This window comes from Pavona decussata, unplaced genomic scaffold (assembly GCF_977016875.1).
Source record: "Pavona decussata unplaced genomic scaffold, jaPavDecu1.1 SCAFFOLD_274, whole genome shotgun sequence".
NCBI lineage: Eukaryota > Metazoa > Cnidaria > Anthozoa > Scleractinia > Agariciidae > Pavona > Pavona decussata.
Genome location: NW_028145676.1, coordinates 679,836 through 751,520, shown reverse-complemented (window position 1 = coordinate 751,520; position 71,685 = coordinate 679,836). Strand labels below are relative to the sequence as shown.

Genomic DNA, 71,685 nt, shown 5'->3' with positions numbered 1-71,685 from the left:
TTTAGCTTATTTGCATGCATTTGGCACTTTGACAAAATTTTGCCAAATTTGTCACATTCATCAAAATCGTCAAATCCACCACCATGGCAGGCTTCCACGAGTTTAGCTTATTTGCATTTATTTGGGAATTTGGCGAAATCCTGCCAAAGTCGTCACCGTTATGACTGTGGCAAGATTTCCTCAATTTGCCAAATTCGCCATTGCCTGCATTTCTGGACATAAGTGTTCAACTGATGGACATACCATGGTCAACCATGGTTGATCATGGATGCCAACCATGGTTTGTCGATGGTGCAACCATGGTTTAACCATGGACGTTAAATGGCACAAGGCTGACCATGTTTGACCATGGTCAACCATGATAGCAAAAACATTCACAGACAGGGTTTTTCCAAAAAAAGAAATTGAAATACACACGGTACTCGGTCAACACTGACTGTGATGAAATAAACAATAATTTGGTTAAACGTCAAAATCACTGAGTCCTAAATAACTGTTGATACATCAACTGAACCCCAAAAAGCTGGTGCCGATCCGAGGACTAGAACATAATATCATCCCTAGAAACATACCATGAAAAACCATGGTCAACCATATCCCTAGTTTGATACATAAATATTACCATGAAAAACTATGGTCAAACATGTTATTAGTTTGATACACGTTTACCATGAAAAACCATGGTCAACCATGTTCTTAGTTTCATACCTTATTATAAACCATGAAAAACCATGTCCTTAGTTTGATACATACTATGTAAAACCATGGTCAATCATGTCCTTAGTTTGATCTATTTATAACATACCAATTTATTAATATTACATTGGTCAACCATGCAATGGCAAGGCAGAGCCTGTCAATGCTTCACTAGATTGGTACAGTTTAAAATCTGGAAGTTATTTATTTATCACAAGGACTATTAACCAATTTGCCTATCTTCCTTATTTGTATACATGTAGCTTGTTAAGGCACAAAAATGAGTCATTAGCTTGTGCACATGTATCAATCTGTTAAGAAAACATATTACTGCACAATCAACCACACTGCACACATGGAACTTTTGTCCTTCAATATGATATATTTTGTCAGCATCAAATGTTGATTGGCTAAAATAACTGAACAAAGGATGTTCTGATCTTTATGCCTGATCGTATAATCCTCATCTGTGATGATCAATAACAAGACTAATGCACTGCTTGCACATTACTACTATGCCTACTGTTTATGTGTCTTCAGTGCAAATGTATAATCAGCATATTCAACTATACTTGAACTTGCATGGTTAATCTCTGACTCTTCATTGGTTCTTAGACTTACAATAACAGTTATATTGTTATCACAATGTACCCACCAAGAGCAAAATGTCTACGAAAGCTGAATATTTTGTTGATGTCAGGTTTCTAATTTGTGGTAAAACGGCTATCAGGAACACCTACCAAAATGAACGTTTCTCGACTATCAATCAAGTATTGTCACAAATCACTGACAGAATAAGATAAGTACTGTGTTTCTGATGGATATCTTTCTTTTAACAATAAATCTTTCTGGTCACCAGAGATACCATTCTTACAAAATATTTCTCAAAACTTTCAGTGCAAGTGACATTGATTGACATTTATCAATCTACCCTGCAAGATTTCTTTATTGCTCATGTGATTTTACCCACTAAAAGTATTATTCACTTTGTACTGTTCATTTCTTTCTTTTTTTCTACGGTTTATTATTGACACGCATGATGGCATTCTACTGTGATTCTTGTTTTCTTGAAATTGATTTTTGCACTGCTTGACTTTTTTGTGTAATTTGAGGCCCAGTGACCTCCCTTGTGTACCTCTAAGACAATGCTCCTGAAAAGCTCCATCTTTGCAATATCTAATTTTGGCTTTGCAGCAGTTTTGGAGTTTGCAGCTTCGCCAGAAACTTAATGAGAAATGATTTCCTCTACTGTAAACAGCTTCCACAACAGGATATTTACAGTATTAAAAACAAGTGGAGTTTTTAATTGTCTACACTCCTTTTCTACTGAAGACGATTCCAACTGTGGCAGAGCTGCCAAATTAACATTGCCAGAGGTTCGTTTCAGTTTTTTAACTTGTTTTTTTCAAAGTTTGGATTTCTTTTGCCATGTCACTCATGGCTTCCTTTAGTGAGAACAATTCCTTGGAACAGTACTTGCAACATTTCTGTAAAAAAAAAAGTGAATTTAAGGTTACTTCAATGTCAACAGTCGCTCGTTTTACATTAGCTTGACATACACTAGAACCCCAGTAACTTGAACTCGGATGACTGGAACTCCCCCGCTAACTCGAACTGAGTCTCAATTCCCTTGAATTTGACCCAACTTTTAAGTCATTTTTACTCGGTTAACTGAAACTTGGATAACTCGAAACCCTGGTAACTCGAACTAAATTTTGTTTCCCTTGATCACAATTTATCCCGATAACTCGAACTTCTAGTTCTTACGAATTGCCATGGATGCCCATTGAAATATCCCATTATTTTTTCTTATCATGTGATTGAATTCTAACACTAGAACAAAGACTGGACGACGCTAAAGGGAACATAAATTGAGTGTATAAACTAAGTTACATTCACAGTATTGCATTGTTGTAAGAATGTATAATCGTTGTTACAAAATGTATTAGTTTCGCGTGAAATAAGTTTAATTTACACTTTATTGTATACCGAAGTGCTGGAAATCAATAAACTATTAATTATTAACTAGAAAATTGATATTTTACTCAACCCTGAGAACTCGAAACCCCGCAAACTCAAACAGTTTTTCGTTTCCCTTCAGAGTTCGAGTTACTGGGGTTCTACTGTACTACAAAAAAAGTGCTCGATTTTTAGTTGCAGAGTTGTCTTCTTGCATTCAATATTAGACTAAGTACCTTCTCATTACGTCCAGATTTCACTTAAATTCCCATTTCACAGTTCTTGCCTGTGCACATAATGTATTTTTTTTGCAAGGTAATATTTAATGATAGTTAAATGTACATGACTGTACAGTATTTCTGACAATATAATCTAACCAATTTCTTTGTTTGTTTTTGTCTTCTTTCCCCTTACAGTCTGTAGCTTGACTAATGTTATTAGAACTATATCTTAACTAGCAATTGATCAATTACAAGAAAACCAGCAACACTGACTTCAGGTATTGCCTGCCTCCAACATGGTGGAATGGCACAAGTCATGGGTTTAGTTTCTCTCAACACCTCAGAAAGTTTCTCTGTGCTTTCACTTCAAATGTTAAAGAAAACTACAACTACAACAACATAATTATAGACTCTAAGAGACCTCACCTTATACTTCCTACTTGAAGAGGGGCTAAGAATCCCTACACACAAAAAATAAGACAACTTGAAATAAGTGGTACAGTCATGCAAAAAGTAAAATATAAAGTATAATTTATTAAGTGTCCATAACAAGAAAAACTAGTTCTGATCACAAGGAGTAGAAGTGTTAGAAAATCACCTAAGTTTCCTAAAGTCTCAGATGTGTTAACATCATCATTAGTGCTTCTGTCGGATGAGATAACATGCTCCACTTTGTTTTCCTTTTGACTTTCACCTTCTAGGTAGAAAATAGTGATTTGATCATTATTTCTTTTTCACTAGAACCCAATTGTTGTCTTATTTGACAGTTATCTGTGTTACTCATACATTGTGATTTAAATATCCACAAGTGACATCAAGTAACACGATTGACTTCTTCCTGGTATTACTAAGAAAATGCAATTCACCTCTTGAAATTGCAAATACCTTGTAGCTAGAAAGAGGTTTGTAATCATTCATTACAGACTGTCCTCTGCAGGACTATTAAATTGAACAATAAATGCTATTTACTGATTTGCTACAAATGCAATTTCTGCAATTTAACATGTACATATTATTTATGTAACCATATGTAATAGCACCTTTCTTGTTTAATGGCCTAAAAGGAAAAACCTACAATGTTTGATTTTTTAATATTTGACGCTGTCTAATTGTCTAAATGTTAACATCAGCTTTAAACAAAGGATTTAGAACCTACCGACGGCTGCTTTGGATGTGGCTCTATCAGTCCGGTTATTACTCTTCTCTTTTTCTGCAGTGCGTTGTCTTTCCAAAATTGTCTTTGCCAAAACCTGTAACAAAAGTTTATCATTAAAAAGTAAATATGAAACATAACTATGTTCTCATTGCATTTCATTCCAAGAAGTGAATGAACAAGTTCAGTGATGTGTTGTCTGACTTTAATTCAATCTCTTTCTGAAGCAGCAAAAGAGAAAGTGAGGGAGCAGAGGCACTACATGTATGTACTTTAACTTAATTAAACCCTTGACTACAAAATAATGGTGTCTCAGACTTTGAAACTGTTACCTTCATGAATATAAACTTCTCTAAATCCTCACCTTTTCTGCCTCTGCTTTAGAAACAGTAGCCACAGTTTCCTAAAAAAATATATAACTATTAGTTAAAATATACAAAATAATATTATTAGCTATTAAAGCATTTAACTTCCTAGAGATGATGGAAATTTGGCAATTATTCACATATAGCTGTCTCTCAAAGTTATGATTAAGGTGGCTGCACACAGTTTGGGTGAGCTTGACAAGTTCATGTAATGATGCTAGCTAGTAAGCACGCGCTAAGGTAATGTGGTAAGCAAAATTTAATATGGCATCGAAAAAGCGATCCCTTAATTTCATATCAAATGGATCACAAAGTTGAGTTTTGTTCTTAAAATAATAAGTTTCTTATTTGTGAATCCCTTTTCTTTTATTAGCAAACAAAGAAAGTGAGTGGACGAAGAGCTAAGCCTTTTAGCACACTTTTTTTCTTTGCTGTAATAACCCAATTAAAAGCCACAATGCGGACATTTGACCAAAACATTGTGACTGGTTGTTTTTAGTGAATATAATTTGTTTCATTAGGAACTGTTCATTGGAATTTCATGAAATTTGACAAAACAGTAGTTCTCTAAAAGCATAACTTGTCTACAAACAAAAAACCCAATCTGACACAAAACATTAAAGTGCAAATCCAATTTTTTCAGGAGAACCCTCGGTCAAAATTATGTCAAAGCAGCATCACTATGTTGGTATTTTGTCAGTTTTTCTGGAGACAAAAAATGGAAAATATCTAATGGTCACATTTTCTAAAAACTGAGAAAACATATTATTTGTGGGCGGTTGTGCATTTGACAATGGTGATGATGCTGAAAGTCATGTTCTGGCTTTAATATCTGAAAGTTACCTTGAAGGTTATTCTTTAATTACCAAGTTAATGGTAATGCCTGTCAGTGAACAATAAAATATAATAATTTGACTAGTAAAGTAGGAATTTTGGCCAGAGTAGCCTTGCCTGAGTGATAAATTGAAATCTTACATTTCATTCAGTGAAAGTTGTCTGTGCCAAAAAAACTGCCTCATCATCAGGCACTGTTGCATTTGTCAGTAAAGGGTAAAGAAATGGATAACATGAGGATAATAAATATTGTACAGTGTAATTAACAAGTATCGAGCCTATACTCACTGCTTCAGATTCATCACTTTCACTGCCAGAATTGTAAGCTGTGGCTGCTTCAGCTTTCTTTGTTTCAGTCTTTTTGTCTGATGAACCAAAAAGACAGACAATTACATGTACAGTACACGTACAAGTCAAGAACCTCGTATAAGCATTTTTATCTTTCAGTTTAAAAACTGCTATTTTTATTGTCTGCTAAAGCCTCTGTATGTAGACAATGTAATACAGCAACTTGCCGTTCATGATGGCAAAAAAATTTCTGGAAGGAGTCGGCCATCTATTCAATGTCCAAGGAAGCAGAAAAGGATAACACAATAATTATTCATGAAAGGCTCTGCCCAAATAATGAATATATTCCATGTACAAAGCACTTTACATCTGTTACTGGTGCAATGCACATGACATTTTAACATGTGGAATCTACAAAAGTTTAAACATACCTTTCTTGACTGCTTCTTTGCTCCTGTTTTGGGTGTGACCGAATCTATTTTTCTTTTTTGAGCAGTCTTATGCAGAGTGGAATCTGTAATTTTGATTGAAATCAATAAAAGAGATCACCATGTTGTATATATATGAAAGTACATGTATGTAGAAAAACAGCGCTAATTGGGTACACTGTAAACGTAACATTGCAAATGAAACATAAACATTTTTTTTAAAGTACAGGCCTTGGATTTGTACACATGACATTAATGTATGACTACCATTAAAATAATCAAAGTAATCAGAAAGGAGGCAATGAACCTTGGAGGCCCCCAGATTATGATGTTTATCACCCTAACTGCGGGGTCCACCTCCACCTCCCAACCATTGTTATAGCATGGGGATTAGTTCATGCAAGATGAATTTAAAATGACATGCAAGAAATTATAATCTGTGCAATGTAATAATATAAGATAAAGGGGAAAGCTAAGGCTTGACAGAACACTGAGAGGACTTTCACACAATAAAATTACAACTAAGCAACTTATACAGCCATGATTGCCTCCAAGTCATGCAAATTTCTCGTAATGCAAGTACATGTAGATTGGATATGTTTTTCATTTTTATGCCGAAAATGGGTGGTTTATAACACACATGTAACCAGTATTTGAGGCAATGACTGGCTTAGGAAGACATTCAGCTGGGGAATATTGCATATAGCCCAATTCAGGTACATGCACACATAAGTCAGTATAATATTACAATCAGATACATCTTTACACATTCAAATTAATATTGTAATGACTAAGCTTCACCTGACATTGAATTTTCACTATGATTTTCCACTTGTATATCAGTGACAAAGTCATCACGGATTTCTTTGGCACTGAGACCCTCTTCACCCTCTTTGATGGCAGCTGTGAATCTTTCCATGGTTTCACAAAATCAGCCTCCCTCACTGAGTTTAAATATGATTTGTTGTCTGGAAAAAGGTTGAAGAAATATATTTAATAATAACACATCGTTTGCTGCAGATTACTCAATTTAGAAGCTGAGAACTATAACACTTCGGTTTATTTAATGAAATATTCAACTTCCTGCTGTCATTACTCTAGGACTCTGAATGCTGAATACATATGCAGATTACATTGCAATGAAGCTGGCACAGTCAACTGATAAAAATTGGTATCAGTCAGGTGATTTTTACTGACTGATGACAGAAATCAGCGAAAATCGATAAGTTAATTTGGTGTGTCAAATCTGTATTATCAATTTGTCATGATTTCATTGATGTATAACAGAATTTGAAGTGTGACATTGTTTTTTGGTATGAATCATATAATACAGCCCGGGGTAGTCAATCGATAATATCGATAATCGATAGCATTCGATAAAAATCGGTCGAATAATTTTTTTTCGAAATTCGATAAAAATCAATAAAAGATTTTGTTGTGAGTAATCGATAATTATCGATTTTTAAATCAGGGCTATCGATAAATGTTGAATTTATCGTTCCAATTTTCGAAACAAAAACACCAAAGAATATTAAAGAACTCGCAGAGACACTTATAACAACTTCCCTAGTCGTTAAACGATAAAAATTGCTTTATCTTTTCTACAAACTTTAAGTATTACTCAGGGTGTGTTGTATTTGAAATCCGATATGGATCCCAGGTTGATTGCTCCACTGTTTTATTTATTTGCTGATGTAACACAATCACACGCTCGTTGCTCTTTCACCTAGTCTTTAAAGGGAAAGATTTTCGTGATTTTTTAAGTAAAGATATGAACAAATCATCTAGACGCCCTCGGGCTCGTAATCTAAATTCTTCTTGTTCTCCATATTTCTTAGGTTAAAATGTGGTTTCAAAACCAACGGAACAAAGGAAAAAGAGAAAATTTAGATGACAACGTTGAAGCCGAGAAGCCGGAAAAAGAAAAATTATTTACGTTTGTAATCGAACCCGGTTAATTGAACAATAAAATCAGGAAGAAAATCGTAATGCAGTCTCTTTGGTCTCTTGTACTGTGTTTGTCAACAAATCATTTCATTGCCGCCTTTGAAATCTACACTTAATTCAAGAGTCACAGTCAAGCGCTCTCTCAACGGAAACAGCATAATTTTTATCGATTCAATAACAATCGATGAATCTGATACAATCGTTAACATTAACACTTCGTCGGCGTGTGAGTATTGAATTTTATTGATTGACCGATAAAGTCGATATCGTTTAAATCCAATTTATCGATAGATATCGATTTTATTGATTGACTACCCCGGGAATACAGCCGGCTGGGAATACAGGTAATTTCAATAATGCAACAAATGCTACTCAGTACCACTAAGTTTTAATATTTTGGCAACACTGGTCTCCTCTCCCCTTATCCAAATGGCATCGACTGCCCTGCCTTCTTCCATGTTGCCTGGAGCTGCTTCAATTTGGCTAGTTTTTATAACTTGCCAACAATCAGGTTTTGGGTCGTCCACCCAGCAAACAAGAGCAAATATTTGTGGTGCCATCACAGAATAACGTATTTAAAAAAAAGTTGAAAGACAAAATTAATAATTCGAACAGTTGGACTACTCAGTCAAGCCTAAGCCGAAATTGCAGAATCAGAATTTGAAGTCTGGACTCTGCTGGATCGTTGTCTCTAATGAAGCACAAATGGGTCATCTCGTATTTATAATAACCTTGAAATACTGATCGAAACATGCTTTGACATCATGATAAATCTCTGTACTCCAATGAAATTAAGACTTAAGGCTAGTCATACAACTAAATGTATGTACACTTTGGCGTGCTTAAATAAAGATATTATGTTTCGGGTAAAAAGCTAAAGATTGCGACAACTGTTGCGTTCAAGTAACATCGTGCTTGTACGTGCTTGAATGACTCGGCAATTTGCTAAATGGATGTATCACACCACAAATACGAAATGAAATGCATTACTTGCCTTTGCCTTCGGACAACGAACGAACGTTGGTTCCATTCATCTGAATCCCCGTCTCTTGCAAGAGTCAGGCCATCTCGAGGCTACATTAAACTGAACCTACCTGACGTTAAATAAAATATAACACAATATAACTCGACAAAAACTTTGCTTCCTAAGGCACAAGAAATGCTTTTCTTTTGTTTGTACTTCTCTGAAGAGGAATAATTCCATCAGAAGAAAACTGCAGAAACTGAACAGTTTTGTGACTTTTGTGAAAACCTCTGAAAATCGGGTAAGTATGTAACCCTAACACGGACCACTATATGAGACCCTACATAAAGTAGTTTATATAAGTGTAGCTGTCCGGACTACTATATGAGTGCCTACATCAATTAGTTACAACACAACAGTGCCTCGCTGAACGTAGTCTCTCATTGGCTAAACAGGTAGACGCTGTAGCAAGCGTAGCAAAGCATTTCATTGGTTCGAATACAACCCTACCGTCACACACACACGCGTGACATTTCTGGGCGGAAGTGTGTAAGTCTTCAATCTGGATGATTTATGGTTGCTCTTGTGTTGTGTGAAAAGTAAGTGTTCTAAATATGCTTATGAGTTTGTGTCTCTGTGTCATCTTGGCCTCGAAGATCTCTTACTAAGTAGTCATTGCCGCTAGAAGATCGGTTGAAATGAGATGAATGAAAACATCCGAATTATTTACTTGACCTCGAAACAAAGTGCAAACCCGTCCAAAAAAATACAGGGGAATGGTTTACTACTTAATTGAAAAGCACATGCAAAAATTCAGGCACTTCTGAAGGAAAAAAAAGTAACCCAAAAACGTCACTTAGCAATACGTCCCTCTTGCACCAAGCCATTCAATTGTTCTTCTTCTTTGATACTGGTACAGATTGACTATAGTCAACAGGAAACAGCACAGTTGCCACCTTTAGAAGATTTTGTACTCAGGATTACATCCCATTTTGTTGAAATAACAACTTACACCAAAGCAGATGGCAAGCTATCAGCCAACATTGGAGAAGTGCCACCATTAATTCCACCATGTCAACGTGCAAGTAAAGTATTGAATACCGAGGCCAGTAAAAACAGTGTATACTTAACAAAGAAGGAAAAACTCAATGATGTAGAAGGTAACAATAATTATTTATTTTCTTGCATGCATTACTTTCCTCCTATACGTCTATATATACTTTTGTATCAATCCAAATTATACCAAGGTTCTATGGCTCACTTTTAGATAAATATAATGTTATCTTATAACAAAAACATAAACTTGATCCAGGTATGTTTTGTGGAACTTTTGCAAAATCTGAGTTGACCCAAAATGTTTTGTGGAACAAACTGTTATGTTATTTGATTTCATAATTTAATTCATATGCATCTTGCCCAGGCAACTGTTCTAATCAAACATATTTAAATTCAGCATTGCCCAACTAGTTTATTTAATAAGTATTCTATAAATTCTCTCAAGGTTTATCTTGATCTTGACTGTATATTAATTAATTAATCAATTGGTAGTTAATATAATGGCTGTCATGTATTTATATCAACAGTCAATTAATCTTTTTTTAGGTGATCCTACAATGCTGCACCTCCTTTTGCAGCAAAAACATTTCCTTGTTGAAGAGATAAAAAATTTATCTGTGGAAAAACTCAAACAAGTTTGTGAAGAATGCTCAATATCGACTAAACAGAGATCAGCTGTAAGTTTTAATTACTGGAATTCCATGTATTTTTATTGCACTAAATAAATTGAAAATCAAGAGTGACTTGCCAAAGCAAAAGCATGCAAACTGTACTGACAAAATAACTTAATATACTTCCTTAGTGAGACCCCTGTTATCAAGATGATCTCTTAAGACAGATAGTAGGAGGAGTGTAGGGACGACAAATTCACACTAAAAATACCAAAAAATAAAATAAAAGCTATATCAATGATTCCCAAAAAACACACATCACTAACATCGTTGTGTGACAAAGTATAATTTACTTTTTTTTCTATTTTATTTGATGCAGGATTTTTTGTGAGGCAGGCTGCTTGCTCTTTATGCAAGTATCACTGTTGGAAACTCTCCATGCCATAAGTTCACCCATGTCGAAGGTCACTCAGGTGGCTTTTATCACCTTGTTTGTCCTCATTCTGTGAGTGTACACAATTTTGTTTCCTTATTTAAATTTCTTATAAGTTAACTCTTGTAAAGTAACAGTTCAGTCCATGATTTTCCAAAGTTAACATTTTGCACCTTGTTTGCTTAGAACAAAATTTGATTAACTTACTTAAAAATCAAAAAGAGAATATTCCACTACTGAAAAAGTCAATTTTAGAAGTAAGACCTACAGTTGAAGATGTATTAACACCATGGAATGATTAAAGTAAAAAATATCGTTTTTTTCAAAAATGTGACTTGGTATTAATTTCATCATGTTCTCACTGCTGCATACATTGTAACGTACATTATCACTTGTGAAAACTTATAAGGGGCCTTATAGGGGGCAACCATTTTTCTGGAGGGGGGGAGGGGGGTTGAAGAAAATTTTCTGCAAGTGCTTTTTGGAAGAAAAAAATGCATGCAGCACAAATATAAACAGTAATCCTTCAGAGCACTGAGAATGGAAAATTATCCCACACTTCCTTACCCACCAGGTAAGGTGACCAGATATCATCCACTACCCACCCCCATCAAGAGTTGTTCCTCAAGATTTCCTTTTTCTGTTATTACTTATATGTTAAGATGTGTCACTTATACTATTGCTTAGTTATTCATTCCTACAATGTGATTTTAATTTTAAATTTTTGTTTGCAGTGTACTGTTGCATCAAAATTCCTTCTTCTGCAAGAATCTGTCCGTGACGCTGCTGACTTGTACCTCAGCCTGAAATACCCCCCTCCTCTTTTAATCTGTGATACACCTTGTACTCTGGCACGTCACATTGATCAGAGGTGTCTGGATGTTGCAGAACAACTTTGGGATGACAATGTGGGGTGCTTTCAGAAGCCAGTAATAGGGAAGTCACCTATTAAAGTGAGTGCACTAGTTGATAATGTATACCCAATCCACCATTTAGTGAATTATTATTTTGAGCATGCATATTGTAGTCTAGCTTTTCAAAACAGATTGAGCACAGCCATGTAGTTACATAAATTTACAGGTAATGGGTTAAAACTGTAGTTGTATAATCCATCTTCTGTCCTTTTAGTGCAGATGATCATTTTTTAAATCACACCAGGGACTAAATGCAAACCATTCTTCAAGTTTTGTAAACAAACAGTACATTGTAGCTGATGAATTTACGTTGCTACATGCAAGTTTGTCTGTGGTGAGATTCTTTGTCCCATCCAGACTAAATATAATGATTATTTCACACAAGCCACCCCATAATGCAGCGTAAATCTGTTTAATGAGTGTATGTCATGCATGACCATGGATTGAGTCTCTCACAACGTCTTACTGAAAAAAGGCAATGTTCCAGGTGCAAAAGAGTTCTCTTGTCAACAAATATTGTTGGGAATATACATGACATTTCATTATATAAAGGCTTTAAACAGATTGCAAGAAGCGGGCCCTACAAACAAATTGCAGAAAGTATGGAATATTTGTTGTTGTTGACTACTGAGGGTACATTCATTATTGAGAGCAAGAAAAAATGAACCCAGTCAAAACAAGCCAAAAGATTCCAGCTAAAAGTTATGATTTATTTTGTTTTGAACCCTGGTAACATCAAGTTAATTTTTTCTTCCAGGTCAGTGTTCCAGAGTTAGTAAGCTCAACTTTTAAAACTAAGCTGGCACAGGTTGACCAAACATCCACATGGCAACATCCTACAACTGGCCAAAAGAGGAGGTATATTGCAGGTGATCGATTTCATGCTTCTGTAAACCCCCACAAGTCCGACTTGTGTGTGTATCATGACATCAACCTGTTGGAACAAAGTAATGGCATCAGAACCAGCTACCAAGAGAGTTCCAATCATATCAAGAACAGACGCCTCCAGAGCTCAACTGTTCAAAGCCTTTTTGTACATTTCCTGTATAATTACCTGATGGACTATTATGGAAATGAACAAATTGTTCAGAAGCAGATTAATGATATTAAATCTATGTTGGGACCCAACCAGGTGATCACCAGGGATAAGTTTCATCGTTTTGTGATAACCAAGTTAGTTTCTTAATTCCCTAGCCTTTTGTTGGCCTTGTTCTGGGCTAGTGGTTTGTCCATGTGGAGTAGTGATTCACTGTACTTACTAGCCCTCTGCCTAGCAGTCAAAAACGTTAGTGTTAAGTACTGCTATATTGCCATGACATTATTCATTTAATTAGGATTGCCGGGCATACACTGTAGAATGGTGTTTCCTCGAGTTAGATGGCACATTTATGGTGGTTCATGTGAACCCAGTTCGCTTTTTAGTGATATGGAGGTGAGGGCATAAGGCCTTTTTCAAGGTGGGGCCTATTTTGTGAGGGGATCATAATAGACCCCTATAGTCCTCTGGTTCATATTACTCAAGCTACATGTACTAGAAACTAGCTACAAAAAAATCCCAAGTTATCAAGTTGTAGTAAATTTCTTTTCCATGAAACTAATTATTTTAGGGGCTAGTAGAGTAGGAGGTTGTTATCACTAGCCCACCATGGTTTTACTAGTCCTGGGCTAGTGGACTTGTGTTAGTGTCGGGCACTGGTAGAACATTGATCCATATAGGAGGTGAACACTTTATATCATGTTGAACAATTCTTGGGAGAAATTAGGTGATCACAGATATCATTGTGGGGCATGATGCAATTTGTTATAGTGAACAAAATCTCTTTTAGGAAAGGCCGGGTACAAGTCAGACATCACAGATAGTCATACTACAGGCTTTCACCATGCTGAGAATAAGCATATTACCTCTCTACTTTGCCTTCTTGCAGGATTCACTGCAGTACCTTGAGGGAAAAAAGATATATAACATTATTAGGATAATTTTCAAAATCAATCTTTTTAAATATAAAGCTGTTTAATCACTATTAATATTTCTTTAAATTAGCGATTGAGAAATTAATGAACACAGTGTTCAAAGTTTAAATTTAGTGAATTTTGGCCAAAAATCATGATATCTCCCATCGATCTCCCATGATACTGCCCCTTTAATCAAAGTAATAATTGTAACAAAATTCTCAAACAATATGCCACTATCTGATACATCATTGTCATATTTTAAATGGAATGTTTATTATAGTATATACCTGTGGAAGGCCTGCTTGAGACATCCATAATTTAGCAGGTCACTATTCACTACCAATTCATACTGATTAAGGTCAGAGTTGGTGATGAGATATCTTTGCTCCAAGGCAGTAAGGAGCCTCTTTCCCTCGATTTGAATCTATATTGAGAAACCAATAAATTGCACTTACTGTAATTGCTCATTATATTCTTTTCAAAATCGCGGCCTCAGGTTCATTCTTTTAACCCCCAAAAAATTCGCAAATTTCGGCCTCAATATTCTTAAAATACAATTTCTTAGGGAGCAAAAGGAGTGTATGCAAGTTAACAACTAGAACTCAAGGGAGTCTGCAAGTCAGACATGTCCTAAAACATCTGCAAACCCAAACGTTAAAGGTAAAATATCAATTAGTAAAACCTAAGCTTATATATTGCTAAATCTTCAGAGAGACAGCATAATTTGTGTAATAAAATTTTATACATGATTTTCCAAATGAAATTGTCCAGTATAACTTCATTAACTATGGGACTACTGTCCTATGAATTGCGGACAACCTGCCGTATAGGTCTTCAAGGAGAAAAGAAAAACGGCAAAAAAAAAAAACACAGAAAAGAAAAACCTTCGCGAAATTCTGGTCAATCACCTCAGAAGAAAGGAGCCAGTAGCTTCCCTCTTGAAACCCGATGTACTCGGCCTCCTTAGATTTTCGCTGTCGCTCTTGTTCCGCATAGTCGTTCTTTAGGAATGAAATGTATGCTCCAATATCGGTTCCAGACACTTTATTTCCTAATAAAAACGTCTTCGGAGGCCCGCAAGCCATCCAGGAAACGTTGCTTGGAGTCGAAGGCGCCCACATTTAGCACTATATTTCTTTTAAAAAAAATAATAAAAGAGAAATACATTGTAATGTTTCACCAAAAAATAAAAACTTACCATCAATTTAAAGTGGTAGAAAATCGCAGGAAAGCGTCGCCCTTTTGTGCTTGCCAGCATTAAAGTCTGCCGACAGTCGCGATTGCGTTGTAAAGTTTTGCTTGACAATGTGCTAGAATTATTGGGTGATATACTTCGAATTCCCGAATAAAGTAAATGTGAAGAAAAAAATATATATCAATATCAAATACCTGGACATTAGATTATTAGAATGGTGAGTTTGACCACCATGCAGCAGAACACGTGTTAATTTAATACAATGCGGTATTCTTACCTTGACTCAAGATTCCCCCGATTCATGGTCGAACATACACAAACCCACTCTCCCGCATTTTTTCGCTTTGAATCTATCTCTCCGATAACTTTCAACGTAAAGTCCCCAAAGAGATTTCCAGAAGAAAAGTAGGTTTTTCCTTCTTGAGCAATGACTCGCTCCACGTCAGTCTCCCGGGTCTGAAAACCAAGGAACCAAATTCAGCTTTTAAACCTTTTAAGACTACAAAATGATGATCACATTAGCATTAACTGATAAAAAAGGGGGCTTAATGTACCTCAATTGTTTCTTGGCCCGACTCGCCCGACATATTCCGTGGAAAAAACGTGGAATTTTTTGGAGAAGACCACACATTAGCTGCACACAGCGGTGAATGCAAGGAAGCTTGTGACAACTCCGTCAATCAAAAATCGTACATGTATGAGTGACATCGGCTTGAAATGAAAAGGCTTTCTTAGGTATCTCAAGTATCTCAAAAGGAAGTTCTTTTTGCAGTAGATAAATGAACAAAAAGGTTGAACAAAAAAGGTTTCGAGTGGATAGCGCTTGATAACTTGCCATCTTGCCATAAAACATATACCTCTTGCGTTGTTATCAAGTAAAGCATTTCCTTGGGTAAAGTACCATACCTACGCGCTATGTAATTAAATGCGGTATGATAGAGGCCGGGAGGTCGGTATGGTGAAAAACTGTGACCGAGGGCTTAAAAATGCTACCCGAGGCCGAGGGCAGCATTTTCAAGCCCAAGGTCACAGTTTTTCACCATACGGACCCACCTTATAAAGCCGGAAAATAACAATCCAGTGGGCTTGCGCGCCGTCTAACAACGATTTGTAAAAATAGACAAAAGCAAGATGTATTAAAGAGCATACTTTTTTGGAACTACTTTATGTTTGCTGTATTTATTTCACTAATTAAGCTCTCCAAAATTGTTTTTGCGGTGTGAAATTTCGTGCGAAGTTTGAAGTTTTACTACAAAAACAATTTATGTCCGTCCTTGATAGCTTTCAAAATCAACTGAATCGGACTTTTCTACTTTAAATTGAATGGCAGAAAGTGAGAAAATTCGTTATGTGTATTCCAGAGAAATTCTCCTAAAAACAGCAACGACCAGAGAGGTAATTTACGGCGAGAGTAACACAGGGTTACGCACAATTACAGCGCCAAGCTACAAACAACCAAACAAACTTTCACAACTTCAAAACACGTAATTGAATTTACTTACAGTGACTTTCCTTGCCATTTTAAAGTGAACAGAGATAAACTTGCATTGACTAAGCGTCAATGGATGTGTAAAAGAAGGCAAAAGATTGACGAGTACCGTTCACTTCTGGGAGCCGCGATATTTAGGCAGCGGGGGAAAAATTCCGGCCCATGGGGGCCGTATCGTAAGCTGGAGCGGTAACGTGCGCATGATTAGCCAATCAAATTTGAGGATTCAGGATTCCGGCCCGCTCAGATGCTTGAAAAAAACAAAAAATTATTAGATATCTTTTCACGAATTTTATCTTTTCAATTCCAAGATGTCAGCAGAATTACTTCTTTAACGTTGCAGGTCTTTTGGGATGGGGAGCTGCTTGCACCAATTTTTTTTTTCTTTTGAGGAACCCTTCTTATGGTGTACCTGGCCGTTGTTAGTTTCCCATCAGCGCTTTGTTTTGTTTTGCTCTGTATTTTTTTGTTTTTGTTTTTTGTAATGTATGTCAACAAGATATCAAATGTGAAAGACCGTTGAAATATATCCCCAGCACCTCCAGTGGCCGCTTAAAGAGGGAGTACATCACCTGAATGTCGTTTTCGGCCGCCAAAAATGGGTTTAATAGAAACATCTCGTTCACGTTCCATCTTTGATAATTACACAATTTTATGTTTCGCGGCGTTTTGTAAATTCTGGGTGATGTTAAAATGAAATAAAAATCTGTAGTTTAAGGTTATTGGATGGACTCCCAAAAAGTCTCGTACCAGCCTGGCGTGCTATTGCGAATTGGTAAATGTAAAATGTAATTTATCGTCAAACACAGGAAGTGCTTGCGCGATCACCCGAGCCAGAGGCTCATGACTAAAGTGCGTGACGTCCAGATCGAATTGGAAATTTAGAAATGTTGGTTTTTGAGGAGAGGGGGAAACTGCTTGGTGGCGTTTCGAAAACTATTTTCCTTTCATAATTTTATGTGTACCACCTTAATACGATAACAATTATTTTACTGAGCGGCCAGTTCCAGTTACACGGGACACTTTCAAAACTTCCGATTTCTTCCAAACGGGCGCAAAAACAGAAGCAGAAACAACAGTCTCGTAAAGCAAATCTTACTAAGGGAACAAAAGTCAAAAGTTATCAAAATGTGATTCCACATTCCATGTCATCCTCAGCTACAAATGTTCGTTTCACAATTAAATTCGTTATGGAATAACCTAGTCATAACAAAGCCATAGTAGTATACGTAGGAAATTAGGAACGATTTTTATAATTCATGACACTCATTAATTATTCATACAGTGGTTTTATAAATTGAAATTTTTATTGAGTGTGTATGAGTGTGTAGGTAAAATGGGTAGGCGAAGACGGGCTCGTAAAAAGATTGTGAAAGTAAAGGAGATTCAAGGTCAATTTGGTGGGGTAAATATCAATCAAATGAAAAGAGTCGTTCGAAAGGGAAAGTGTTTACTTGAAGAAGGTGAAGATCTTCGTGTTTTGAATACTAAAGGAGTTAAGAATGGTGAGGAAAAGACGGAAAAAGTATCGTCAGAGTAGTAGAGTTAAATCTACTATTAGTAAATTGAAATCACGTATAGAAAATCAAAATGGTAGAGGGAAGAAGGGACGACAAGTTGGCGGTGCTATTCCGTGGCTCGTCGATTTTAAAAAAGGTGGTGAAATAGTTTCCGATTTAATTAAAGACGGATTTAAAGGTCCTAAAGATGTGAAGGCTGCAAAGAAGAAAGTGAAAGGGTATAGAGCGGAGTACGAATCATCCGGTTCGACCGATAGTTATTCAGATTGGGCTGTGAATAAGGGATATGCTGAAGAATCTAAGTGTGTAATTTTGTGAGTCATAGATTAAGAGGATGGCGAGACGTGTGAGAAAGAAGAGAAAATCGAAAAATAATAAGCGTAAACAGAGTGGAAGGGGGTTGAAGGAGAAAATAAAACAAATCGACAAAGAGATGACTCGTCGTTTAATCGAATTTTTAGATAAAAATGCTAATGCGAATAAGTTTAGAAATTTGGTCAGGAAGAAATTAGGGTTAAAAGCTTATAAACCTAAAGATCGAACTTGGCGTTATTCATTGTACGACGAACAAGTGAGTTGAAAAGATATGGGTAGAACTAAAAGAAAACGTAAACGAGTTCGAAGTGGTAATAATTTTAATCTCGATCTTGATACGGTTATTGCTTTAATGGGATCTGGTGTCAGAAGAAGACAACTAGGTGGAAAATATAAGCCGGGAAAAAGTTTTGGTGCTGATTTGAAATGGGGTTTGAAAAGGATTCCTTTCATGTTTAAAGCTGGAGCTTCGTCACACGTTAATAGAGATCACCCGTCAGCAGCTTTAGCAAAGTAGCATAAAATTGTAATGGGAGAACCCAAGATGAAAGATCTTTGGGTTATTTCATACTCACTTCCGTTTCCGGTTTCGTTATAATAAAACCGTGATATTTTTAGTGTTAGTTGCCGACGGCGGCAGAATAGATCACGGGGAATAGCCCTTTTCGCGGTTGATTTTTCTCATTTGCATTACAATGTTATCCAACGTGGATGAGAGGCAATTTCGGGCTAAAACTACAAAATAGCCCGAAATTGCCACACATACATGCTAGATTTCATTGTAATTCAAATGAGTAGAGTTAACCGTGAAAAGGGCTATTGGATCGGCTATGACTCAACACACTCCCTCCATGGTGGACAGAGTTGCGAGTTCGAGTCCTCCGACTTCCCTGTGATCTACCGTGGTACAATCCGTTGACGTTAATTTTTCCTTTTTTGTTATGAAACCTCGTCCGGAATTATGGCGTGTTAATAGCGTTAGTTGTTGTGTTTGTGGTGAAATTGGGAGAGTTAATGCTTTTGCACACACGGTGAAAGTCTGATTGAAAGTAACTCATAAAATAACACACAGCTTGTTTAAATTATGATTTGGGTTCTGTCTTATTTCCTCAAGTAATTTTTCCATTTTATCGTTTCTTTCCTCGTCTGTCATCTTTTTTCTTCCAAATTAAAATATAACGAGGCGTTTTCTGTCCCATATATCCTCTCACCTCTGGTCTCCTACCGTAATAATATGAAAACGTATTTTTCAATGTTATTTCCACCGACTCTCTATTTTTCTCCATATTCACCTAAAAACAAAAGTGCAGATGTTAATCTCTCCACCACCGCTTCAACTTCTTTGTACCAATGCTCAGATAGGGTTTTTCTCACACGTTCGTCGTAAAAATAATCAGTTCTATAGATTTCTCCATATGCGACTCTTCTAGGTGTTAAAACATACAAATGTAATAACTCCCGTCCGCTCTCTATAACCTTCAAAACTTCTTCAAATTCTGTATAATCCAAACGTCTTCGAAGTTTCCTCAACCACTTTCCATTATATTTTCCACACAATAAACCAAAAGCTTAGAAACAACCTAAAATCTCGTAATGTATCAATCTAATTTCTGAATTTTCCATTTTTTCCAACGAAAATAGATCATAAAATTTAAACTCAATAAAAACAACTTGAGACCATCTTCATAGAACGGACATAAACAAACGAGAAAAGAAGTAGGCCAAAAAAACACTCCCAACTCCACACCACTCATACACACTCAATAAAAATTTCAATTTATAAAACCACTGTATGAATAATTAATGAGTGTCATGAATTATTAAAATCGTTCCTAATTTCCTACGTATACTAGTGCCATTTTAAACGGGAACAATAGACTTCTACAGCAAGTATAAAATCGAAAATTACGAAACGAATCAGATCAGACAGGCTATTTGAATAATTCGAATGACTCCACTAATTATTAAAGGTGTGCCCGGCATTTTTCCAAAGACACACACAATCTATACTTCCCCTAGTTTGAAATTGTGATCCATTTTTCAGGCGCTCATTTTCCCCATGCCATCACCGACCTGAGGAAGTCATCTTACAATAATTAGTGATGTAAACGTTATTGTTCTACGGCGGTTCATCTTCTCTGACTGACTTGATAATTACCTCTGTTCCCTCCAAGATTTCTGGTCATGGTGCGTGCAACCCTGGAATCCGATCATCACCTGATTTATGATACTGTCAACTTGATTAAAGCTAGTCCGGCAAAGCTCTATAACATGGCTTTGCTTCTGCTCCATGGTTTATCTCTGGTATCTTTGATGATATCGACGATTGCGTTTGGGCATAGGAAGCCCTTTACAAGTTCATCCTCGATGAACATATTCCTCATAGAAAAACTAAAGTTAAATCTAACAGTTTCCCTGAATGTCTTCGTCTCTGAGTAAAGAGCTGAATAAGCGATACAATCCGGCTTCTCCATAATGCCCAAAAAACACCAACCCTGAGTAAAGAGCTGAATAAGCGATTCTCCTTAATGCCCAAAAAACACCAAGAGGATCTCCTGAATGGTTGGCTTACAAGAAACACAGGAAATTTGTAACTCAATAACAAACTCACCAATACTACATCCAGTAAAGAATTTTGGAACCTAGTCAGATCCTTTCAAAGTAACATGAAGTGCTCTACCCAGGGGCGTAGCCAGGATTTTTCCAGAGGTACGCACAATTTTCCAAATCCCCCTACAACCCCCTGCCCCCCGAAATTTTTTTTTTACGTGCCATGATGCCATGAATAAATTTTCCGTTTATCGTCAGGATGGTGAGGTTATGCTGTAAGTGTAACCGTGATATGAAATAGCAACTACGCCGTTAAATTTTTTGCTGCTTCCTTGGGTTTATTGAAGTGCTTCGATCCCTTCATTCATTAATTAAGCCAACAAGCTAGCGGTATCTGCGGGGTTTTATTCTCAGATGAGCACTTTTTACCACTGCGGGCCTCATCATTGTTTTTCTGTAATGTAAGCAATGCTATACACATAGACCCTCCTAAACGGGTCACGAGATCGTCATTTTCAATCCCGGCTATGGTCTAAGGCTATATTTGACAGGGTTCTTCCCAAACTCAATGAACTGCAAGCAATTGCTGATAATAATGATGCATCATTTATATGTTTAACGGAGACTTGGCTAAATGCTGATATTTCGGACTCGGCTTGTGCGTTATCAGGATATACCTGTTTCCGTAAGGACCGATGCTTCGCCAACTGCGGTGGAGTCTGTAACTACGTGAAGTCAACGCATCAATGCCATCTTCTACCTGACTTTGATGATCCTCAAATTGAGTCGATTTGGGTCAAAGTACGGCCACACCGTTTGCCTAGAGGAACCTCAGCTCTGCTCATTGGGCCTGTTTATCACCCTCCGAGCAGCTCTGCCGAACAAAATCCGCTACTGATTTCTCACATTCAGAGGAATATTGGGGCCTTTCTTAATAGCTGCCCTGATGGCTTAGCCATAGTGATTGGCGATTTCAATCCTCCATCAACACGAATTAAGTCTGCTGATGTTACCATGGCAACTGGCATGAGACAGATAGTCAGATTTCACACACGGAATGATGCCACTCTTGACTGGTGCTTTACCAACAAGCCGAATCTCCTGTCTAATCCAGTACAACTTCCCAAGATTGGAACCAGTGATCACAATGCGATCATGATCAGCCCTGTGAGCAACATTCATCCCTCCAACAAAATGAGACCAAAAAGTATTCTCGTACGGGACATCAGGAGAAGTCGGCTAAGAGAGTTTGGGGCCTGGGTCACATCAATGGATTGATCGATCATTAAATAGATCCCCAGTCTCCAAGAGAAAGTTTATCTCCTGTATAGCTGTCTAACGTTTGCTGTGAATTTATTCCTCCCTTTGCGTAAGGTGAAGGTGTCGTCAACTGACAAGCCGTGGATCTCGGCTGGTTTGAAGATCCTAATAGCCAAGCGTCAGAAAGCCCTAGCTATACACGGAAAATCCTCTCAGGTCTACAAGGCGCTGAGAAATAGGGTACAGAGAGAGTGCTCCATGTGTAAAAAAAAGGTTTTATAACAACAAGGTCTCAAGCCTCCAACAATCTAACAGTGCACGCTGGTGGAAAGATATCAAAGAATTGGGAGGTCTCACTTACTCTGGTGATTGGACTAGTCATCTGATCAGTGATGAGATCACTGACGATGCCTCTCTCGCACAGTCGTTTAATGAGTTCCTTGGTGGACTTACAAGCCATTTCAAGCCTTTACAACCTCTGCCTGTTATGATGGGCCCTGTGCCAGAGCATCTCTATGTCTCTGACTACAAAGGCGGTCTATAAGACTCTTTGTGCTTTGAAGACAAAGAAATCACCTGGACCGGACGAAATCCCTAATGTTGTATGGAAAGAATTCGCCTTTGAGCTTTCCCCAGTCTTGGCGGATATATACAACTCGTCACTAGAACAAGGTTAAAAAATACAAACACCCTCTTGAAGAATGCGAAACATTCCTCCATCATCCATGCCCGCAAAAAAAAGAAAACTCAAAAATCCGATATCGGCGAGTAGACGGTTGCCCGGGAACCGCTGCCCACTATGCAGGGATAAATTAATCAGTATTAAAGTTGGCGCCATTGTAAATGGTTTAAATGAACATATATAGGCTTGCTTTAACTGTTCTACAGAATTATCTTCGATAGTGTTGCAATTAGATTTGAATTATTACAGTAGAGTCTTAAACTACATGTAACTAACGTTATTATTATTATAAACAAAACCCCTGTCGAATAAAACTTCCTCAAAACTTTTTGTGCTGTACGGTATTGATGATATCAGGGGGAAATTTAAAGAAGTACCTTTGGGTGTTTATTCAGTAATTGGCGCAATTGTCGAGAACAGGTTCATTTGATCGGCTTAACTTTTCTGATTACCAGTGTGATCGGATAGAAATGTAAAATGCCGGAACTCTAGTAGTGCCTCTTAAAGCCTGGTTTTCACTAGCAACGCAAGCATAAACGCAAGCACAAGCGCAAGCGTAATGCTCCGTTTTCACACAACGCAAGCGAACTCAAGCATAAGCGCAAGCACAAGAAAAAGGAAAAAAAATTTGATCCTTGTGCTTGCGCTTATGCTTGCGTTATGCTTGCGTCGCTAGTGAAAACCAGGCTTAAACGAATTCGAAAGAACCGAATAAAAATAGAACCAAAAGGACGAGACAGCAGAAAAAAAATCGCGATTATTTAAGAAGATTACGACATTCTTTAATTTAAAAGACATGTTTCGATGTTACGAACATCATCGTAAGTTCCAGACTATTTGGAAAACCGTTAGGGCTATATAACAACTAGGCGAAACATACATAATTAATTATGATTAAGTGCCAACAACTGATTACATATTTGAGTGAGTTACAAAGTGTTGAAAGTGTTTGAAAGAATAAAGCCTAAAGCGTAAGTGTCAGTGTCAGTAGCAGCCAAAAGGTTTTCTACGCCACCTCCTTTTTTAGTTATGCTTTCTTCCACTTCTTCATCTCCTCTACAGATGGGGTGTGGACAGCACTTCGACTCTTCCAAGACAAAACGCTGTTCGCTGTGAGCCATACTAGCGTTGCAAGAAAACTCTCTTGCTATATTTGATAAACTTGCTACACTTGCTACGCTTGCTACGCCTGCTACGCTTGCTACACTTGCTACGCTTGCTACACTTGCTACGCTTGCTACACTTGCTACGCTTGCTACACTTGCTACACTTGCTACGCTTGCTACACTTGCTACGCTTGCTACACTTGCTACACTTGCTACGCTAGCTACGCTTGCTACACTTGCTACGCTTGCTACACTTGCTACGCTTGCTACACTTGCTACGCTTGCTACGCTTGCTACACTTGCTACGCTTGCTACGCCTGCTACGCTTGCTACACTTGCTACGCTTGCTACACTTGCTACGCTTGCTACACTTGCTACGCTTGCTACACTTGCTACGCTTGCTACACTTGCTACGCTTGCTACACTTGCTACATTTGCTACGCTTGCTACGCTTGCTACACTTGCTACGCTTGCTACACTTGCTACGCTTGCTACGCTTGCTACACTTGCTACGCTTGCTACGCTTGCTACACTTGCTACGCTTGCTACACTTGCTACGCTTGCTACACTTGCTACGGTTGCTACGCTTGCTACACTTGCTACGCTTGCTACACTTGCTACGCTTGCTACGCTTGCTACACTTGCTACGCTTGCTACGCTTGCTACGCCTGCTACACTTGCTACGCTTGCTACACTTGCTACGCATGCTACACTTGCTACACTTGCTACGCATGCTACGCATGCTACACTTGCTACGCTTGCTACACTTGTTACGCATGCTACATTTGCTAAGCTTGCTACACTTGCTACGCTTGCTACGCGTGCCACGCTTAGTTGACTTGTTAAACACACTAAGCACGCTTGCCACATTTTCTACACTTATTTGTCTACTCATAACCTTTTTTACACCTATTGCAGACCAGGCCCCAGTTGTTCAAAGGCCGGATAACTTTATCCAGTGGATAAGTCACTATTCGACAGTTTCAATCTGTGCAAAGATTTCAGTATTTCCTCTTTTACAACCGAATATGTGCACTCTAACCACTGCTTAGTTGGGGAGTGTACGAAAACCTTGGAAAACATTTAACGTGAAGTATATTTTAGACGCTGAAGAGTTCCTTATCCAGCGGATAAAGTTATCCGGCCTTTGAACAACTGGGGCCAGTAGACCAGTATACAACAATTAGTAATCTGTATTATAATGGCATGTCGTTTCACTTGGCTTGATATTTCGAAAGTTTGCAATTCCTAATATAAAACTATTGATCTCTTACAGATTGCACTTGTCATACCACAGAAATGGCTGAAATAACAGTTGAAGTGACTGGGTTTTTGGTGCTCCTACATGCCCAAATTAAGAAAAACCGAGGTTTTCAATCAGCCAATCATAGAGCCGCTTCAGCGAGGTACTGTTTGACTCATTAGTTACCTACTTCGAAGATTTCATTAGTTTCAGGCGGGATATAAAGACTCTCGACTTTGTTCGATTATTTGCGCTGTGATTTCCCAAACCACATACTGACCTGGAGATAAGTATGTTGGTTTTACTCTCATGAAAACAAATCTGCTTTAAATGTTTCAGTTTGACTCTTTGGGGGATACTCACTCAGTGACAGGGAAGTGACTAATACCTGCTAATACACCAGTGGTATGTACATTTTATTGTCAACGTATTAAAGGTTAAGTTTAGTGAGGTTATGTCAGTTGCTGTTTTTTACAAAAGTGTGAGACACCAAGTATAAAAATAGGTAAACTTGCGTAATTGCAGGACGTGACGGTTGTTGCAAATGGAAGATGCATGTAACTGAAACGATTCGGGTTATGTTTGAGCACTGTGACCTTTACGCAATTTTTAAGATCTGTTTTGCGTATTTTACGATGAAAAGGGCGGAAAGGCTTGGTATATTGTGATTTCACACGCTGATAATTCGCACAGACTTCTCAGACAGCGATCAGACCTGTTCAGACCCGATTCAGTTAGGATGCTTTGGAGTATCTACCAAAAGAAAACTTGTACGTTGTGGAAACTGACAAAAATCCACATTGTAAAAAGTACAAATGCCGATTATGTGATAGGTTTCTGTCCCCGAAGCAACGGGTTTTGAGTCATCTGCACACAGCCCAAGTAAGTATTCAGTTTTTTAATTAAAAGTTAAGCTTTTCTGAGTCGACAAGACAATCACTGTTTTCAAATGTTCAGGATATTAGGTTTATCACTGTTACATAGAATTTTCTGTAACAAATTGAAATCATACATTATCTAAAACTTTGGCTATAATTTTTTTATGCCAATTTATTAAGATATCTACCAAAAAATACAACTGATGAGCATCATTTTTGTAACTCTTAATATGAAACATTTAGATCCTTCTCTGATGAACCCTTGTCTCTGTCAACAAGATATAAGCTATGTTCTAAGCTATTGTGCACATTTTCCTACTATCACTGCCCTTGCCGGGTGAGTCTCTAAATTACATGTCTATTAGAATGATAAACAGGTTTGCTAATTTTATACAATAATGTATATCATATTAAGCAGTTGTTGATTGACCAGCCTTTGGAATGTATTCTTTTTCAAGTTACCATACAATAACAAAATTGTAAACATAATTCCAGGATTGAGTTGGTTAAAGTAAATACTCATGCATGCATTTTTACTTGCAGGCCCTTAGAAAAGGGTAAAGAAACGTTACCTCAGAGATCCCAGTGTTCCAATTCCAAGGCGCACATTATATCGGAAGGTAGCCCAGGATAAAAGGTCCGCTGAACAAGAGACTGTTGCAAGTTTGCCTCAGGATGGACAGGAACAGTGTATGGAGACCTTGGAAGCAGATCAAGAAATGCTGATTTCTTCTGATTTACATGTAACCATGATGAAGAAAGTGCTGAAGTAGAAGATAAATAGACTGATGACAATTACCATGCAGCTAAAAACGCAGTTAATCATTGATTAAAGCAGTTATAGAAGTGTATTAGATTTCGCGTGTTTAATTTTCGCGTATCCTAATTTTAGCGAGTCTTTAATTTCGCGATTTTTCACAAATCGCGAAAATCGCGAAATTAAAGCCTCGCGAAAATTAGTACGAATAAGGTAGACAGTAAGACAAAGGAAAGTCAGTGTGAAAGTTACTCACAGTCAGATGATAGTTTGAGTTCAGAATCATCATCCTTGAGTAAAAGCGAAACAAGTTCCTCTGAAGATGAAAACGAGGATGAAGAAACAACAAATCAGAGTAATAGAAAAGACTGTAGTTCATTCACGGTGCTGCAGTTGCAGTCATTTGCAATGATTGCATTTCTTTTAAGGCATAACCTAACTGGGGTGGCTGCAAACGATTTAATTAGTCTTCTTAAAGTGCGCTGTCCTGAGTCATCTTCATTAACTTGTTTGAAGTAGGAAGAACTATTCCAAGCGATAGATAAAGTCAATTTTAAAGTATGTCATTACTGTAATATTTGCCACAATGTTTTTCGCCAAGACCAGGAAATATTCCAATGTGAAACGCCTAACTGTCCAGGGTTCAGGTACAGAGGAGGACGTTCTGCGCAGACAAAAGCTAATCGTCACGCACGTCAATTCTTTTTGATTGCAGATGTTAAATCACAGTTAAAGGTTATTTTAGAGCAGGATGGGTTGCTTGAAAAAGTTCTCAACACAAAAAAGAATGCAAAACTTTCCAAAACATCTCATACCTCCTCCCTGAGAGATATAACCGATGGAAAATTTGACCGTCTATTGTTAGAGGAGGGCCAATTTCTTCCAGTGACTATTGCATAAGTGGGTTTTTTTTAACACTGATAGTATTCCACTATATAAATCAGCAAAAGTTAAACTTTGGCCCATTTTTCTGACAATAACTGAAATCCCTTTATGTCAACGATTTGCCAGGGAAAATATGGTTTTGGTAGGGATCTGGCAAGGTAAAGGATCACCCCTTCAATATATGAATGCATTTGGAGAAAAAATGTGTTCTTTATATGAAGAGGGAATTGCTATTAGTATTGAGGGTAGCCCTATTACTGTTACAGGGCTGCAAATAACTAACGGGCAGGCGCCGGTCACGTTGTCCGGTCAAACATGTTTTTACTCGGACACTACTCGTTTTTGGCCGGTCAAATTTTAACAGTCGTAACTCTTGCGATAGTGACCCAGGTGCGCACAGTAATCCTTTTATAACTAAAAAACAACTGAATCCAAGTTGGTTTGGCAATAAAAATTACAAGTTAATAGTTTTACTACTCTTTACTACAGAAGCAGCCTCGCATTCAATACGTGGAACGGTTACGCAAGATACAACCGCAATTGTCCGTTTAACTTTACATTTGGCAAAATCACTTATATTTAAATATTACACTTTGGTAATTGCCACATCATTTCTACAACTGAACTTTAAAACGTGCAGAATATATAAATGCTGAAAGGGTTCAATCGATTTCTAAATTAATTTGAAAAAAGAAGCTAACTGAAATGTAAACATAAACAAGAAACACAACTTATCGTCTTAGGGTTTCGAAATTCGGCAGCACTGTATGTAATTGTATTAAATGCATGGCGTCTTAGTACAATTGTTACGCTCGCTGACTTTCTTCCATCAGTTTAGAATCCCTTAAAGACAACCTTATTCTTCCACTTTTTGTGTTATACGCTCCATTTTTGAGTTACATCGAGTGATGAAATCACCAGAAAGCTAAGTAACCAAGCATGTTTTGCAGGGTGTGCCGGAAGTAACGTATGTTTTGTTCGCTTTTTGCACTTTGCGACAAATGCTACGTGGAGTATTCTCGGTGCAGCGAGATTATTCTTCGTGAGGGTGCTTTCCGATCATTATTCAATCAATCAAACAATCAATCACTTTATTTGAGAGTCAATCATAGTATCTAGCTAAAGGTAAAACCCTCTACTAATTGGGAACACTTAAAGTAAGTAAAATAACGGAAGACACGATGATTTGCGGTCGTAACAGGACTTGATGAAATCGTAGAAAATTTGCGACTACTGGCAATTTATCGACCACTAATTCGTCTACTTTTATATTCGTTTTTTTTTCTTTCGGAAACAGGAATGTTGTCCCTCGTGATTATCAAATAGTTAAAAATTAAATTTCTCTGAACGAGTTGGTAAAGGTAAATAAGAGGAACTCGTGTAACAATAATAACCTGAATATCATACAAGGTGAACACAAGTCATAAAAATAATTAATGTTCAATACCTGTTAAGCTTTTTCCTGTTGTATTATTGGATTATTAAAAGTAAAGACAAGCCTCCTGTTTTTTGTTGTTGCAATTAGTGGGAAATACATGTACTTAAAGAGGAATACTTTGAATGTAAAGGACTACTCCCAATTTGAGAGTTCATTATCCTTGAGTGCATTATTAATAAATTAATACACTCATGAATAACGAGCTTCAAATTACTATGCATGAGGCCTTTCCTGTTTCTTTTCTTTTTTTTTTTTTTTGAAAGAGGCCTGGAAAGGAGTTATGTTTCTGGGACAATCATCAATCATTCATGTGTTAAAAGACTGACATGTTCGATTTTTCTTTATGATTTGTTAGCCACTATTCAATTTTACGCTTGAAAAAGTCCAGTATTCTTAACTTTTGCTTCAACTAACGATAAAAGAAAGCAAAGTGCTGTAATCGTTGCAAACTACTATGACGTCAAAGTTTACCTCCTCTCCTACTCCTACCACTCCTTCTGCCTTTTAGTGAACATTAGGGTCCTGAATAAATACTCTTTACCCAGGAATTAAAGTGCAAGTGACTTATCTCACCAGTTTCAGTGTGTTGTGCCAGTCACTGTCAAATGGGTTGTGAAGATACACCAGGGGCAAGTTAGTTCACTCGACCTAAAAACACTTGTGAGAATTTTTAAAACAAGGACTACCACTTGTTCTGCTAACTAGACAAGAGCTCCAAGTGAAGAAAAAAATATACTAAAATCACTATTGGGTTAGTCCTCTTGAACATGGTTAATCATGGTATTCCATGGTTCACAAAAAGCGACACAAAAGTTTTAAAGTTTTATTTTATCTTCCTTTCTGTTATGTTTGAGAACGTGTATGCAGGATGAAGTTTGGAAGCGAGTTTTGCCCAGGGAAGAAACTGCGGAACGACCCAGAAATTGTGGGGGATCATAACGGAGCTCCTCGCCTTGAGATGCCGTGTGACCATCCATGTGTGGTTCAGCATTTTCGCTATCAAATACAGCCTTGGAGAGCAAATGGGGACGTAAGCTTGATTCTTTCCAATTCTCTCAAGGCGACTTGAACGGTATGGTGACACTACAACCTGCAGTACACCTTTGGATGAGTACCTTTCACGACCACGGGACGAGCACTGTTCTTGGTACCACTTTGCATCCAAAAATGGTAAGGTACCTGTTGTAAGTGGTGGTGCTACACACGCAACATGGCCATTGAACGAGGACTACTGTAGCATAATGCTTTTGTTGCACTGGCCAAACTGGTTTGACATCCAAGAAGTAAAGGGAGATGCTGAATCCTGGGTTAATAGGTTTACAGATTTTATTTCTAGTGATGCGTGCCCAACATTTGTGAAGGTCCAGGTTTCTAAGGCACAGCATTATGCAGAGCATCCACAGGAGCAGGTATTTGTGGAAGATGAGGATGATGATGCTGCAGAAGCTGAGCAACAACCAGATTGGGTAGATGTCTATGCAGGGCAGAACCAGAGGTATGAGGGTGTGGAGAAGGATTTGGATTATGATGATGTTAGAGAGGACTATGACTGGAACAGCACCTTCATTATTCTTCCTGAGGGCAAAGATCCCAAGAAATGGCTCGAAGAAATGATCAAAGAAGATCAGGAACGCCAAACTATAGGCCTTGAATTGCCACAAGTGTCTCCGTTCTCCCTAAATGAGAATCAGAGAGCCATAGTGAGTTTGGTGTTACACACTCTCTACAACTTTGTTGAAAACCGACAAGGTTACCGTCCTTTGCGGCTTGGAACTGCTGGAACTGGAAAGTCGTATGTTATCAAGTGCCTTCAGAGGTTAGTGCGGCAAGTGTTTGGAACAAATGACGCAATAGAGGTGATAACCCCGACGGGGAGTGCTGCCTATCTCGTTCAAGTCAGTACAGTTCACAGTTTCTTAGGAATCTCAACGGGCGGAATGTCTTGCAACGAGCTGACAGTCCCTGCAGGTCCAGTGTTAGAAAGAATTCAGAAAAAGTGTGAGAATTTGAAAGTTCTGGTTGGGGACGAGCGATCGATGTTTGGCCGCACCACAATGGGTTGGATGGAAAATCACGCACGTTATGCAGTGGACAGAGGAGCCAATGTAGACGAGCTATGGGGGGTATTCTCGTAGTAGTACTTATGGGAAATGATGTTCAGCTACCTCCTGTATGTGACAATCCTGTCTACATTCAAGATTGTCGCAGTGCCACATCTAACCATGGTCGTTTGGTATGGACAACGTGTGATAGTGCTGTGGAGCTTACTGAGATTGTGAGACAAACTGAATCTGAACAACAGCTGAGAGGTGTGTTGATGTCCTCGAGGACTTATAATACCACACGCCAGCAATTCCATTGGCTACAGCAGTTTCAGTGGCACAGTGGAAGGATGGATGAACAAGGTCTGTTCGTGTTTCCAACACATGCCTGGAATGGGAGCGCAACAAAACTAAGCTACTCGAGTGTAACAGAAATCCTAATCACCCAGTAGCAAGGATCAATTCAAGGCAATTGACAATAGCAGGCATGCACAGAAAGCTGACAGTAGTAAGGCGCGAGGGCTGCTACCACTACTGTATCTTTGCCGTGACAGCAAAGTCATGCTGGTAGCCATTTTAAAGGCTTCATGGGGTTTGTACAATGGAGCGGTGGGATGCCAGCTCGGTGGTTGACACTGAGCAGATGGCAGCTGGCAATAACATGATATTGATGGCGTTACTAGACATATGAAAGTTGAGTGGCAGATGCCAGCTCTTAAATTTATGTGGTATGAGCAGATGGCCGCCACCAATTAATTGCCGGTAGATGCCAGCTCAGTGATCAGTGTACCCTGAGCAGATGGCAGCTTGCAATTGTAACATGTTGATGGTCTGACTAGATGTACGAAAGTTAAGTGGCAGATGCAATAATGGCTCTGGGATGCACAAGGCCTATTACTGTGCGTGTCAATTCTTAATTTTCACTTAAGCTCTAGGATGCACTGTCACTTGATATCAGAAGTGCCAGTACTGAAAACAAATTCAAAATGGTATCCTTTTCATTTAACATTCCAATTGCATTTTCGCATTTGGTAGGCTTTTATCTTTTTTACATGACATTTTTTTAATCTTATATGAATCATACAGTTGAAGTTCTATTTTTGTAGCTATTTTCTATTTCATGCAATTTGCACATTCAAATTGTTTTCATTATGCAGCAGTGTAAACATCTATATGCTGATGAAGCTAAAACGGCACTATAGGGCGCTATACAGTGTGAACTACTGTAAAGGCCGTCGGGGAATTTTTCCAGTGACTGACGACAGGCACAAGCTAATGCATTATTTTGTTTTGTAGCATTTATTTCTGCTTCTATTTGTATATGATATGGAACAACTACATACCACCGTTATAAATGTTGAAATGCAAGAATTCATAGCTAGGATTTTTAAAAGTACTCTAGGAAACAAAAAGGGTCAAGTTCTTTCATTGCGGCATATGTATTGTTGTGGCTGTCACTAAGGATATTTCCTGTATAGATGTTTTCCAATTTCAATTGGTGTCTTTCAGCCTGGCAACAATGAGTGAAGTTCAGGTACCTTCATGATACCCCCACCTTAATGAGCGGCTAATACGTGGCAAGGTCTGAAAAGAGATCTTTAAAAGTGCCATGGGGGACCGAGAACCCTGTGTTATTATTTAATGTAATTTGTTCTATACAGTACCCTGTTGACAATCATAATGGTGGTGTACACCCCCCAGGGAGACTCTCATATGAAAGGGGCGGGGATACTAGTTGGAGGTTTTGTATTAAACCCCTAAAATTTACACCCTAGAAGTAAGCGAGACGACGAACATCCCCACCCCTTTCATAAGAGAGTCCCCCCCTCCCCGGTCAACCCTCTTTTTAAAATTGTTAGTATTGTTGTAAATTAGATAATAATAATCAATACAGTCAAACCTCCCTTTCTGAGCACCTCTCGTAAGCGACCACCTCCAATTAGTGACCACTTTTCCAAAATACCAAACGTTTTCAATTCAAATCGCTATAGATGGAACCTCTCGTAGACCAGTACCTCTCGTAAGGGACCACCTCTCGTAAGCGACCACGTTTAGAGATGATTGTTTAAAATTGTCAATTGTTTTTAACCTCCCGTAGGCGACCACTTGACACACTCTGCTTTATCTTGACGGGCGGAAATTGAAAAATGTGTCGCTGTAACGTATTGGCACACATCATTACAGTGGACGCCAAATTCAAATCTCACAGCATGGAGCTACAGGAAGTGTCTCCCCAAATAGCTTAGCATTGAAATAATTGATAACAACATACACATGCACTATAGTGTAACCTGAAATAAACTTTAATCAGGTTGAATCCCTGGTAGGAAAAAACTGTGACTCTTATCTTGTAAATAGCCTGTATGTACATGCATTACCGGTGATGACTCTCTCAACCTTGTATTACTTATGCCAACAGAAACATTGTTACGATAAAGAACGTCAACTGGATTATGTAACAAACAAACAAACGCGAAAGTTGTAGATGTTTTGCGCTGGCAATATAACATTGCAAAAATGCCATTTACTGATTCCTCCTATATCAGGCAGTCTAAAGAAAAGTTATTACTTTGGGTTGCGATAAGCACTAACAAAAGGGTTAGGTCTCCGCAATTACCATATGTAAATTACCTGAAATTTAAACCCCCCGTGGTCTGACCTCTGGAAAGCAACCACATATCCTTGGTGTTAAGGGTCGTCGCTTACGGGAGGTTCGACCGTATAATTGCATAATATTGCTTTCTTGCAGTTTGTGGAAGAGTGCTTGTATGATACCTTGTACTAGTGGTGTGTATACTCAATTGCAAAAACACCTAAAAAGCATAAACCGTGAACGAGGTGACCCAACGGAATTGTGGGTAGTGTTTAAACAATAACTCATTTCCATAATCAATAAATTACCATTCTCATTCTGCGAAATAAAAAAATACAGTGCTGACTTATTCTTCCGAATAATTTTCTACCAAATATTGCTTAAGTTCATTGATGTTTTGAACTTAGGCAAATTGCGAATTGTGTATCACTCAAATTGGCCCTTGTTGGCCAACTTGAACACTTTAACTGACACTTCGAGCGTAATAGGCTTCAGTCAGGCATCTAATCTTTTTCAGGAGTAAATTTGTGTTACCTTGGTAGTATTCACTGAACTTTTGGGGATAACCTTCCACTCCAACACTCACTGCACCGTAATTTGTTAAACTTCATTGAACATAACAGAGAGATTCGAAACTTTTGTCCGACATTTGGACATTTCCCATGGCTCAGTGACCAGGCATTTTGTCACACCTCCTCGCACACCCCCTTTCTTGTCCAAAATGCGAACACTAAGCTGTCAATCATAGATTGCTTCGCCCCAGTCCGCGGTCGCTACACATTTCTTTGCCAAACTACATAATTATGCGATGTCTTCGCATTGAATGGGAATTGACGTCAGTTTTCACTCAGGTACACTTCAAGTTGTTTAACGAGGGCTGTTGAAATTGAATTTGCGGTTTATTTTTCGACGTAGAGGCAAAACTTCTCGTTTTATTACAGCAACACGACTTCCAAGAGGTTACTGTGTGGTCTACGGAAAGCATAGGTACCACTTCCAAAACAAAACTAGCATCGGAAGAAATTGCGGTCGAGTAAATTTACCCTGTTGGATAGCATAACCTGCGATGATGCCACTACTATTCAAAAATGTTTAGAATTTTCAGATGAGCATGCTTTCCTAAACGTTTTATCTGAAGGATGTGGACGTTTCCAAAGAGGTAAGATCGAGTTCGTCAAGAAAACAAATTAAAACGTCAAATTGTTTATAACCGGTAGTACTTCCAAAAGGTGGAGTTAAGTATATATTTAACAATTAGATTCCGAGCTCGAGATTTCTATCGCGTGATAGCTGATGAGGGTGCAGCCCGAATCAGCTATCACGCATAGAAATCGAGAGCGAATAATCTAATTGTTCTAGTATAAATCTACTAGTCGTTCAAAACTTAACGAGTAAATTATCCAAATCCTCCTCACAGACACTGAATTTTGTTGACAACCGCTACTCACTATCTCAGCACAGAACAGATTGCGGGTAGCATAGCCAATCAGAGAACGGCATTCGTAATAGAACGCTATGCAAACTTAGTTTGCATTGATAATTAACTCCCTTGGGATTATTTGAATATGCTATATAATAGTTTGCATTGTGTCACACTCTGTCACTCAACTTGAGGCCGCGAGCTCAATCATGTTTAGCGAGGCGTGTTCAAGGTTCTACCCAACTGACCTCATGGCTGATGCCGAACAAGTACCTCAAGCTGTCCCGGTTAAAGTTGTTCAACAAGTTGTGATCCCTCCTTAAGCGGTTGCTCCGGCAGTTCCAGCAGTCGTCCCAGCAGTTGTCCCAGCGGTGGAAGCGCAACAACTTGTCGCTCGTCAAGTTCAGGATGGGTTACTTTAAGTTCTCATTTTCGTTTAGTCTTTTCGGAGCTTTAGCTTGTTTCGTGCCGCAGACCAGTTAAATTCCTCGTGTTTGTTCTTAGTTTGCATGTAGTGGCGAGATACCCCAAGTTGTGCTTGTTCATTTTTGCATGAACAGTAAGGTATCTAGAATTTGTTTGACTGTCTGGCGGGATAGTTTCTAGTCGGCTAGTCTTACCTGTGGGGTAAAATTTGCTTTTGCGCCGTATTGCCTGGGGCGGCGCTGGAAATTACTTAAATTGCCTGTGTGGTTTTGCCTGAAGTGGTGGCAGTATTACCTGTGGGGTAAAATTTGCCTGTGTGGTGTTGCCTGAGGCGGCGTTGGAAATTGCGTGAATTGCCTGTGTGGTTTTTTGCCTGAAGTGGCGGCAGTATTTTCCTGTGTGGTGTTGCCTGTGGCGGCGTCGGGAATTGTGAGATTTTTTGCCTGTGTGGTTTTGGCTGAAGTGGCTGAAGTATTTTCACGTGTTCACTAGCCTTGCCTGTGTCGTGTCGTTTGTGGCGGCGTGGCAATTGTTTTTTAAATAAGCAAAGGCTGATATTGACCATGATTGCGAATATTTTTGCACATGGTTTTGTCGTAGTGGCGAGATTTTTCCGCGTGTTAAACTTACCTGTGATGTTTATTGCTGCCTGGCGCGTTATTGGAAAAATTGAAAATAATTTTTTATACCTTTTATTGAGAATTGTTCTGACAAGTCTTTGCGTCGAGACTCCTTTTCTCTTGTGTTATACTGTGATTTACCGAAACGGGTTGTCTTGGATTGTTTGAATTTGTTTGTTGAAATGCCGAAAGCCGTGAGAGGTGTTTTTGAATTTGCTTGTAAGGTTCTGTTTAGTTCTTATTGCCTCTTGTACTTAGCTCCCAGTGGGGTTTGCCTCAGGTGGCCGTAACTATTCATGCTTTGCTGTTGCCTTATGGGGCCGGTTTTTGTCTTGTTGATGTCGTTCAGGATCTTAAGGGTCCGCGGATACCTGTATAGGTGTCATCTTTTCGTGCGACTTATCGTGGTCTTCACGGTTTTTTATTTTTAGCTGTGTTATTGCGGGTTATATGTGGTCCTTTGGTCCTTATGTTTTATATTTACTTACGCTTTAACGTTAATGGTCTAATATTGTAATTTTCTAACGCCAATAGATTAAATTAACAATATAATAATTGTAATATAATAACACTAATAATAATAATAATAATAATAATAATAATAATAATAATAATAATAATGATCGTTTATTCAACCTCCTCGATGATAAACAAGAATTTGTGAAATTTAGCTTTAGATTGTGAGTAGGAGGTATTGTTCTACCAGTCGGAGATGGGCTGATTCGGCTAGTGTTCGCGTAGTTTTTTCTTGCTTTAGTTTTTCTTTCAGTTACCTTAGTTCTAATTTGTGTGATGAATTGTCTCGATTCTCAAGTAAATCTATTTATAAATATTGCATTGATTTTCAATGCCCGGTATGTCATTCGCGTTTTATTCAATTTCATTTAGCTATTTTCCCTCGCATTTTGTAGCCCTTTTCGGTTGGGTATAGGTTCGTTTTACCCTTTTCTTGGTCGGGGTGAGTGACTCCTGTTGGTTTACCGTACCTCTCGGTAACCACCAGACGTTCTGTTTCAGACGTGTTGAAGTTGCTCCCTCTCTCCCTCGCTGGTTTGGTGCTCTTCCTTTTTTCGTGTTGCGTATCCCTGTTTAAACTCCCTCTCGTTAGCATGTGGGACATAAGAGAAAGATAATCCCGCTTGATGAAAATGGGAATGTTTTACGTTCAGACCCGTGGATGGAGTTTCGAAATCGTGCACTTGAAATTGAACAGCGACGGTCGTTCAAGTGGGTGAATATTTCCGGGATTGCCGAACTGGAGGGGCTAGCAGCACTGTCCGATTGGAAAGATGTACTTTCGTCGGGTGTATCTCCAGTTCTTCAGAATTTACGATTTAGAGACCCCGATAATTGTTTGGTTGGCGGCCTGCATCAGAATGTTGGTGCATGGGAAAATATTCTAAAAGGCCATCCCCTGGAAGAACGGATTGGAGACTAGATACGGAATAAAGTTAACATCTTGGACTTCTCTATTCTAGGATTTTGTACAAGAAATATTTTTCTTTTGGATATGTTAAGTAAGGATTGGGAAACAGTAGTGTTTGTATGCGGGCCGAGTTTGTAGTTAATGGCAAGGACTGGAATAAACATTTGTTGGCCCATACCGTTGATGTGTTACTTTGGGTTAAAGTATGGAGGTAGGCTAGGGGAAGGCCAGAGCGATTCGCCATACCTTATCTACACCTTATGAATAATAATACCTAGGGAGGAAATATTACACTATGCAAACTTAGTTTGCATTGGTAATTAACTCCCTTGGGATTATTTGAATATGCTATATAATAGTTTGCATTGTGTCACACTCTGTCACTCAACTTGAGGCCGCCAGCTCAAATCATGTTTAGCTGCCCACCCTTCCCTCCCTTCGAGTCAGTTGGGTTAAACCTTGCCTTACCACATCTACCTTCGTCTGGTCTGGGCTAGTCCCAGGCCAGAGCGATTCCCCATACCTTATCTACACCTTATGAATAATAATACCCAGGGAGGAAATATAACACTAGTAGACTTATACTAATATACAATAGGAGCAAGCGGTGTACAAAAATTTGTTACCATTTTATAAATAGTGACAGGCCTGTGCGACTCTCACGTGCGTGTTTTAGCCGTTTTTAGAGTTTTGCTCTCACGAGGATATCCTTGAGAGACCTACCTCTCTTGTATGAAATTAGAGGAGACTCCTTGTAAATTTCTCTGAGCAATGGTTGTCGTTCTATTAAATACCAGTTTTCCATTAGTATTTGTTTCAAGTTTGTAACTGATCGGTGGTATTGCGTGACAAAAGGCAAGATTCTCTTGTTTGTGTGAGGTTTTTGTTGAAGGGCCTGTTTTGTATTTTCAAAAACCACTTCTGAGAGAGTTCTCTGCCCTAGATTTTTTGGATAGCCCCTCTCGATAAGCCGTGATTCGAAATGTTTGATTTTTTCCTCAAATGTTGCTTTTGTTGAGTTTGTCCGGAGAAGTCTGAGGGCCTCTCCTTTGATGAAACTCTTTTTACTCCTGGTGGGTGACACGAGGAGAAATGTGTGTACTGGAATGTCTCAGTAGCTTTGTAGTGAGTGCGTACATCGATCACTGACTCGGTAATGAATCTGTTGCCTTTATAAACCACAGTGTCCAGGAATGTAATTTCCGTTTCAGAAATTTCAGCCGTGAATTTTATGGTAGGGTGGTGATTGTTGGCTTGTTCAATGAACTGTTGTAACTCCTCTCTGCTGATATCCCAGAGGGAGAAGATATCGTCAATATATCGTTTCCAAACGAGCGGTTTGAATGCGCTTCGGTTAAGGAGTTCTTTTTCGACTTTGCCCATAAAAATATTGGCGAAAGCGACTGCCATTTTTGTTCCCATGGCAGTTCCGTGTGTTTGTAGGTAATTTTTACCACAGACCTGGAATGAGTTTCTTGAAGTATAAGGCCTAGCGCTTTTTCCAAGAACCGCGTGGGGATAGGAGGTTGGTCTTTATAAAAAGAGTTGTATGCTCTGCATACTGTTTGGATTCCCTCCTCCTGTTAGTATTTGGCTCGTTACGTCCATGCATTGAGACAAGAATTGTGTTCTCTGGGACTCTAGTTCCGTCCATGAAATTAATGAAGTCAGTTGTATCTTTGAGATATGACTTCTGCTGTTGTGCTATCGGCTGGAGTAGTTTGTCAACAAATGCTGATAACCTTTCTGTTGGACCTGGAACTCCTGAAATTATGGGTCTACCGACTGGAGTCGGTTTGTGTATTTTTGTGAGGGTGTAGAAAACTGGAATTCGAGGCGGATTTTGTGTTTGACAAAGCCATTTTTTAGTCATTTCGTCGATATGTTGTTCTCGGTAGAGTTCTGTAATTAGTTGTTCAACTCTGACAGATGTTTCTTCAACCATGGGTTCGTCGAGAGGTCTGTAGTGCTCTATGTTGTCAAGTTGGATTTGTCCTTCGGTATTCTTGTCTGCGAAGCTCATAAAAACGGATGTAGTTCCCTTGTCAGCTTTCTTGATGTTTATTTCAGTGTTGTTTTTCAAGTTCTTGAGTGCTTTGCGTTCTGCGGCAGGCAGATTATTCTTAGACTTTGAAAATTGTTTTTTCGCTAGTTGAAATTTAACCCTTACAAGATAACTCTCCAAAGCAACCGATGGTTGTACTGGTGGTTCCCAGTTAGACTTAACGTGGAAAGGATGAGGTTCTTCATTTTTCCCGTGGAATATGTATTGGAGGCGCATTCTTCTTGCAAAGTCATTAAAGTCTTGCAAGAGTTGGCGTCTAATTAGATTATCAGTTGTCACGGGTGTTGGAATGAATTTAAGTCCTTTCGCCACAAGGTTTACTTGGTCGCTTGTGAGTTCTATATTGGAGAGCTTTTTAATATGTTTTTTGTTGGCCTCAAAAATGTCGTGTTTTTGTGCTTTGCGTTTGAACTTTTTACGTTCATTGCGCGTTTTGTTTGCTACATTTGGATTGTTTGTGACCCTTTTTCCCTCGTTAGTATTAGGGGATTCAGATAATAGACAGGTATACTGTTTCATGTCTTTATTAAGACTCCTGAAATTTTGACAGCAGATTGTTGAATTCTTTGAACTTATTCTGGATGCTCTCGGCTATCTTAGTTACATTGTTTGTTGTAACATTTGAATTTTTTGCTTCGATTTTCTCCAAGAATTATTAATGGTTTGAGAAGCTACATCAAACACTCAAAAAGAGTGTTTCATTCGATTTCCAAACACCTTGCAAGTTGGGGAGCAGGGATGGCGCAGTGGTGAGAGCATTCGCCTCCCACCAATGTGGCCCGGGTTCGATTCCCGGACTGGGCGTCATATGTGGGCTGAGTTTGTTGTTGGTTCTCGTCTTTGCTCTGAGAGGTTTTTCTCCGGGTACTTCGGTTTTCCCCTCTTTCTAAAAAAACCAACACTTCTAAATTCCAATTCGATTTGGAAAGTGTCCTCGATTGGTGCTCTGCGGTAAAGACATTGTCACTTAAATAAAGTGATTTATTTATTTATTATTTATTTTTTTTTATAAAACTCGGCTGCGTCTCGTCTTTCCAATCCACTTCTTGGTGTTTGAAAATCGGATGAAAGACTCTTCTTCGTGTTTGATATGGAAATATTATGCACGAATTGTCCACCACAAAATTGGCCTTTTAGCTAAGTGTTTTTATTTCTTTTTCTCTGCAGTTTTCTAAGTAACTTGTGCAAGCTCTTCTGCATCAAGATGTCTCACTATAACCGCAGTTCACTTCAATTGTCAGCCATGCTTGCTTTGATCATAACACTTGCTATGTTTGTCCCATGGGTGAACTTTGGACTGGACTACATAAGTACATCTGTTTGGGTGACTCACTTCTTTTAATTAATGATTTCAAGTAGGCATTGTCATCGTAAAGAATCGAATTCTACTAAGTACTAGCTTGTATGAAAAAACAGAGATAGCCCTTTTCAGATTTGTTATTTCGTGGACAACTACAGGTGCATCTGGTGTAGATGAAAATGATCCCCTTTTTTATTTTGAAATTTTTCTTTTTTTTTTCTCATTTTGGCAGAAGCAACCATAATGACTTATGATATGTTTAAGATTTATTGGAAACATAGTTAATTAAAGGCAATGGTTATGAAACCTGACAAACTTCTTTGTTATATATTTTTGTTTGCCTTTTTGGTCTTGACCCTGCACAAACAACAAAAGAATTTGGAATGTGTTGGAGCAACTGACCAATCGAAACGTTTTTGTTAAGATATTCAACTGTGGTGTGAACGTTAAAACAAATGATTGTGCAGGGTCGCGACCCTTCCAACATAAATTGCAGCACTATTGTTTTCATGGCAAGGTTTCCTAGCCAGTCCCTCAATTAACTATGGTCTAGCTTGTGCTGGACCCGCTGCCTTGTGGTAACGAATTGACATGAGAGCGGTGTTTCATTTTTAAGTGTTTTCTGTTGTTTAGCATATGCCTATACAGAGCTGTTAACTCAAAACCCATGAAAATCCTTTGAAATTTTTCATGGGAAAACAACAGCATTTTCAAGCCTTTTTCATGGATTTTTCATGGTTTAATTAATGGGTTTTCTCCCCTTAATTTACCATGAAAATCCTGTGAATTAAGCCATGAAAAGCCTGTGAATTTTTTACAGATTCATGGGTCATGAAAATTCCCTTGTTATGTATAAGCCATGAAAATGCCCTGAAAAAGCCATTAAATCTTTATGGATCCCTTAATGGGATTTTAATGGCTTTTGAAAAACCCATGAATTAAACACCAAGATTTTCATGGGATTAATTTCATGGGTTTTTAATGGAGTGGAAAAATCATGGCCCATGAATATCTTGTGAATATGAAAAAAATTCATTGACCATGAAAATAATGTGAAGTTTTCATGGTCTTTTCATGGTCATGAAAATTAAGTGTTCAATCATATTCATGGGGTAAGTGAAGGCATTGAAATACCATGAACATTCCATTAAAATGGCCTGAATTTTGAATGTATAACACAATCTAACTGGATGAAAATTAAAAATCATACTTTGGCTGAGAACTCACCTTATTTGAGGGTTCACTAGTTATTCTTTAGGAACACATGATAAGACAAGCTGATGTGTAAATCTTCTGTTGATAATTTATTTCCTGCACCACACATACCGTACACAATGATTGGATTCCAACTTTTCTCAAGATATATCTCCAGTAGAGCTGCCGTTGCACGTTGAAACTTTTAGCTGAAACTTGTGTGCAATAGCGAACAAAACCATTTTTACGAAGTGGTGTTACACGGTGAAACTCTTGTTTTTTTGCCACTGCGACCCTTGCGAGCCGTTGCAGAAGTAGAAAGCCAATCTACTTTCAGTGAAACTTGTCTCGCAACGGAAGTTCGAAAAATTTTCACGAAACTGACCACTGTTACACGGTGCAACGCCAGCTTGTTTCACAGCACCGTTGCACACAAGTTTCAGCTAAATGTTTCAACGTGTAATGGCGGCTTAATAGATACTTTGATATTTCTCTGTATAATTATATAATTATGCAATTTTAGATTTTGTCATATAATATAATTCATTATTACAACATTATTACCAAATTAAAACTGTACAATTCCATTTTAACACCACTTAATTTTGACTCCCTAACAGAACAAGTACAACATTTTAAAACTTGTATCAATTCTCATCATTGATACATGTAATTAAAACTATGATTTTTAAATCTTACATGCATGTTCATGAACGATTCTTCCTATTCTTCAGTTTATTTTATTAAAAAATGAATGCCCAAACAGGACATAAAAACCCCCCTATATATGTCTGTATCTTTTAATTGAACTAACCTTTCTAGACTGTGTACACTTGTATAAAATTATCTTCAAAAACTCAGCTTCATTTTTTATTACTCAAAATTTTTTTGTCATATATTTCTCGCGATAAACCTTATACAAATTTTTAATGCTGTTGATGTGTTGATAAATCATGTCTCACATAAAATACTTAACAATGTGAATGGTAGGTGTTTCTGTTTAAGTGATGCATGTAGAAAACTAGAATATTCCTTTCACTCTCCAAAAAGTAAGGGGAGTGAGGCTGAAGCCCCCCCAGTCGCACCCCCTCCACAGTCTCTGATCTTGTAAGAGTATTTACTGAAGCCCCCAAATCTCCTTCCTAGGCCCTTATAATACTATTACTGTGGATGGACAGTTTTTAAATTGGGTGCCTTTCCAGAGACCAAGTGTGAAAATTTCATCCACTTAAACAATAGAATACAAATATTATTGTATTAACACTCTCCAGAGGGGCTTTTCAGTGTTAATCATCTAAAATCATATTGAATGTGAGAACAATAAACAGTATTCATCGATTTCTTCACCCTCACTTCTTCCTAACCACCGATCAGACATGTTCTATTCCAGCTACAGGCTTGTATTTTCTAATCAGCCCATCTGTTGCATTTTCCGCAACATCGAAAAACCTAATGCTCTTAAAATTGGCGCAAAAAACTGACGCACTCTTCAGTTAATTTATTTCTTTGAGTCATTCCGCGAGTATCGTATTTCGCATAATTATGCCATGCCGCAGGTCATGCCACATGCCATTCCGCAAACTCATGTCGCCTTTTACCCTCACCGCGCAGTTTAGTTGATTCGCCACATTTCACAGTCAATTCACGTCACGCGTGACCAGTATTTCCGAGAATTAAATAAACATTCGAATTTCTCTTTGTAATGTCCGACGTGTGAATGAAATGTTGAACATTTCTCTGGAAATCTTTCCGAAAAAGATGCATTAACTGAAAAAAAAAAAAAAAAGACTCAAAATACTTGGGAAAAAATTGTTATTCTTGAAATACTTAATGCTGTAATGTAAAGAAAAATTCATACCCTTATACTGTCAATAAGCTAGGGAAATTTCTGAAAACTCTGGGAACTCTGAAATCTTGTTGGCAATGTCCAAAACTGACATGAAAATTTCAAAACTCCGTTTAAATTTCAAAATTACCAGTCGCGTGTGACGTGAATTGACTGTAAACCTGACTTATTCTCTATTATTTGAACTCAATTAAATCCTTGCACAAACACTATGAAACGCAGTCTGAAACAGCTAAGACAATTCCACCGGAACTCACTAAAAGAACGAGAAATAATCACATTTTCATACTTAACGGTGTAGCGAAACAACCGTGTAACGAAACGAGCTTGTAGCAAAACAACTGGACACCCCTTCCCTTGCAATAACCTACTACATTATATCATAGAAAGTCGAGAAAGAGGTTGTTGTTTTTCATCGTGGTACATGTTGATCCAATATTAATAACCAGTCAACCTCATTGCCTGATGAAGACTAGCAGTAAGCAGTCAAAACATCGTGATTTACAACTCAAAGTGACTACAAAGAGTTGTAAATCGCAATTCACTTTCAACTTTCATGATCCTCTTCGTTTTAAATGAGCGTACTCAATTGCGTAAAATAACACGCTTTCCAATTTGTGTCTAAGTCTACGCGAGTTTACATCAAAGTGGGCACAGGAAACAAACTTTTCACAAACGTACGGCAAGATGGCTTCAACAACCAAAACTTCCTTGTACTAAAACTTTGACAGCGATCAAAAGCCGTTCAGAATTCACTTACTTGTCCGTTCTCTGTTCCAAAGATGGACGCCAAATATTCCGCCATTCTGCTTTTGGCGGACAATCACCCATGATTCTAAGCGAGAGGCTTTTATTCAAGCGCGTTGGGTTCTGGGACGAGGTTTTGCGTTCAGGGTGGGGCTGGTAGGGAAATAATTGCCAAACATTTCAATGGAGTGGAATCAGGGGCCATAACCAGGTTATGGCCCCTGGTGGAATTGATCTCATGATATTAATGTCCACAGAAAACAACTTTATTTTACTTTACTCTACTTTACTTTTTTATCGTTGGCAGAAATACACAACTAGAATAGAAGAACTTCTGATCGCACGTTGAGCCGTTTCGGGAGAAAAAAAGGATGTTTGACAAACGATAGGTTTGATACGGAACAGAATTTTGCGTCCTTTTGGCCAAACAAGAGGCGGGGAACGGTTTGGGGCTGAAAAATCTAAAGAACTTTTAAAATTCATACATTTTTGTCCAAAATACAATCAAGGGGCATAGGCTGGTCATGTACCTATCCTCTTTACACGTGTGTGGATTGACATTCATAACATTCATGTTGGTTACCAAGAGAGGATGAATCCTCTCTTGTGGTTACTTATGAACAGAAGCTGCAATCTTCTGAGAATATGCGCTCCTTCCTGTCCTCAACGCCCGGGAAGGGGGGGGGGGGGGGGAGTTGGTACTCCACTATATAAACTTTATAGGTAAGTACGGCGCCAAAGGGTATGGTCTTTGAATGAAAACTTTTAAAACTACAAAAGCCGTGAACGAAGATCCTGCTTGCTTGCACTTTGGATCTCATAGGAGATCTAATCAGCCAAACTTGAAAAATAGACGATGAGAAGTCCAAAGACTACTCAAGGCTGACACAACGTAATATATCAGTTTAAAATAATATTTCGGCTGGCCAAACCAGCCTTCTTCACGTTTAGATGTTACATCTGAACCTGAAGAAGGCTGGTTTGGCCAGCCGAAATATTATTTTAAACTGATATATTACGTTGTGTCAGCCTTGCAGTAGTCTTTGGACTTCTCATCGTCTACGGTTTTTGAGCCGTTTTGGGCTGAAATATGATTTAGACTTTAACCATCATTTTAGTATACCGCTGTTTCGACAAAGTTTGTCCAAAACAAGCGTAAAAGCGTACGCAACAATACCGCAAGATAGTCTGAGAAATACCCAATAAATCTCAATAAAAGCTCAGAATCCATATTGCCTGCCATCTCAAGTCTTCGCTGTACGGCCGAGTCATTATGGATTCCGGGCTTTTATTGAGATTTATTGGGTATTTCCCAGACTGCCATTCGGTATTGTCGCGTACGCTCTTACGCTGTTTTTGGACAACCTTTGTCGAAACAGCGGTATGCTGAAAGTCTGAAAACCGGGGTGTGGATTCTAGAAGCCAGGTCTAAAAATGGGTATGAATTTCAGAAGATAAATGAGTTGGTTTCTAACCGAACTTTGCGTCGGCGGGGAGTATAAACGAACGTTTGCTTTATCAACAAAGTTGTAAAGGTAAATTCAAATCTCTTTACGGTGGCCAATTTACGTCGCCCTCCTCGCTGCTCAGTTAAGCTGCCAAACTTAACTGTGGTTAGAGTGTGCATATTCGCTTGTACAAGAGAAAATACTGAAATCTTTGCACAAATTGAAACTGACGGATAGTGACTTATCCACTGGACAAGGTTATCCGGCCTTTGAACAACTGGACCCAGGTCTAAAAATGGATATGAATTTCAGAGGATAAATAAGTTGGTTTCTAACCAAACTTTGCGTCGGCGGGGAGTATAAAAGAACGTTTGGTTTATCGCCGGACAAAGTTGTAAAAGTAAATTCGAATCTCTTTACGGTGGCCAATTTGCGTCGCCGTCCTCGCTGCTTAAGCTTCATAGGGACCTTACGAATGCAACACGGCGACGCCAACGGAAACGTCATTTAAAAATGTAACTTTATTTTATTTCTGCTACTTCGCGATTATTTCAACTCGATCAATTTCTATACAAACAAAAAACTATCCAGGAACCAAATTGGTAGGGAGTGGCGTTCAAGTTAAAAAAGAGAATGAAAAATTCACCGTCTTGTCCTCACGTTCTCCACAAAACCTTGAATTTGGTCATTTCACGTTGTTGTTTTGCAGGGGGCGGCAGATAAATGTACCAAAATTTAAAACGCACGTGTAGAGCGATTGTTTTTGCTCATAAGGTTTTTTGTTTTGTGTCCGGTTGCCGTCGCCGTCGCCGCCGTCTTTTCATAAGGTCTCTATTATACAACATTGCGTTGCACAGCAAACAGAAATTAGGCCCCTCTAATTAACGTGTTTAACGAGTTTATTTCAGCCAAACTTAAATATTAACTAAGCGGCATTTTATCAAGTTAAACTACAGATGATATATGGAATGACCGCTCTCAAAAAGCTTATTCATACAACTTATCAAAGTCTGCAACAAACGTGTTCTTCTCAAACGTTCACGGCTATAGCTACTGAAAAACGTTTGGACCCGTGGTATGTGATTATACATATAGTTCAGTAGCATTGAATGCATATGTAAATGTAATTTAATCTTACAAGTACATTTTTGAAACAGCGTTTGAGGACAACTTAAAGTTATAAAAAGAAGTGTACGTAACTTTGGTCTGCTAGTCTATCGTTAACTCTAGCCAATTATGTACAGAAAAAGCTATGAAGAGAAATTGTGATGTGTTGAAATTTTAAGGAGTGATATTCTTGATTAAAGAGTGCATAAATACGAAAACTGTAAAAAGAACTCTTCATTGCCTACTCTTTATTTGATTATTTGTATTATGTACAAGCAAGCTAACTAGTGAAACCAAAATACAGTCCCGGCAAAAGTTGGAAGCGATTCTCGTCTACAAGCAGATTACTGCGTCAATTACCCTGGGAAAAGAAAAAAAAAAGAAAAGAAAACCCACTTGTAAACTTACGAATCGCTTTCGAAATTCTCTCCGGGCATCGAGCTGGGAAAGGCAAGGAATTTGTCGCCGTTGATGTCAAAAGACTGCACATCAGCTGCTCCCGGGCCATTTGTCGGAAGCTCCTGTACTTTGAAAAAGCTGTTTCCTGACTACTTGTATACAAGTGGGTTTCCACTGATACAAATGGTAAACACGCCCAGTCTCACCCCTCTGATCCTTAATCTGAGAAAAGCTGTTACGGCCCTGATTTAAAGCTAAAAAGTTGTATAACTTGTTACGAGATTAAGCGGTTCCTAAATGGCCACGAAAAAAGTGTAACGTGGCAATCAACTAACGCCAGCGGGAAAAAAAACAAAAACTAATCAATTAATTTTTCTTTAGATCTTTGCCACCCTCTGTACCATCCCTTCAATTACCTCTAGGGCTCAGTAAAATCATCCTGAAATAAAAAAAGTATTTGTCAAGATGTTCTCAGGCCTCCTTATTAACCTTTCAGTCCTTTTCTGAAATCTGATTTCTTCACTATTAAAAAAGTCTGGTGGTAAGCTTCCCCTACATGGTAAGCAACTATTGTGTTAACGAAAATTACAATATGTTTACTGATAATATAAATAAGCTGCATGTAAACTAAGCTTTATAATGTTAACACTATCCTTGCAAAGTTGTACTTGTTTCTCACAACTATATATCCTATCGTGCTTTATGTTTGATACATATTTTTGATTAAAGTAAATCTTTTTTGAGTTTTTTGCATGTTTGTAATTGTTGGCTTAACGAAGTTCCTTTCCCTCCAAACCTCAGAAACAATCATATGTAGATCCATTTATACAGTTCACTGCCATCTTTTCCATACTTTGCAATTGCCAGGTAAATGTGACCTTTGTACTCAAATGAAGTCATATCAGTCGCTCCGTAAGTTATATTTTCTTGGTATTTCACGAACTGTGATACATTGAACTGATACACAGCTGAAAAACCATTCCCGTTGGCCACACCAAGGTACGTTTCGTCGCAGATTTCAAATGGATGCATGGCGAGGGCTCCACGGGTGGGAATGGACTGGAAATGAACGAACCTGCTGCCATTCCACTTGTAAATGAACGAATTAATGTTGACACTACTCCCATTAAAATAGTTGGCAAAAGCGAGGAATGTCTCACCATAGTGGGTAAGGAACTTCACATCGTAGGCGCCATATGTCTGGAGAGTCTGCACTTTAACAAAACTGTTGTTGTTGACTGACCACTTGTATACAGGAGATTTGAAAAGGTTTGCAAAAGCTATAAAAGTTTCATTGTGTATCACAAATGCCGTGCTCCCCATCGCTATCACGGTTTCTATCTCCTGAAACTTTTTAAACTGGTTGACTTCCCATTTGTAGATGATCGAGTTTGGGGGTTTTTTCCAGCTATCACGCGTAACGGCGAGAAACATTTCCGGCAACATTTGAAAGAAATGAAAGTTGGTTGCTCCATTTGTTGAAAGGTTTTGGAAAACAACAAACTGTTGTCCATCCCACTGGTAAATGACCGAGTTCACGCCATTGTAGCGGTTGGCAACAGCAAGATAATGTTTATCGGCGATCGTAAAATATTCGATATGATGTCCTCTTGTGGTGTTTATGGATTGGTAATGAGAGAACTTTCCAGATGAATCATTCAGTTTGTAGATGAAAGAGCTTGTCTTATATCCGTAATTATCACCGTAATAGTTGGCGAAGGCGAGGAAAAGACTCCCATTAATTCTGAACTGTTCAACAGCGCGTGCTCCTCTGGTCGGAAGATCTTGATATTTTTTGAAGGGAGACAAACTACTGGAACAATCTTAGGTGAAAAGAAAAACAAAAGTGCCTTCAATCATTTAAAAGTCTATAGGACATGGCAATAATCAACGTAAAATGATCAGTCAAGGATGAAATGAAGGGAACGGAAAAAATGACCTAAACACAAACGTACATCTTGGAAAACAAGACAATGAATTATACCTTTTATAATTAAAACATAAGTGACCATCCCAACTATGTACAAGGAAGCTAACCAGTAAAACCAAAATACGGTCCCGGCAAAAATTGGAAACGATTCTCGTCTACAAGCAGATTATTAAGCTAATCCTGGGTTAACGTGAAGTTTGATTCGAGTTTAATTACTAAAGAAAAAGCATTTTTTTAAAACATATATTTGCCCTTAAGCTTTATATTAGACTTTTCTTTACCTTTAGCTAAAAGTCAGCTTTTAAAAACATTTTTACAGCAGTGATTATATTGGCGTGAACACCTAAAGTATGTCTGGAAAGTTTATTGTGTTGTAATCAATCACAGGCGAGATCTTCACACCACAGAAACCATAGGCAACGAACGGTTTCCTATCGGTCACGGAAAAAATTATTTTCGTTTTTTTTTTTTGAGATACAAGCTGTCTTATTAGGAATTTAAAACACCGCTGTTCCCCAAGATCAGTGCTGAGGGCTGCTTCCAGTACATCGTTCGATTTAAAAAAAAAAAAATTAAAGCCAACGCGATGTTCAATTCATATCTGAAAATTTATTTTTCTAAGAAGAATTCGAGAAGAACAACTCTCGAATTTCAACTTTATTATAACCTTCATTATAACCTTGCTAAGTTACACGTATGAGACGGGGAAACATGTACTTTGTAGGGTGACAGAAAAAAAAAGTAACTGCAACACTTTCGCCTGTAATAGTGTAAAAACACAACGTTTATCTCCTTTGCCGACCTATCTCCGCTCCGAGTGAAAGTTAAAACTACATAATGATATACAAAATATTTCAACATATAGCTGTTATACCCGGGTGTTATAAGCCTAAGAATTACAATCGATATGAGTGGAATCTTACTGAACTATTTACTAACACACTTGAATTTGCCCCGTTGTTTACACTGAAACCATTATAAAATGAATTTTCGGGAGGATTAGCAGGCGAAGAAATGGAAATTAACGAGGCACTTTCCATGAAAGAACTCACTTGTCCTTTACAGGTGTCAATTAGGTAAGGCAAGCGCCAATCCTCTAATTCCGGTGGTACTTTATTTTCAAGCGCTTTATTAAGGTAAAGCAGATCTTTATCAAGCTCTTGAAGATTCAGATGTTTTACTGGATTCAGAAGTTTCAAGCGTGGACTCAATACGGCAAAAAAATTTCCGCGCAGGGCCGTACATAGCGCGGGGGCAGAGGGAGCAGCTGCCCCCGCCAGGAAAACTCAATTTGTTTCTAACATCACACTGATCACAAGAAAATCGACTAATTGACTGAAAAAATATTCCTTCAATGTGAATTCCAAATAATTTTTTTGGAAAATCTTTTGAGGCAAAAGCCAGTACCAGTTTTCTTATGAAAATAATGATTTTGTCAGTTTGGGTTGCCTATGGTTTAGAATTCGGTATGTAAGTAAAGACTGACAAGCCTATGCCACTTTCTGGCGCGTGTTTTAGCCTTTTCAAATCTAGCTTATACAAGTATGTTTTTTTTTTCAGAGATAAATTGGTTTTAAAAGCCTGCGCTGCTTGCAAGTATTTGCATGTAGCGGGTTTGGATTTTAACCATCATATGTTCATCATCCGACAGGTCATTTGCGCCTAATGATTTTTGAGTTTCCTCCTTTGAATTCTCTCCATTTTCAATATAACCTCTTATTCCGTGTGTTCAACGACGGTGTTTTTTATGCCACAAGGGCATTTCAGCTGGGTTTGGCTTGGCTCTTTTAAGTGCTTGATAGTTTTAACTACCTTTCTTGTTGAGATTTGTGTAATGTTAGGACAGAAATTAATCATTGCTTGTATCATGTAATGAGCTTCATTCTGTAATCGTTGCAATGCCGGGCCCGGCTATTAGAGTTTGTCACAACGAGTTGTGTTTCTTGGCACGGCTATTTGGTTTTTTGGTTCTCTAGTAATCGTTGTAGCGTGTTATAGAGCTATGCAACGTGTCACAGTAATATAAACTAAATTCGATTTTTGAGACGGCAATACGACTTTGTACTGACGGCTAGTTAAGAGAAAATATATTCAGTATTGGAATATATTTTCTCCCAACGCCGTCAATATAAAGTCGTATTGCCGTCTCAAAATCGAATTTAGTTTTTTATCGTTATACTGGCATTTTGTTGGAGAGAGTAAACGGATAAAGTACAAATCGTGCGCTGATTGAAAGATAAATTCTTACTTCAGTTAAACTGTAGCCATGGTAATATCCGTGCGCGAATTTTTTTTCTCGGTGCGGGTTATTTGAATTTTTGGCTTTAATTTTTACGTTAAAACAAAGAAAATGCAAAAATTTACAGTCCATAAAGCACTTACTATTGATGAAATAGACGAGCTAGTAGGTTTGAACATTTTACCAGCAAATGTTATTGAAAATTCGTTACCGCCGAGACAAAAACAACAACATGAAAACAGTGATGAATAAACCTCACAACCCCACAACCAGAAGCAAGAATAAAAAGAGTAACCATACTAGTACCCAAAAACGAAAACAAAGCATTGTTATCCTAGCTTAGATGCCGTGGAGATTTAGAAATTTGAAAGAAACCAAGCGGCGAAGAATACTGTAAAAATTACCGAGTCTGCGGTTCGGCGCTACGACAAGAAGATCAAATTGACAAACCTGAGTCATGAAAGAGAACGCAGCAGCGCTCTTGGAGCAATTTTTTCTAGAGATAAGAGACATCAGAAAAGAAACAGATCCTTTTGCTTTGAAAATGCCATAATTTATTGGAATTTAAGCTCGTTGTTATTTACCGTGGCCGCTTTCACACTCAAGAAAGTCTTTTAAGTAAATTTCTCTTCATCGAACTTATAATCACTCTTTTTCGCTTACCTTCAAGAAAAAAGTTGTATCCGCTGTACCATGGTACATGTTCACCACAAAAAATACATTATAAGTTGTCCTTGAACAGTGTCAGAAGCTTTGTAAACTCAAATGAAAAGAAATAAACAACACCATCCAACGTCGCATGTTCATTCATAGAAGTAAAATTTTGATCTGTGCGTGCCGTGCTGTCATGCTTACATGACAGTTTTTGAGCCAATCGGAAACCGTCATTTTGAGACGACAATACGACTTTTTATTATTCCACTATTATGTCATTTCACCAAATAAGGTCAAGAACGCGCAAAATATGAGACCAATGGCAGGACTGGACGAAGAATAGTTTTTGAAACGATGCAAGCTCGAAAACAAGTTTTTAGCATGCCAATCACTCGTCATTTATCTTTTCATTTTATCCAATCAAATTAAAGACATTTAACTGGCTTTCTGTGTTGTTTACGTCATTCGTACGCGCCATATACCGATGGACAGTTAATGCCGGGTGTATTTCAAAACTATTACCAAAACAGAGAAGCCAAAATAACAAAATCTTTTTGTAGTGGAATAATAAATCTCTTTTTCGATGGTTTTACATATAATGCTCGCGGACATTTCGCTCATTGCTCGTATTTTTCCTCGCCCCTTCGGGGCTCGGAAAACTACTACGCAACTCGCAAAATATCCGCGCGTATTATATGTAAAACCATCAAATAAGATATATTGACGTCTCAGCGCAATGGGAAGATCCCCCAGGATCGCGATAATAATGAAAAGGCTTGAATTGTATTTAAATAATGACTGTGTTTTTGCAAACGCTTCGCTCCACTGATATAGTGCGTTTGAATTGTGGAAGCTCAGTGATTTTCTCCCTTTGTTTACAGCAGTGCATCGACTGTGTTTTAAAATGAGAGACAATATTTGCTTCAAGCTAAACAAGACATTAACTCCATAAAAAGTCATGACAATTTAAAACAAAAAGCATCGGTGTGGTTTTTTTTCTCTAAACGTCGTAGAGGCAACTTTCTGTGTAGGAGTGAAAACAAAATCAATGTCCAACTAGAAACCCTGTCTGCATACGGTAGACCCTAGCCTGCGTGGCAGCCGCTAGAAAGGGGAAGGGAGAGGGGAAAATTGGGCCCTCGCGCGCCCAATTTTCCCCTCTCCCTTCCCCTTTCTAGCGCCTGCCACGCAGGCTAGGTAGACCCCTGTGAGGGGTGTGCGGAGTTTGCCCCCACAGACAAAAAATCCTAGGTACGGCCCTGCTGCGGTAAATCATTTTCGCCTTTAAGCTTGTCCAAATGGTCTTCTGCACTTGAAATCTGTGCCTTCAAAAAACTGACATTTTCAACAAGTTCTTGGTTACGGCGGTCTAGAGGAGAATCGATCTTGCGTGTAGTAGTACTGCTTGAGTTTGATGCAGTTGCCGTCTCTCCTTCGGCTGGCCAAGTTTTGGTTCTTTACTGCTAAACTGCAATTGCTTCGGCATTAAATGTGTAGTACTGCCAGGTTCTTGTGATTTAAGCTTAAGTTGTCGCAGTTCGTGGTCCAGTGCTCGCTTCTCCGCGAGAAGCAAACGTTTTGGCGACAGGAATGTATAGTCTAGATCGCCCTCTTGAAGATACTGTAAGGATTTGCCAGTCGAAAATGCCCGGGATTCAAATTCAACCGCCAATCTTTCTTTTCCTGGTATTCCAATTGACATAAGCCTCTGTTTTACCTCTGACATTTTCGTATTCTTCAGAACTCTTCTGAACAAGAATTTAGAGCAATTCTCCCACGCACCTGCAACGTACGCTGTTTTTAGATACGCGATAGAGGCAGGAATAAAATTAGACTTGTTGACAGCTGTCAAAGATGTCTGGCATTTGCCTCTGATTTTGTTTGTCTAGTCACGTGATTTTATTTTTTAGTCATTATGAGTTCCTTGTTGAAAAATCTTCTCACGGATGCATTTGACGGTATTTCGCCCGGTAAACAGACACCATCCAACCGATAATCTCCTTTGTAGCTCGTTACTATACGAGCTTGGCTTGTATATCTTTTCAACTTCCAGGTGAGAGCGCACATATTCGGTTAGAACCGACTCCTTGCGTCCACTTAGAGCCCTTCGCGGGGCAGAATAATTGTTTTCATTATATTCCCTTATTACTTTCGTAATAAATCCGGTACTAACTCGTGATTGAGCGCTTATTTCTCTGATTGACAAACCGTTTTTGTGAAGATCTAAAACGTTTTCCCGGATTACTTGAGGATAAGGTTTCCCAATGTCGTAGATTTGGCCATGTCGATTCTCCCTCACGTGACTCACGCGTACATTAGCTACCAAAAGAAACAAATTACCAAAAATAGTAAATCGCCCTCACCTAACAAAAAAGTGTTAACGCTTGCTGCAATAGCCGCGAAAAGATGGAAATCAGAAAACTCTTGCGGCTCACCTTGCAACATCGTAACTTGCGATCAGGCGTAACTACCGATTTCCCGATTTCGATCGTTACAAAAAGTTTGAAAATTCGCGCGCCAAACCGCCGCGTGCGTCAGCCCGGCACATTGGCTTTGTAATTTATTTCAAAATCGCTCAAACCTGTATTCTTTGCTATTATAGCACAAACTGTAAACAAATAGGAAGGAAAAGCAATTGTCTACTTGTAAAAAGATTGAATGTTAAACAAAACGAAAATAACTTGTTCCGTGACTGAAAAGAAACCGTTCGTTGCCTGTGGTTTCTGTGGTGTGAAGATCTCGCCTGTGATTGGTTACGACAGAATAAGCATTCCAGACATAGTTTAGGTGTTCACGCCAATAAAATCACCGCTGTAACGAACGAGATACAAACCTCAATTAACGTTTTATCGGGGATTAGCGTTACTGAATCGGCTTTCAAACAACTAGGCCCTGGATTGTAACCGAAAGCTTCTCAACTAACGTATAACCCAAGCTGTTGCAAAGACCAGCCAAACATTAAGGTCATCCCAATGTTATCGTACAAAATGATATGCCAACTTTTCTAGTGCAGAGACCCAAAGTAATTTAACACTTTCGACAATGAATAAATGCAACTGGTTTAATAATTGGAATAGCCAGTCATTTTTTTTTTCGTTGAGGGGTTACCACGAATTGCTCAACGCCAAATTTACCTTAAGACAATAACCTCGAAAAATGAATAGAACGGCAAAATGTACCTAAACATGATCGTCCATCACCAGTGAGCCCCGGAGTACAGGTGCAGTTGAAAGATCCAGGCGTATTGACACAGGATGCATTCTTGCTGCAGTCGTGGATGCCTTTTGTGCATTCATTGATATCTGAAAAATGTAAAATTACAAAAATGGAGATTAAACCGCTTGGACAAGCATTAAATGTAACTGGTTTAACAACTGGAATAGCTAATTGATTTTTTCCTGAAGAGTAAGCACAAAGTGCTGATTTACCTTTACACATTATTATTATTATTACAATCAACAGGGGAAATGAATAGAACGGCAAATTGTACCTAAACATAATCTTCCGTTAAAAGAGAACCCTGGCTTACAGGTGCAATCACGGAACAATTAAACAAGCTAATTATAAATGGAAAGGCACATTATAGCTGAGTACATGAGCTGACCAAACTTATAGTATTTACCTTTTTCACATTTTTCTCCTGTAAATCCCAAGATCGGTTCTCACATGTTCTCAACGTGAAATTAAGCGTAACAAAATGTTACACTTCGAATACAACTAACTTTGTTGGAATATATTTTTTTTTAGGATATCATACTTTCTTAAGGTGATTCCACCGAAAAAGAAGGAGTATTTAAAATTGTCTAAGACTTGGTCCAGTTCATGACTATGTTATGAGCATTACAAAAATGCAATAAAAAATGGGGTCACCGTGCTCGTTTTTGTGCAACCTGGATGGCTATTATAGTAAAAAGATGACCCACGAGGTTTACATTAGGAACGCTAGTAATCAGAAAAGGGAACTATCATTTCTAGAAAAATTAATTTCTTGCATTAAAATATCGAAGCAGTTCAACAAACTTTACTTTAATCTTACACAACAAACTATTTTAATTGAACTGGAATGAAGATATTGAAAGAAATTAAAGATTTTGCTGCGTGTGCACGTAAGCAGCACTACCTAAATACGTGCTTTTTAAAGCATTAAAATAAAAATATCTAAAAGTAGAGTATTAAACTTTTCTTTAAATCGCGATATATAGTGCTCAACCGTATGACACTTAAATTGATGCATTAAAAAATGGGGGTCACCGTGCTCGTTTAGAAGAAAAGGACCATTTATTTTCCTGCTGAGCTTAACCTCAAGGAAATCCCGTAATGTTGTGCGTGCGCGCGCTCGTGCGCGCGCTAAATGACGCGAAAAATTATGCGCAGCAAAGATGCGCAATGCAATTCGGTGGAATCACCTTAAATTACACGATCGTTGAATTCGGCCAAAAATTGCTACATCTTGCAATCTGACCAGGGGATTAAAACATGACAAAAGACAAAGACAAGAAAGAGACCACCAAAGTGAATAAAACAACAAAGTTTTACCTGAACATGAGCGTCCGTCACCAGTGAATCCCGGCTTACAGGTGCAATTAAAGGATCCATGGGTATTCAGGCAGGATGCATTTTTGTTGCAGTCGTGGATGCCTTTAGTGCATTCATCAATATCTAAAAAAATAAGAAATGACTAAAAGTGATTTAACCGTTTCGACAAAGAATAAATGAAACTGGTTTAATAATTGAAATAGCCAATCATTTTTTTGTTTCGTTGATAGGGTTTCAACAAATTCCTCAACGCCAAATTTACCATAAAACAATAACCTCGAAAAATGAATAGAACGGCAAAATGTACCTAAACATGATCGTCCATCGCCAGTGAGCCCCGGATTACAGGTGCAATTGAAAGATCCAGGGGTATTGACACAGGATGCATTCTTGCTGCAGTCGTGGATGCCTTTTGTGCATTCATTGATATCTGAAAAATGTAAAATTACAGAATCGAGATTAAACCACCTGGACAAGGATTAAATGTAACTGGTTCAACAACTGGAATAGCTAATTGATTTTTTCCTGAAGGGTAAGCACAACGTTCTAAAATTCAAAATTACTTCAACACAATAATCTAGAAAGATGAAAAGAACGGCAAATTGTACCTGAACATAATCGTCCATCGCCAGTGAACCCCGGCTTACAGTTGCAATTGAAGGATCCAGGGGTATTGATACAGGATGCATTTTTGCTGCAGTCGTTGATGTATGTTGTGCATTCATTGATATCTGAAAAATGTAAAATTACAACAATTGAGATTAATCCGTCCGGACAAGGATTAAATGGAACCGGTTTAACAACTGGAATAGCTAATTACTTCTTACCTAAGTGATTACCACAAAGTACTAATTTACCTTTACACAATCAACAAGGGAAATGAATAGAACGGCAAATTGTACCTAAACATAATCTTCCGTCAACAGAGAACCCTGGCTTACAGGTGCAATCACGGAACAATTAAACAAGCTAATTATAAATGGAAAGGCACATTATAGCTGATTACATGAGCTGGCCAAACTTATAGTATTTACCTTTTTCACATTTTTCTCCTGTAAATCCCAAGATCGGTTCTCACATGTTCTCAACGTAAAATTAAGCGTAACAAAATGTTACACTTCGAATACAACCTAACTTTGTTGCAACATATTTTTCTTAGGATATCATACTTTCTTAAATTACACGATCGTTGAACGCGGTCAAAAATTGCTACATCTTGCAATCTGACCAGGGGATTAAAACATGACAAAAAACAAACACAAGAACGAGACTACCAAAGTGAATAAAACAACAAAGTTTACCTGAACATGAGCGTCCGTCACCAGTGAACCCCGGCTTACAGGTGCAATTAAATGATCCATGGGTATTCAGGCAGGATGCATTTTCGCTGCAGTCGTGTATTCCTTTAGTGCATTCATCGATATCTAAAAAAATAAGAAATGACTGAAAGTGATTTAACCGTATCGACAAAGAATAAATGCAACTGGTATAATACTTGGAATAGCCAGTCATTCTTTTGTTTCGTTGAAGGGTTACAACAAATTGCTCAACGCCAAATTTACCTTAAGACAATAACCTCGAAAAATGAATAGAACGGCAAAATGTACCTAAACATGATCGTCCATCGCCAGTGAGCCCCGGATTACAGGTGCAATTGAAAGATCCAGGGGTATTGACACAGGATGCATTCTTGCTGCAGTCGTGGATGCCTTTTGTGCATTCATTGATATCTGAAAAATGTAAAATTACAAAAATGGAGATTAAACCGCTTGGACAAGGATTGAATGTAACTGGCTTAACAACTGGAATAGCTAATTGCTTTTTTCCTTTAAAATTGTAACTAGTTTGAACCCAGGAGTCATGTCATAAGTACGAAAATTATGATCATCCGGGTGAGTGTAGTCCTGAGAAGGACTGTTTATGGTGACTTTGACTGACGTTTCGACAACCTGAGCGGAAGTCATCTTCAGAGTCAAGTGCATTTGAGTCAAGTGCACTTGACTCTGAAGATGACTTCCGCTCAGGTTGTCGAAACGTCAGTCAAAGTCACCACACACAGTCCTTCTCAGGACTACACTCACCCGGATGATCATAATTTACGTACTTATGCTCTTTTCCTGAAGGGTAAGCACAAAGTGCTGATTTACCTTTACACAATCAACAAGGGAAATGAATAGAACGGCAAGTTGTACCTAAACATAGTCTTCCGTCACCAGAGAACCCTGGCTTACAGGTGCAATTGAACAATTAAACAAGCTAATTATAAATGGAAAGGCACATTATAGCTGATTACATGAGCTGACCAAACTTATAGTATTTACCTTTTTCTCATTTTTCTCCTGTAAATCCCAAGATCGGTTCTCACATGTTCTCAACGTGAAATTAGGTGTAACAAAATTAATGTTACACTTCGAATACAACCTAACTTTGTTGGAACATATTTTTCTTAGGATATCATACTTTCTTAAATTACACGATCGTTGAATTCGGCCAAAAATTGCTACATCTTGCAATCTGACCAGGGGATTAAAACATGACAAAGGACAAAGACAAGAAAGAGACTACCAAAGTGAATAAAACAACAAAGTTTTACCTGAACATGAGCGTCCGTCACCAGTGAATCCCGGCTTACAGGTGCAATTAAAGGATCCATGGGTATTCAGACAGGATGCATTTTCGCTGCAGTCGTGTATTCCTTTAGTGCATTCATCAATATCTAAAAAAATAAGAAATGACAAAAAGTGATTTAACTGTTTCGACAAAGAATAAATGAAACTGGTTTAATAATTGAAATAGCCAATCATTTTTTTGTTTCGTTGAAGGATTACAACAAATTGCTCAACGCCAAATTTACCTGAAGACAATAACCTCGAAAAATGAATAGAACGACAAACTGTACCTAAACATGATCGTCCATCGCCAGTGAGCCCCGGATTACAGGTGCAATTGAAAGATCCAGGGGTATTGACACAGGATGCATTCTTGCTGCAGTCGTGGATGCCTTTTGTGCATTCATTGATATCTGAAAAATGTAAAATTACAGAATCGAGATTAAACCATTTGAACAAGGATTAAATTAACTGGTTCAACAACTGGAATAGCTAATTGTTTTTTTTCCTGAAAACTAAACTTCAAAATTACTTCAACACAATAATCTAAAAAGATGAAAAGAACGGAAAATTGTACCTGAACATAATCGTCCATCGCCAGTGAACCCCGGATTACAGGTGCAATTGAAAGATCCAGCGGTATTGACACAGGATGCATTCTTGCTGCAGTCGTGGATGCCTTTTGTACATTCATTGATATCTGAAAAATGTAAAATTACAGAATCGAGATTAAACCATTTGGACAAGGATTAAATTAACTGCTTCAACAACTGGAATAGCTAATTGATTTTTTTTCATGAAAACTAAACTTCAAAATTACTTCAACACAATAATCTAAAAAGATGAAAAGAACGGAAAATTGTACCTGAACATAATCGTCCATCGCCAGTGAACCCCAAATTACAGATGCAATTGTAGGATCCAGCGGTATTGACACAGGATGCATTCTTGCTGCAGTCGTGGATGCCTTTTGTACATTCATTTATATCTGAAAAATGTAAAATTACAAAAATCGAGATTAAACCGCTTGGACAAGGATTAAATGGAACCGGTTTAACAACTGGAATAGCTCATTGCTTTATACCTGAGGGGTTACCACAAAGTGCTGATTTACTTTTACACAATAAACAAGGGTACAAGGATACAAGGGTATAAGGGGGTGAGGGGTGTACCTAAACATAATCTTCCGTCACCAGAGAACCCTGGGTTAGAGGTGCAATTGAACAATTAAACAAGCTAATTATAAATGGAAAGGCAAATTAAAGCTGAGTACATGAGCTGACCAAACTTATAGTACTTACCTTTTTCGCAATTTTCTCCTGTAAATCCGGATGCACATACACAGAGGTACTTTTTGTCAGTGTAGCCAAACAGGCATTTGGCGTTGTTGATGCAAGGTTTGAGAAGCGAGCAAAGATTCTGATGGGAAAAAGAAACACACATGTACCACACCGCTCCTATCCTCTCAAGCTAGGTCACAATATCAAATTTATTTATAAAGTGACGAACGAGATACAAAGTACCCAGCTGGTTATAATTACTTGATAAATGCTAGCCCGTGTAAAATAATGATGTTGTTAAAACCTACTATAGATATCATTGCAGGGAAAAAGTATCAATCACATGACTAACCAAGAGTGACGCCAAAACTTGCGACATGCTTCATCTGCTCGTGGCAAAGCTGAATAATTTCAATATATAATTTCGATTCAAAAAAAGGAGTACAATCTCTCTGCCATTTCTCTGCAATAGCGTTAGAATTTCCACTTATATATAGGATATCCACTTATAGATATATTTTTAGATCTACAGTTCATACCTCAGTGGCTCCATACGTCCAGCCAGGCCTTTTTATTACGTCTTCCGGATACTGGAAGTGATCCGAATTACTCAACTCACAAATCATTTTGTTGTCAATTACTGGTCCAATGTTGACTGAAACACACTCGCTCTCCATTAGGCAATGATGTTCGCATAATCGGAATCTGGATTCAATTGTAAGATTCAAAATGACGTGATCCTCCAGGTAATATCCATGATTTGGTGGCAGAAATTTGATAGTTCGACAGCTCCCTAAGAAAAAAAATAAAGTTCTTAGTCATAAACATCGTTAAAAAAAATAAATAAATAAATAAATAAATAAAGGATGACAAAAAAACCCTGACAAAGAGAGGAAGAAAGAAAGATCGAAGGGATTTCTAACTTATAGGCTTTGTGATTGGCCTTTCGTTATGTGGTGTGATGTTCGCGTGATTAGGGTCAGGGTCCAAACAAATGATGAGGGCATTGTTGAGGTTTTTTAGTCTTTCTCTTCGCAACGGCTCAGTTAAAAGTTGCGTAAATAACTGCGAGGGTCTTTCTTCTATGTAATCTTTCACCCGCAGTTCAGACATATGTTTCATATATTCATAGTCATAGTAACATCTTTTTCAACCGAAGTCGCAAGGAGAATAGTGAACACGAGATTTAATTTATTACGGATTTACTCAGAGTTCCTTGAATGCGAAAACTATAACAGTATTCATCGATTTCTTCACCCTCACTTCCTAACCAGCGATAAGACTTTTTCCATCCCAGGCCTTTATTTTCTAATCCTAGATCTGTTGTTTAGTCGTTTAATATTCGGCTAGAGTACGCAACATCGATAAACTGCTGCTCTTATAAAATTGGCGCGAAAACAGGACACGCTCTTCAGTTAACTTAGTTATTTAAGTCATTCCGCATATCTCGTATTTCGCATAATTATGTCATTCCGCACGTCATGCCACATGCCGTTCCCCAAACTCATTCAGTTCGCTTTTTACCCTCATCGGTTAAAGAACCAGCAGTATGTAAGACAGAGAAAAGTCGTCATGATTTTAGATTTTATCTAAAGAAACGAGTGATTTTGGGGATCGAAAGTTTAAGTGCCAGAATAAAACAAGTTAAATTAACATTTAGACTTGATCACAGACGAAATCTCGAATTTTGCACTCTGTCTAAGCTAAAAGTTTCGCTCAAAAATCCATTTGACTTCTTGCATGTCCAAAGAGTGATAGCTCAGCGTGATTTTTGCCAATAAATTGCATCAAAAGATAAAGAAAATAATATTTAGCTTCCATAATCAGTAACGATTCTAAGAACGTTGCATATACAGTGATAGTTTTACGGCCAGGTAAGTTAACGGAACGTTCGAGAAACGGGCGTCTGTAGGTCTAACGTCTTAGACGATGTAAACGCCTCTAACATAAAACAGCTAATGACGCCTTTTTTGTTTGGAATTAGCAATAAATTAAGACTCGTTTTCTCACCTTGCTGGGCATCAGTGCTGTATACCAGCCATGCTCCACAAAGATAACAGAGGAATAGGTAGTCAAGTATGGAGAAGTAACAACCTGCCATACTTGAATAGAAAAAATAAAATAAAATAAATGAAATGGAAATTTTTTCAAGGACCAATAAAGATATATGCTGTATTCATCATTTCAGCTATGGAAAATTCTTTGAGTTCCTACATGTACAGAAAGAATAGTCGGAGGTATCTTTTCCGTCCCCACAGAGAATTTTGTTCCAGTGAAGTTTGATTTTCACATGGAAGAGAAATGAACTAAAAATTAAGTATGCTAGCGCTTCTGCGACAAGTTGTCCGCAAAAATCTTCAACTCGAAGAACTGAAGAAGGGAAAAATGTAGTTAAATGCGACGATCTATGTCACTGGCATGGTCTATATTTTACCTTCCCCAAAGCACTAAGAGGCTAGTCTACAAACTAACGACACAAACCATTAGTAAGCCCATTATTTCGTAGCCTCAGACTAAAAACGTTATAAATTTGGTAAAACCAAAATTATACTGGAAGCTTTTATAGGTTTATTTTTTAACCCGACAAGGAGCCGGCCCAATTTGCACTAAATTTTGTTAATAAACTAGAAAACAAGGAACAACACACTCACCGCAGAATACGTGGTAAAATTACCGAAAAAAGCCCGCTAGCATTTTGAAAAGCCAACAACAGCTCGTAAATTCGAGAAAAAGTATTCAGTTCCCTAAAACTTTCAGCTAAAGAAAACAAACGGACCAAGCTGCGTCAACTTGTGAAAATATACCTTTTGGAGGTCATAAATTGATGCGAGATTTTGTAAGGTAACAACGTTTTAACTATTTTTGTTGGGTGATCTGGGTTTTACGCTGAAAGGAGGAAATTATCTACACACAAACTTGCATTTTGTAAGCAAAAACGAGATTCGTTCTGGTCGCGCCGGGCACGTTTCTCTTCTTAAAAAGCGAAATAGGTCGAAATAGAAAGACAAATGTGCACTGACTTGGGCGAAAATTGTGCTTGACGAGTTTGACAAGACTCTCGTCTCCACTTGGTTTTATTGAAGGACACAATGCACCATGTAATTTTCTCATAAGAGAACAGTCCTTTCATTCTTTGTGGTTGCCAAAACTTCCATAATACGGCATAAATTATTTTCATTTCCGTTTAATTAGTCTCGTATCGTTGGCCAGAAATGCAAAACAAAGAGTTCACGAACTGGCAAAATCGTTTAATGCTCGAACTTATTTGTGTGGTAATATTTAAATTTCCTTTTGAATCTCCATTTGACTTTCCCGTGTTAAAGACCAATAAAATAAAGTTCACTAACGGCAGCCGAACTTGTTTACGTGGATATAATTGTTATTATTATTTCTTTTTTTACCTTTCTGGGCATCTGAGTAGTACTGCAGCCGCACTTCATAAAAAATAGCAGTTTAACAAACTCGAACTGAGACGATCTTTACCCCCGAACAATGATTCAATGTGTGTATAATTGGTGAATACGAGAACTAGAAAGATATGGATTGGAAGTGGCAGGTGAATATTGATCACAATTGGATGGAGAAGATTGTCATCCATCTGGGAATGACAGAATTAAATAATGACACCAAACCACTTTGTCGTCTATTATTGACTGTCGGATGACTTTTGAGGAAAGATACTAACTTAAGCACTAATACCAATTTGTTTTTCTTCCTTGATAATCTCTATACGGATGAAAATTAGAGAGGGAAAAAAAGAGATACGTGGAACACGTATATATTATGCACGACTAAGACGAAAATCCCTTACACAATTGTACTGAAAGTGGCGTTTTCTTTTCACAGTTTCCGTTAAAATTATTCAAAACAGGAAGTTTTACCCAGCGAACAGACCTCCCGCCTGGCGCTTGCGTAGCAGATAAATTAACCGACAGAAAATTAAAAATGTCAATATGGAGAGACAGAATTCAATACTGATATAAATATGAATGTATGAAAATATTATTGAACTGCAGTTGAAAAATAAAATAACAAAAAGCAGAAAACCCCTCGCAGCTATTTACGCAACTTAAGTTGCGTAAAGAAAGCCTGAAAAAAATTCAGGCAACTGCTTAGTTAAGTTGTGGCAATAACTGCAGCAGGGGCCTTTCTTCTATTTAATCTTTCACTGGCAGTTCAAATATATGTTTAATTTATTCATATTAATTTATTCATCCTACACGGGTATATTACGAACACAAAAAGTGACCTGAGTTTCCAGTTGGTTTGATAAGTAAGTTGGTAGAGCAAAACTTTAACTATTTTTGGTTGGGTGCTCTGGGTTTTACGCTAAACGAAGGAAATTGCATACACACAAACTTGCACGTTGTAAACAAAACCGAGTTTCGTACTGGTCGCGTCGGGACGTTAATTTCTCTTCTAAACAAACAAAATAGCTCGAAATCGAAAGACAACAGTACACTGGCTTGGGCCAAAATTTTGCTTGACGAGTTTGAGAGGCTCTCGTCTCCACTTGGTTTTATTGAAGGACACAATGCACCATGTAATTTTCTCATAACAGAGGAATCCTTTCATTCTTTATTTGTTGTTGCCAAAACGTTTATAATATGGCATAAAATATATTTAGTTTGTTTCCGTTTAATTGGTCTCGTATCGTTGGCCAGAAATGCAAAACAAAGAGTTCACAAACTGGCAAAATCGTTCAATTCTCGAACTTCTTTGTGTGGTAATATTTAAATTTCAATTTAAACACAAAATATGACCTGAACTCCCAGTTGGTTTCATAAGTAAGTTGGTAGAGCAAAATTCTAACTATTTTTGGTTGGGTGCTCTGGGTTTTACGGTAAACGAAGGAAATTGCATACACACAAACTTGCACGTTGTAAGCAAAAACGAGATTCGTACTGGTCGCGTCGGGACGTTAATTTCTCTTCTAAACAAACGAAATAGCTCGAAATCGAAAGACAACAGTACACTGGCTTGGGCCACAATTGTGCTTGACGAGTTTTTCAAGGCTCTTGTCTCCACTTGGTTTTATTGAAGGACATAATGCACCATGTAATTTTCTTATAAATTTTCTCATAACAGAGGAATCCTTTCATTCTTTGTGGTTGCCAAAACTTCCATAATAAGGCATAAAATATTTTCAATTTGTCTCTGTCGAATTAGTCTCGTATTGTTGGCCAGAAATGCAAAACAAAGAGTTCACGAACTGGCAAAATCGTTTAATCTTCGAACTTCTTTGTGTGGTAATATTTAAATTTCAATTTGAGACTCCGTTTGACTTTCCTGTTTTAAAGACCAATAAAATAAAGTTCACTAACGGCAGCCGAACTTGTTTACATGGCTATAATTGTTATTGTTATTTCTTTTTTACCTTTCCGGGCATCTGAGTAGTACTGCAGCCGCACTTCACAAGAAATAGCAGATCAACAAACTCGAACTGAGACGATCTTTTCCCCCGAACAACGATTCACTGTGTGTATAATTGGTGAATACGAGAACTAGAAAGATATGGATTGGAAGTGGCAGGTGAATTGGATGGAGAAGATTGTCATCCATCTGGGAATGACAGAGTTAAATAATGACACCAAACCACTTTGTGGTCTCTTATTGACTGTCGGATGACTTTTAAGGAAAGATACTAACTTAAGCACTAATACCAATTTGTTTTTCTTCCTTGAAAATTTCTATGAAAAAGAAAATAAGAGAGGGATAAAAAGAGATATGTGGAAAACGTATATATTATGCTTGACTAAGCTGAAGATGCCTTGCACAATGGTACTGAAAGTGGCGTTTTTTTTTTCACAGTTTCCGTTAGAAATATTCAAAACAGGAAGTTTTAACTAACAAACAGGTCTCCCGCCTGGCGCTTGCATAGAGGATAAATTAACTGACAGAAAATTAAAAATGTCAATATGGAGAGACAGAACTCAGTACTGATATAAATATGAATGTATAAAAAAGAATATATTTTAACTGGAGTTGAAAGATGAAATAACAAAAAGCAGAAAAACACTCGCAGTTATTTACGCGACTTAAAAAGGTTGCGAAAAGAAAGCCTGAAAAAAATTCAGGCAACTGCTTAGTTAAGTTGTAGCAATAACAGCAGTAGGGGCCTTTCTTCTTTTTAATCTTTCACTGGCAGTTTAAATAATATATGTTTAACATATTCATATAAATTAATTCATCCTACACGGGTATGTTACGAACAAAAAATTTGACCTGAGCTCCCTGTTGGTTTGATGAGTAAGTTGGTTGAGCAAACTTTTAACTATTTTTGGTTGGGTGCTCTGGGTTTTACGCTAAACGAAGGAAATTCATACACGCAAACTTGGACGTTGTAAAAAAAAAAAAGATTCGTACTGGTCGCGTCGGGACGTTAATTTCTCTTCTAAACAAACGAAATAGCTCGAAATCGAAAGACAACAGTACACTGGCCTGGGCCAAAATTGTGCTTGTCGAGTTTGACAAGGCTCTGGACGGTCTCGACTTGGTTTTATTAAAGGACACAATGCACCATGTAATTTTCTCATAACAGAGGAATCCTTTCATTCTTTCTGGTTGCCAAAACTTCCATAATAGGGCATAAGATATTTTCATTTTGTTTCCGTTTAATTAGTCTCGTATCGTTGGCCAGAAATGCAAAACAAAGAGTTCACGAACTTGCAAAATCGTTTAATGCTCTAACTTCTTTGTGTGGTAATATTTAAATTTCAATTTGAACACAAAATATGACTTGAGCTCCCAGTTGGTTTCATAAGTAAGTTGTTAGAGCAGAATTCTAACTATTTTTGGCTGGGTTCTCTGGGTTTTACGCTAAACGAAGGAAATTGCTTACATACAAACTTGCACGTTGCAAGCAAAAACGAGATTCGTACTGGTCGCGTCGGGACGTTAATTTCTCTTCTAAACAAACGAAATAGCTCGAAATGGAAAGACAACAGTACACTGGCTTGGGCCACAATTTTGCTTGACGAGTTTGACAAGGCTCTCGTCTCCACTTGGTTTTATTGAAGGATAAAATGCACCATGTAATTTCTTCATAACAGAGGAATCCTGTCATTCTTTGTGGTTGCCAAAACTTTTATAATATGGCATAAAAGATATTTATTTTGTTTCCGTTTAATTAGTCTCGTATTGTTGGCCAGAAATGCAAAACAAAGAGTCCACGAACTGGCAAAATCGTTCAATGCTTGAACTTCTTTGTGTGGTAATATTTAAATTTCAATTTGAACACAAAATATGACCTGAGATCTCAGTTGGTTTCATAAAAAAGTTGGTAGAGCAAAATTCTAACTATTTTTGGTTGGGTGCTCTGGGTTTTACGGTAAACGAAGGCAATTGCATATACACAAACTTTGACGTTGTAAGCAAAAACGAGATTCGTATTGGTCGCGTCGGGACGTTAATTTTTCTTCTAAACAAACGAAATAGCTCAAAATGGAAAGACAACAGTACACTGGCTTTGGTCAAAATTGTGCTTAACGAATTTAACAAGGTTCTCGTGTCCACTTGGTTTTATTAAAGGACAAAATGTGTCATGTCATTTTCTAGTAGCAGAGGAATCCTTTCATTTTTTGTGGTTACAAATACTTTCATAAGACGGCATAAAATATTTTTATTTTGTTTCCGTTTAATTAGTCTCGTATCGTTGGCCAGAAATGAAAAACAAAGAGTCCACGAACTGGCAAAATCGTGTAATGCTCGAACTTCTTTGTGTGGTAATATTTCAATTTCAATTTGAGACTCCGTTTAATTTTCCTGTTTTAAAGATTAATAAAATAAAGTTCACTAACGGCGGCCGAACTTGTTTACATGGATATAATTGTTATTGTTCCAATTATTATTTCTTTTTTACCTTTCTGGACATCTGAGTAGTACTGCAGCCGCACTTCACGAGAAGTAGCAGATCAAATAACTCGAACTGAGACGATCTTAACCCCCGAACAATGATTAACTGTGTGTAAAATTGGTGAATACGAGAACTAGAAAGATATGGATTGGAAGTGGCAGGTGAATATTGATCACAATTGGATGGAGAAGATTGTCATCCAACTGTGAATGACAGAATTAAATAATGATACCCAACCACTTTGTCGTCTATTATTGACTGTCGGATGACTTTTAAGGGAAAATACTAACTTAAGCACTAATACCAATTTGTTTTTCTTCCTTGATAATTTCTATGAGGAAGAAAATAAGAGAGGAAAAAAAAAAGAGATATTTGGAAGACGTATATATTATGCTTGACTAAAACGAAGATCCCTTACACAATTGTACTGAAAGTGGCGTTTTCTTTACACAGTTTCCGTTAGAAATATTCAAAACAGGAAGTTTTACTCAGCGAACAGGTCTCCCGGCTGGCGCTTGCGTAGGGGATAAATTAACTGACAGAAATTTGAAAATGTCAATATGGAGAGACAGAATTCAGTACCTATTTAAATATGAATGTATGAAAATATATTTGAACTGGAGTTGAAAGATGGAATAACAGAAAGCAGAAAAACACTCCCAGTTATTTAGGCAACTTAAGAAAGTTGCGATAACAAAGTCTGAAATAAAAATCTGACAACTGCTTAGTTAAGTTGTGTCAATAACTGCAGCAGGGACCTTTCTTCTATTTAATCTTTCACTAACAGTTCAAATATATGTTTAATATATTCATATTAATTTATTCATCCTACACGGGTATATTACGAACATAAAATATGACCTGAGCTCCCAGTTGGTTTGATGAGTAAGTTGGTAGAGCAAAATTTTATCCATTTTTGGTTGGCTGCTCTGGGTTTTACGCTAAACGAAGGAAATTCATACACGCAAACTTGCACGTTGTGAATAAAAGCGAGATTCGTACTGGTCACGTCGGGACGTTAATTTCTGTTCTAAACAAACGAAATAGCTCGAAATCGAAAGACAACAGTACACTGGCCTGGGCCAAAATTGTGCTTGACGAGTGTGACAAGGCTCTGGACGGTCTCGACTTGGTTTTATTAATAGACACAATGCACCATGTAATTTTCTCATAACAAAGGAATCCTTTCATTCTTTGTGGTTGCCAAAACTTCCATAATAGGGCATAAAATATTTTCATTTTGTTTCCGTTTAATTAGTCTCGTTTCGTTGGCCAGAAATGCAAAACAAAGAGTTCACGAACTGGCAAAATCGTTTAATGCTCGAACTTTTTTGTGTGGTAATATTTAAATTTCAATTTGAACACAAAATATGACTTGAGCTCTCAGTTGGTTTGATAAGTAAGTTGGTAGAGCAAAATTCTAACTATTTTTGGTTGGGTGCTCTGGGTTTTACGCTAAACGAAGGAAATTGTATACACACAAACTTGGACGTATTAAGCAAAAACGAGATTCGTACTGGTCGCGTTGGGACGTTAATTTCTCTTCTAAACAAACGAAATAGCTCGAAATCGAAAGAAAACAGTACACTGGATTGGGCCAACATTATGCTTGACGAGTTTTACAAGGCTCTCGTCTCCACTTGGTTTTATTGAAAGACACAATTCACCATGTAATTTTCTCCTAACAGAGGAATCCTTTCATTTTTTGTGGTTCCCAAAACGTCCATAATACGGCATAAAATATTTTCATTTTGTTTCTGTTTAACTAGTCTCGTATTGTTGGCCAGAAATGCAAAACAAAGAGTTCACAAACTGGCAAAATCGTTAAATGATTGAACTTCGCTGTGTGGTAATATTTACATTTCAATTTGAACACAAAATATGACCTGAGCTCCCAGTTGGTTTGATAAGTAAGTTGGTAGAGCAAAATTTTAGCTATTTTTGCTAGGGTGCTCTGGGTTTTACGCTAAACGAAGGAAACTGCATACGCACAAACTTGTACGTTGTAAGCAAAATCGAGATTGGTCTCTTTTTTAAACAAACGAAATAGCTCGAAATGGAAAGACAACAGTACACTGACTTGGGCCAAAATTGTGCTTGACGAGTTTGACAAGGCTCTCGTCTCTACTTGGTTTTCTTGAAAGACACAATGCACCATGTAATTTTCTCATAACAGAGGAATCCTTTCGTTCTTTGTGGTTGCCAAAACTTCCATAATAGGGCATAAAATATTTTCATTTTGTTTCCGTTTAATTAGTTTCGTATCGTTGGCCAGAAATGCAAAACAAAGAGTTCACGACCTAGCAAAATCGTTTAATGCTCGAACTTTTTTGTGTGGTAATATTTAAATTTCAATTTGAGCTCAAAATATGACCTGAGCTCCCAGTTGGTTTCATAAGTAAGTTCGTAGAGCAAAATTCTAACTATTTTTGGTTGGGTGGTCTGGGTTTTACGCTAAACAAAGGAAACTGCATGCACACAAGCTTGCACGTTGTAAGCAAAAACGAGATTCGTACTGGTCGCGTCCGGACGTTAATTTCTCTTCTAAACAAACGAAATAGCTCGAAATCGAAAGACAACAGTACACCGGCTTGGGCGAAAATTGTGCCTGACGAATTTGCCAAACCTCTCGATGGTCTCCACTTGGTTTTATTGAAGGACAAAATGCACCATGTAATTTTCTCATAACAGAGGAATTCTTTCATTCTATGTGAAAACTTCTATAATACGACATAAAATATTGTCAATTTGTTTCCGTTTAATTAGTTTCGTATTGTTGGCCAAAAATGCAAAACAAAGAGTTCACAAA

General features: G+C 38.0%; 4 protein-coding genes and 2 pseudogenes across 5 annotated transcripts; 2 read left to right on the top strand and 4 right to left on the bottom strand.

Moving 5' to 3' along the window:
- Positions 1 to 1,323: 1,323 nt before the first annotated feature.
- Positions 1,324 to 9,076, bottom strand: LOC146455452 (uncharacterized). 2 transcript variants are annotated; one of them, XM_085094290.1, is made up of 9 exons: positions 8,886 to 9,076; positions 6,746 to 6,912; positions 5,948 to 6,030; positions 5,517 to 5,593; positions 4,394 to 4,432; positions 4,033 to 4,126; positions 3,475 to 3,573; positions 3,303 to 3,337; positions 1,324 to 2,183 (listed from the first exon to the last, which is right to left on the bottom strand). In XM_085094290.1, exons 2-7 carry the CDS (start codon positions 6,861 to 6,863, stop codon positions 3,484 to 3,486), a joined length of 501 nt encoding a protein of 166 aa, XP_084950416.1. In that variant the 5' UTR covers positions 6,864 to 6,912; positions 8,886 to 9,076; the 3' UTR covers positions 1,324 to 2,183; positions 3,303 to 3,337; positions 3,475 to 3,483. The 2 variants fall into 2 exon arrangements, with proteins under 2 accessions (XP_084950416.1, XP_084950417.1); XM_085094291.1 differs by lacking the exon at positions 3,475 to 3,573 and having other exon boundaries at positions 8,886 to 9,074.
- Positions 7,594 to 14,581, top strand: LOC146455451 (HMG domain-containing protein 3-like). Its single transcript, XM_085094313.1, has 6 exons — positions 7,594 to 7,638; positions 9,082 to 9,156; positions 9,775 to 10,015; positions 10,458 to 10,588; positions 11,690 to 11,908; positions 12,627 to 14,581. Exons 1-6 carry the CDS (start codon positions 7,594 to 7,596, stop codon positions 13,053 to 13,055), a joined length of 1,140 nt encoding a protein of 379 aa, XP_084950439.1. The 3' UTR covers positions 13,056 to 14,581.
- A 159-nt stretch (positions 14,582 to 14,740) lies between these two features.
- On the bottom strand, positions 14,741 to 15,956 carry LOC146455450 (uncharacterized). Its single transcript, XM_085094298.1, has 3 exons — positions 15,572 to 15,956; positions 15,295 to 15,473; positions 14,741 to 14,957 (listed from the first exon to the last, which is right to left on the bottom strand). Exons 1-3 carry the CDS (start codon positions 15,602 to 15,604, stop codon positions 14,867 to 14,869), a joined length of 303 nt encoding a protein of 100 aa, XP_084950424.1. The 5' UTR covers positions 15,605 to 15,956; the 3' UTR covers positions 14,741 to 14,866.
- A 14,052-nt stretch (positions 15,957 to 30,008) lies between these two features.
- Positions 30,009 to 32,387, top strand: LOC146455449 (ATP-dependent DNA helicase PIF1-like; annotated as a pseudogene).
- Positions 32,388 to 38,349: 5,962 nt separating this feature from the next.
- LOC146455448 (uncharacterized) lies at positions 38,350 to 39,948 on the bottom strand (annotated as a pseudogene).
- An 8,381-nt stretch (positions 39,949 to 48,329) lies between these two features.
- On the bottom strand, positions 48,330 to 63,161 carry LOC146455447 (uncharacterized). Its single transcript, XM_085094312.1, has 12 exons — positions 63,032 to 63,161; positions 61,561 to 61,814; positions 61,043 to 61,160; positions 60,319 to 60,441; positions 60,032 to 60,154; positions 59,726 to 59,848; positions 58,434 to 58,556; positions 57,780 to 57,863; positions 57,696 to 57,709; positions 57,440 to 57,554; positions 57,133 to 57,255; positions 48,330 to 49,596 (listed from the first exon to the last, which is right to left on the bottom strand). Exons 1-12 carry the CDS (start codon positions 63,120 to 63,122, stop codon positions 48,581 to 48,583), a joined length of 2,307 nt encoding a protein of 768 aa, XP_084950438.1. The 5' UTR covers positions 63,123 to 63,161; the 3' UTR covers positions 48,330 to 48,580.
- Between the last annotated feature and the right edge of the window lie 8,524 nt (positions 63,162 to 71,685).

Coding starts and splice junctions, on each gene's coding strand:
- LOC146455447 (XM_085094312.1), bottom strand. CDS start 63,122: ATGGCAGGTTGTTACTTCTCCATACTTGACTACCTATTCCTCTGTTAT. Junction 57,864..58,433: donor TGACGGACGCTCATGTTCAG/GTAAACTTTGTT, acceptor TACATTTTTCAG/ATATCAATGAATGCACAACA. Junction 57,256..57,439: donor CGATGGACGATCATGTTTAG/GTACATTTTGCC, acceptor TTATTTTTTTAG/ATATTGATGAATGCACTAAA.
- LOC146455452 (XM_085094290.1), bottom strand. CDS start 6,863: ATGGAAAGATTCACAGCTGCCATCAAAGAGGGTGAAGAGGGTCTCAGT. Junction 5,594..5,947: donor CAAAGAAGCAGTCAAGAAAG/GTATGTTTAAAC, acceptor TTGGTTCATCAG/ACAAAAAGACTGAAACAAAG. Junction 4,433..5,516: donor AAAGTGATGAATCTGAAGCA/GTGAGTATAGGC, acceptor ATATTTTTTTAG/GAAACTGTGGCTACTGTTTC.
- LOC146455451 (XM_085094313.1), top strand. CDS start 7,594: ATGGATCCCAGGTTGATTGCTCCACTGTTTTATTTATTTGCTGAT. Junction 7,639..9,081: donor TGTTTTATTTATTTGCTGAT/GTAACACAATCA, acceptor ACTTCTCTGAAG/AGGAATAATTCCATCAGAAG. Junction 10,589..11,689: donor CGACTAAACAGAGATCAGCT/GTAAGTTTTAAT, acceptor TTTTGTTTGCAG/TGTACTGTTGCATCAAAATT.
- LOC146455450 (XM_085094298.1), bottom strand. CDS start 15,604: ATGTCGGGCGAGTCGGGCCAAGAAACAATTGAG. Junction 15,474..15,571: donor CGGGCCAAGAAACAATTGAG/GTACATTAAGCC, acceptor CTTGGTTTTCAG/ACCCGGGAGACTGACGTGGA. Junction 14,958..15,294: donor CGGGGGAATCTTGAGTCAAG/GTAAGAATACCG, acceptor TTTTTTTAAAAG/AAATATAGTGCTAAATGTGG.